Source organism: Lepidochelys olivacea, assembly GCF_965140295.1.
Source record: "Lepidochelys olivacea isolate rLepOli2 genome assembly, chromosome: 16".
Classification (NCBI taxonomy): domain Eukaryota; kingdom Metazoa; phylum Chordata; order Testudines; family Cheloniidae; genus Lepidochelys; species Lepidochelys olivacea.
This window is the reverse complement of record NC_140426.1, coordinates 17,174,132-17,245,105: the sequence shown is the minus strand read 5'-3', so window position 1 is coordinate 17,245,105 and position 70,974 is coordinate 17,174,132. Positions and strand designations below refer to the sequence as shown.

The 70,974-nt window shown below is 52.4% G+C and overlaps 1 protein-coding gene across 1 annotated transcript; it reads left to right on the top strand.

Moving 5' to 3' along the window:
• Positions 1–27,042: 27,042 nt before the first annotated feature.
• FIBCD1 (fibrinogen C domain containing 1) lies at positions 27,043–70,481 on the top strand. The gene is made up of 7 exons (XM_084650270.1): positions 27,043–27,229; positions 34,593–35,069; positions 44,187–44,346; positions 47,702–47,838; positions 61,268–61,364; positions 63,818–63,997; positions 64,718–70,481. Exons 1-7 carry the CDS (start codon positions 27,158–27,160, stop codon positions 64,975–64,977), a joined length of 1,383 nt encoding a protein of 460 aa, XP_084506396.1. The 5' UTR covers positions 27,043–27,157; the 3' UTR covers positions 64,978–70,481.
• Positions 70,482–70,974: the final 493 nt, after the last annotated feature.

Sequence of the window (70,974 nt, the reverse complement as noted above, 5' to 3'; positions counted from 1 at the left end):
TAAATTTCCTAGTGGCCAGTTTATATCCATTTGTTCTTGTGTCCACATTGGTACTGAGCTTAAATAATTCCTCTCCCTCTCTGGTATTTATCCCTCTGATACATTTATAGAGAGCAATCATATCTCCCCTCAACCTTCTTTTAGTTAGGCTAAACAAGCCAAGCTCCTTAAGTCTCCTGTCATAAGACAGGTTTTCCATTCCTCGGATCATCCTAGTAGCCCTTCTCTGTACCTGTTCCAGTTTGAATTCATCCTTCTTAAACATGGGAGACCAGAACTGCACACAGTATTCCAGGTGAGGTCTCACCAGTGCCTTGTATAATGGTACTAAAACCTCCTTATCCCTACTGGAAATACCTCTCCTGATGCATCCCAAGACCACATTAGCTTTTTTCACAGCCATATCACATTGGCGGCTCATAGTCATCCTATGATCAACCAATACTCCAAGGTCCTTTTCCTTCTCCGTTACTTCTAATTGATGCGTCCCTAGCTTATAACTAAAATTCTTGTTATTAATCCCTAAATGCATGACCTTACACTTCTCATTATTAAATTTCATCCTATTATTATTACTCCAGTTTACAAGGTCATTCAGATCCTCCTGCAGGGTATCCCTGTCCTTCTCTAAATTGGCAATACCTCCCAGCTTTGTATCATCCGCAAACTTTATTAGCACACTCCCACTTTTTGTGCCAAGGTCAGTAATAAAAAGATTAAATAAGATTGGTCCCAAAACCAATCCTTGAGGAACTCCACTGGTAACCTCCCTCCAGCCTGACAGTTCACCTTTCAGTAGGACCCGTTGTAGTCTCCCCTTTAACCAATTCCTTATTCACCTTTCAGTTTTCATATTGATCCCCATCTTTTCCAATTTAACTAATAATTCCCCATGTGGCACAGTATCAAATGCCTTACTAAAATCTAGGTAAATTAGATCCACTGCATTTCCTTTGTCTAAAAAATCTGTTACTTTCTCAAAGAAGGAGATCAGGCTGGTTTGGCACGATCTACCTTTTGTAAAACCATGTTGTATTTTGTCCCATTTACCAATGACTTCAATGTCCTTAACTACTTTCTCCTTCAAAATTTTTTCCAAGACCTTGCATACTACAGATGTCAAACTAACAGGCCTATAATTATCCGGATCATTTTTTTTTCCCTTTCTTAAAAATAGGAACTATGTTAGCAATTCTCCAATCATGTGGTACAACCCCTGAGTTTACAGATTCATTAAAAATTCTTGCTAATGGGCTTGCAATTTCTTGTGCCAATTCCTTTAATATTCTTGGATGAAGATTATCTGGGCCCCCCGATTTAGTCCCATTAAGCTGTTTGAGTTTCGCTTCTACCTCCGATGTGGTAATATCTACCTCCATATCCTCATTCCCATTTGTCATGCTACCATTATCCCTAAGATCCTCTTTAGTCTTATTAAAGACTGAGGCAAAGTATTTGTTTAGATATTGGGCCATGCCTTGATTATCCTTGACCTCCACTCCATCCTCAATGTTTAGTGGTCCCACTTCTTTCTTTGTTTTCTTCTTCTTTATATGACTATAGAACCTTTTACTATTGGTTTTAATTCCCTTTGCAAGGTCCAACTCTATTTGACTTTTAGCCTCTCTCACTTTTTCCCTACGTGTTCTGACCTCAATAAGGTAGCTTTCCTTGCTGATCCCTCCCTTCTTCCATTCCCTATATGCTTTCTGCTTTTTCTTAATCACCTCTCTGAGATGCTTGCTCATCCAGCTTGGTCTACAACTCCTGCCTATGATTTTTTTCCCCTTACTTGGGATGTAGGCTTCCGATAGCTTCTGCAGCTTTGATTTAAAATAATCCCAGGCCTCCTCTACCTTTAGATCCATAAATTCTTCAGTCCAATCCACTTCCCTAACTAATTTCCTTAATTTTTGAAAGTCAGCACTTTTGAAATCAAAAACCCTAGCTGCAGATTTATTTTTATTAATCCTTCCGTTCAGTTTGAACTGAATTAGCTCATGATCACTTGAGCCAAGATTATCCCCTACAACCATTTCTTCTATGAGGTCCTCACTACTCACCAAAACCAAATCTAAAATGGCATCCCCTCTAGGCGGTTCAGCAACTACTTGCTGAAGGAATCCATCAGCTATCGCATCTAGGAAAATCTGAGCCCTATTATTATTACTAGCACTCGTCCTCCAGTCTATATCTGGGAAGTTAAAGTCTCCCATGATCACACAGTTTCCATTAGTATTTACTTTATTAAAAACATTAAAAAGGGCTCTATCCATATCCAAATTAGATCCCGACGGTCTATAGCCCACCCCAAGCACCATCCCAGGGGAGGCTCTAATAGTTTTCTTCCCCAATTTAATTATTGCCCAGACAGACTCAGTCATATCCATTTCATCGCTTCTTATTTCTTTACAGTCTATCTCATCATTGATACACAGTGCTACTCCACCACCTTGACCTTTATTTCGGTCTTTCCTAAACAGCACATCCCCTTCAATACCTGCAGCCCAGTCGTGACGACTATTCCACCCTGTTTCCGTTCTCCCTAGAATATCTGGTTTCATTTCCTGCACCAGTAGCTCTAGTTCCTCCATTTTGTTACCCAGGCTCCTCGCATTGGTGTACAAACATCTTCATTTTTGCTGCTTGGCCTCACTCACATTCTGCACCCTATTAGGCACGGTCATTTTACTACCAGTATAACCTATTAGACTGGTATCTACACTGCCCTTCCTCCTACCCACTGCTGTATCCACTCTTACTTCATTTTCTTTCCTCTCAATGCTAAAATTCTGGCGTGGAGATTACCTGGACATCTCCCAACCATCTCCCCCTAATTCCTAGTTTAAAGCTCTCTTAATCAGTTGTGCCAACCTCCATCCTAGAAGTCTATTTCCTTCCCTACTCAGATGAAGTCCATCCCAAGAGAACTGTCCTCTGTCCATGAATGCCTCCCAGTGGCCATACATCCCAAAGCCCTCCTTATAGCACCACTGCCTAAGCCATCTGTTGATAGTCATAATCCAGTGCCAAGAGCCAGGATGTCAGTTACTGACCCCTTCACTCAGGGCCTCACTTTTACGTGATCTTATCCAGCTACATGAATAGCAGGACCGTGTTGCCAACTTAGAGACTTTGTCACTAGATTTAGTGACTTTTTGGTTTCCCTAGGGAGAAAATAAGTGTCAAAGTGACCAGTGACAAACCTAGCGACTTTCACTGTCAATGATAGGGACATTCAGAGAAAGAAGTCACCAATATCTATAGTCACGAAATCATTCACAAGTAGCTCAATAGTGTTCATAAAATCCATTCCATGCTCTTCTTACTACGTTCTGTTGCACACCACGTCAATGTCATTATGTCTCAACTAAGCACGTCCTCAGAAGGAATCACATGCCAGAGCTTCTTGGGCTGAGATCACTATACTCTGCAGGCGAGGAAAAGAAGTTAGTGGAGGCTAATTAAATACTTTGCTAAAGCCAGGCACACTTTGGAGAGAGCAGCAGATTAGCCAGGGCTTGTTTTTACACAAATGTTCTTCCTCACCACTCCATAGTAGGGCGCACAGCCTGTGATGCAGGGAAAGATGGCTAATAAAGTGGGCAGGGTAGGGGAAGCAGGTTAGCCAGCGAGGAGAGCTGCACGGATGGAAGGTGGGTTGGGATGAGACAGGGCCATGTGCCCCAGTGGGGCAGGGGGGCATTGTGCCTTCAGGAAGGAAGCCCTCACTACAGGATCAAAGGTGGAGCTAGCTTGATTTCAGTTCCCCTTTACTCCTTCCCCCGGCTTGGCCTGGGGTTACGGGCCCAGCTGTTTTCAGAAATGAAACCCTGGCTGCAGGGGGAAGAGGGTCCAGCTAGCAGATTTTTGTTTTTAAATCTACTTTCTTTGCTCTCTGCAGAGCCGAGCTCAGGTCAGGCGAATGCCCTCTTGCCCCTGGTGCTGGGCTCTCCCTTTCGCTCACCTGTCTGCTCCAATCCAGGCAACAAGAAAGGGAGGCTCAGCTGAAATCAACCAACTGCAGCCATACTGGGCTGCCGTGTACAGAGAGCCGGGGGGGGGGGGAGGGGGAGGCCCTCAGGATTTGAGACCAGCAATAAGGACACAAAGGGGCAGAGCAGCCGTGCCCCTTTTGTCCCTCCCAGGGTGTCTGGGGCTGGGAGGGGGCCAGCAGACACTGAGATTTGGTAACACCACCCAGGACCCAGATAACTGAGGCACAATTGTGAAGAGGGGAGGGTAATGGGGGTCTGGGTGAGACGGTCTGGGAGAGGAGTGGGGCCAGTGCATTAGATTCAGACCGAGCCAGGAGTAAAGCATCAGGTTGAAAACTCAGCCTGACTGCACAGAGACAGGTCCCCACCTCTGGCCACCGACACAGACGCAGAGAATGGCAAATGAGGGCTCAGGCAAAATCTCCAGACGTTTCAGGGCAGCCCATGGGAGGAAGGGGTGGGGGCTCTCTCTGTCATCTTCCTCCTCCCAAAAATGACTGGGGAAGGGGGGGGAGGGGGTTACACGTATTCAGTGGGTGGAGATGGCTTGAGTCATCTCCCTGAGTTGGAGTGTAGGGAAAAGGGGTGACAGTCCTCCCTAACATCCCATGCTGCTGCGGTGGGCGCCAACACAATCGGCTTTGTTGCTCTGCAATTCAAGCCTATTTTAACCTCTAAGCACCTTGTTTTATCCATCTGGTGAATCAGTATTATAATGCGAATGCTTATCTACTTCCTGGAGGTGCAGTTAGTCTTTGTTAAATAATGTTTGCAAGGGGCTTTGAGATCCTTGGATGAAAGATGCCATGGAAATGCTAAGTATTATTGCTTAAATAGTCTCCCTTTTCAAATCTCTCCTATTGGGGAGCTCTTACATTATAAAGACGAAAGCTTATGCTCAAATAAATTGGTTAGTCTCTAAGGTGCCACAAGTACTCCTTTTCTTTTTGCGAATACAGACTAACACGGCTGTTACTCTGAAACCTGTCATTATAAAGACTGAACTTCATCATGAAGGCACTGGTGATGCATCCGCAGTCAAGGCTGCACTGAGATTTCCACTTAAAACAGGACTAAAAATCACTCTGTTTTGCTCTCTAATGATTGCTGCTCTGAATCCACCTTCAAGTCAATGTATCTGGATGGTTATTAGATATCCTGTGTCATTTATTTTCATTGACTGACACAAAAAGTGCAGTCAGAAGACTAATATTATCTCTGTCAGTTGGCACTTAAAATGTTGTTTTAATTGTATAGTGGTATTTTATTTGGCAATAATAAAACATAAGACGCAGCAAACCCTGACGTTATTTCCCCCCCATTTAAAATTTCCATTCAGTCATTTTATGGTACATTTTATCTAGAGCACAACGCATTAAACTTTTTTTAAAAGTAAATTGTTTAGTCGCCTCTGGTCTTTGGATACGTTTTCAGCCTGTAAATATCAAACCAGAAAACCCACCGATTATTCAAACATCAAATGTTATTTTTAACCAAGAAAATCTTTTTTTTTCAGCTTCTCTGAGAGAGAAACCTGTTTCTAGTTCCCCCAGACTCCAAACGAAACAGGAAACCATAGCTGATCCAAGATGTAATAATAAGAGTAATAAAAACACATAGCAGCTTTACATCTTCAAAGTGCTGTACAAACAGTAAGGTTGGGAATGGCACACTTTATCCGCCCATGATTTTACTCTTGCAAGGGCACTTTTATTTGTATAGGCGGTTAGGAGTGGAGCTAGTTTAGCACTGTTAATGCACCTCCCAAGGAAGGCTGTAATTTATTTATTATTAAGCTCAAGAGAGAGAGCCGTGGGACAAACCCAGTACTTGATGTGTCTGGATGTTATCGCTCTTCTCTTTAGATAGTAAGATCATTAGGGCAGAGATTAGGTGGACAATCCAGTTCCTCCTTAAGCCAATGGGAGTCACACCACTGATGTCAGTGGGAGCTGGATCAGGCCCTGTGTCTCGCATGTGCTCTGCGGAACACTGACAATATTTATTTAGTGGTTGGTCATAAGAACAGCCAGACTGGGTCAAACCAAAGGTCCATCTAGCCCAGTATCCAGTCTCCCGACAGTAGCCAATGCCAGGTGCTTCAGAAGGAATGAACAGAACAGATAATCATTGAGTGATCCATCCCCAGTCACCCATTCCCAGCTTCTGGCAAACAGAGGCTAGGGACCCCATCCCCACCCATCCTGGCTAATGGTCAGAGCAGGGCAAATCTCCTAGTGCCTTCAGCAGGGCCAGGCCCTACAGTGGCCAGTGGAGAAGTATGAAGACCACATTTAAGATGGGTGTGAAGATCCTGGTGGGAGATGAATGATTGAAGGTGACACAACAGGGCAGAAGCAGATGTAATGGGGTGAAATTAAAAAAAAGAGAAAGTGAATCTGATTCACGTGAAAACTCCTGACAGTGAGATCTCTTAGTCTGCAAAATAGTCTCCCGAGGGAAGTGCTATAATTTGAGACATTTATTACAATGACTTGATAAAGCACTCGGATAATACCCTGTAGGGAACAACCAGCCCTGCACTCGCATTAGGTGGCCTAAGTGGGTCTTTTCTATCTTGATTGCTATAGCATAGGCATAGAATTAGCAGCTCTTCATTGGTGTATTGGGGCTCACAGAACCAATCAGAGGGAAAGTCAGTAGTTAAATAGCTGAAGATAGATAGAAATCTCAACTCAGAATAGAATGCGGAGGAGGGGATTTTGGCTCTTCTAAATGGTTCTCCGCAAATAAAGTTCTAGGCTGAAATCTAACGAATTGTAAGGAAATCAAAACAGATCTGACCAGGCCAGTGTAGACCCCAAGTCGTTCAGCCTTTGTCGGAACTCGGTGCAGGCTGACGGGACTTTCAGAGAGATGGATCATTTTAAGGAGAGGACAGTGGCATGTTGGTCCAGTGACAGCTAAGAAGAAAGAAGCGGAAATGCGATGACAAATGCACGACATGTGGCTTTACACCGGTCGATTCGGAACCACGGCGTGTTCTGCCTTCTGAAGTGCTGGCTGCCTAGAGAATGAAGCCTTCAAAATGACTGTGCCATTTAGAAACCAAACATCTGTCACTGAAACATAAACCTGAGGATTTTTTTCCCCCCAGAGAAAACATGAAGCCTTGAATAATCAACAAGACTTGATTACCCAGACGGACTGTGTCAGCATGAACACCCCTTCAGGTATTCTTTTTTAGTATCTACAAATCACATAGCAGCCTCAGTCAGAATCTCTTCCCCTTCCCCGCTTCACAAGTTATAGGTTGGAAGCAGCTACCAGCAAAGCAGAGACTCTTTGTCAAATAACCCTGTTTTGTGTTGCGTGAGTGACAGGACACAAGACACCCACGAGCAAATGCTTTCAAAGTTCAGGGAAAGTGACCAGTTAGCAATTCAGCATGATGAGTCAGATGATGGCTCTGCTTCACCATTCCAAACACCGCTAGCAGGATCCAGCAGCAAAAACATGCCTGCAAGCCTGCGCCAGGTCCTTGGAGGTGGTGAACTTTATAACCGTTCGGCCAATGAATTCTCTCAACTTCTTGCAGGGCGGCGTAAATGGCTAATGCTACGGAAGTGCTGCCCTCACTAAAACCTTCCATAATTCATTCACTCGGTGGGTCTTCTTGACATCTTCTGATGCCTAAATGAGCTGACCCCTTCTCTCCAGGGATGGAGCATGAAGGTTTTGGCCAGGCACAATAAAGTAGGCATACCCATCTGCATACCTGTCAGTTGGTCTTCCCAAGCACAAAGAGTTAGCTCGGAGTCATTTCTTCAAGGTTCAGATTTCGTGGAGGCCAGCTGATCACCAGCTCATCGGTGTCTAACTGGACAAGTTGCCACAGGTGTTCAAGCCAAGTGATGGGAGCCATCGAGGTGGTGGATGGTTGTACTGTGAGAGGAATGCACCCTCTGGGCTCATCATTTCAAGGGCCAAAGTGGGGCAGTCTCAGCACAAGTCCAAATTCTTGTGTCACCTGCCAAGGACTCCTACGGCATAGGCAAGGGTTTTCACCAGCCCACACTGTCAAAGGAAAGACTTGAGATAGGCAACCTACCCAGTCTAATATGTCACAGGACATGTTACCTGCAATCTGCTGCTTTACCACTGCAGTCACAGAACACGTGTTTAGAGAAGCCCATCATTTTGTGTCTGCCAACACCCCAACTTCTTCCTGCTTCAGACAGTAACACTCCTGCCATGACTCACAGGCAGGGAGGCTAGAGGGCATGGTCCTTGCTGTCCATGTTCCTGTCATCCACTTCAGTCCCAAAGGCTCACACCAAAGGCTTCTACCCAGATGAGGGAGGTTTTCCTTAATGGTCGGTTTCTTCAGGTGGGGTATGAGATACCCAGGCAAAGGTTAATTGGTGAAAGCCAGAAACTCTCAGAAGTTGCTAGGTAACAGCGCCCTGCCCCTTAGGATGGGATCAGCCAATGGGAGCGTGTGCTGGCAACATCATGGTTCCAGTTTGTGTTTCATCATTGACTTAGTGTATTGACTTGCTATCCTGCATGGTGAGGGGGTGGCTGTGGACCTTCAGGAGCAGATCTGGGCTGCCTGTCTCCAACCTGGAGACGGCTCTTTCCTGCTCTGCTCCTGCAGTTTCAGATAAACTTTCAATAAACTCTGCTGTTATTCAAACTGGCAGTGGGATTCCTAATGACTTTTAGTAAAAATGTGGCGATTAAATGGAGGCATCTTGCAAACTTGCTGGGAAGCTGGAAGCTCTGGCAGGTTTTGCTGGTGATCAGGGGACACTGCTGCCCCTGGAGTTTAGTTCTCCACCAGTGGACACCCCCACCATCCCATCCCCAGGTTCCAGCTGTCAGTGGTGGAGCCTGGGAGAGGCACCCACACCTGCCACTTACCTGCATATCCTCCTCCAAATGGCCTAGGGATGCTGTTTTCCATGCAGAAGATGGCTTACATTAAAATCTTTCCTGTGTTTTTTTAACGATAGCCCATTTGCCATCATTAACTATAGATGGAGTAATACTGCAGTGAGGGAGATCATGGCTGGAAATGAAAATCCTTGTTAACTGTGAGCATCTCCAGCAGGGGTTCCTACTTTATATCCTCTCTCTTAGTTCCTGTTGGGCCCTCCTCTGCTCTTTTGTGCCACTGTCCTGAAGAGACTTCTGGGTAGCCAGATAATGAGCTTCTTTCAGCCCATGGTCAGCTGCTCCCCTCCTTGCTCCCACCTCAGCTACGGAGTGGCTAAAGTGCTCTTTTCTGCACTGGCCCCCTGCAAAGCTCTTTGGATAGCCATATAATCAGCTTCCAGCCAGCCTTGTCGCTAGCTCTCTGCTCTGCACAAGAAAGGCTAAAGCGCGCTCATTTGGATCAATCCCCTGCAAAGCACTCTGAGTAGCCAAATAATCACCTCAGAACTAGAGATGGGTTGGAATTAAAGCCCTGGATCCAAGCATCCCAGGATATTACAGAGAGAGGAAGGTAAAAGGTTAAAATTAGAACCTGGATCCACAGTTTTCAAACCAAAATAACCCATGAAACGTAGGAAGTTTCAAAATCCAGACCCCAGTGCAAAGCAAATAAGCCCCCTCTTTATAATGGACTGAATCAAAATCCTCTTGCTGAGCCCCTCAAGCTCCGGGGTGTCTAATATCAAGGTAGCCAAAACAGATGGCTTGAGCCATGATCCTGCAATTAGCTCTCCTCTGAACCAGCATTTCTGCCCTCCTTTGAGCTCCCCCCCTCTCCACCACATGCTTAATCCTGCTCGCACTGATGATGACGAAAGCTTTGCCATGGGCTTTGATTGGAACAGGATTGGGCCCTGTACACCAAAGGGCTTGGGGGTGAGAGTTATAAGAACATTATCTCAGTGCTGAGCAGCCTAACAGTGACCACCCCTCACCTTCCCACCACACTGCCCCCCGCCCCGCCAGCGCGTGAACACAGCAGCGTGAGCAAGCCGCAAAAGCATGCAGATATGCCTGCTCCCACCTGGGACTATTCAAAGCCAAATGTTCATAGAAAGAATGGATTACAACAAGACAGTTCAATTAATATGCTGCTGCGGTAGAGAGAGGCAGAGGGAAAAAGGAGAAGGAGAAAGGGAAAAAAGCAAGAGGAAGAGAGAGCAGAAAATATTTGTCATGACTGTTGAGGTTGGTTTTTTCTTGTGTTTGTGTGCAAAAAAAAAAAAGCAATGTACACAAAGGCCCCTGTGGTTTCTGGGCAGCAGGCTCTCAATCTTCCACAGATGACTTAGCTTCTCCCACTAGCGAAAGCAGGAGCATATTTCTACCCTTGCTAATTGGAATTCATTGGAACATACGCAATACTGGGCCGAGCTCCTGGGTGCCGAGCGTGGGCCTACGCTCAATGTATTCTGGTCTCAGGTATTTATTTAACCTCCCTGCTCTGGGCTTCACCACCAAGATTTCTCCAAGCTGATTAATGCTTCAGTAGCAGAGAATCCCCAGCAGCTGCGCCAGGGTGTTAGGGTGGGAGAGAGCCCCCCTGCGTGGAACATCAAGAAGCTGGAGGAGTTTAAGCTTTCGGGGCAAGGGGAGCGTCCAGCGAGGGGAAAAGAGGTTGAAGGATTTCTGGACACGGGACTAAGGGCCCATACCTGCAATGTGAGGCGCTGAGCACCCTCAGTTGCCACTAAACGCAAGTGGAACTGGGGATCCCTTGGGATCAGGCTCCCTAGGGGGTGTGGGGCATTAAGAATGTTCCTTCAAAGGACTCATAAGTTTTGCAAAGGGGCAAGCAGGCCAGGGGATTTTACCAAGAGCGAAGGGGCCCAAAGCCAAAGGGGCTCTGGCAGGTTTCAATCGGGGATCCAAGTCAAAGAAATAAAACTGCTGTGGAACATATGGGTACCTGTGCAATAGATTCCCATCCCTGTTTTCCTCCCCCATGGCACCTAGTTTATTGATAGCATCTAAATACGCCTGCTGGACATTCACTGGGACTGACTTCATCGAAACAGCTTGGGGGGACCGATCTGCGCAGCACCACCCCACGGCAATGGAAATATGGACATACCAAAAAATGGCACTGCCATTCCGAGATCCCTCATAGCCGAGGAGCCATATATTCCATGCCAAGTACCTGACCGTGCTATGCTGCCGCACCGCAGAAGAGCAGATCAGTCACAACGTGAGAGAAATGCAGTGGGCCACATTGCACAGTGATGCTGCCTTACAACCACATGACCAGACTCAGTTCACCGGTGCAGCTGAGGACTCCAGTGAAGGTCGGAATGTCTCTGCTGGACAACGGCTCTACCCAAGTTCTCTGCAGCCTCTTGAAGCTTCAGTTGGTAGCAGAACAAGGAGGTGCTGGGGACCGCAGCTGTGTTTGCACAGATGCTCTTTGCTCTCAGATTGCTGCCCACAGGAAGGATGTGGGACAGTTAATCATCCTACCCCGGGCAGCTCTCTCCTGACTCTAGTCCTGTGCTAAATACTTCTTGTGCACTGTGCTAAATTCCTATCAGCGATGGAAGAGACCAGAGCTGAGGGCCCCTTCAGAGAGCGAGGAGCTGCTAACTACATCCAGAGAATGATCTGGGCCCCTTCCTCATAGAGGGGACATGCAGGGACTCAGCTGCCCAATGTGCTCCCCTTCATCATGGAGCCCAACTCAGCTACCATTCCTCCCCACACCGCACCTTGCTCCCTCCCTCACTAGCAAGATGGCCATAGCACCTTGTCTTCAGGGGAGACACGGTCATCCCTCTCCCTGGTGGGAGAGGGCTCCTGACACTGATTAATGGATCAGGCGGGAAAGGGAGTGCTGTGAAACATGAAGGCAATGCCTTTCCCTGGGAGACCCATGGTACACTTGTGCCACACACCTGATCTCCACTAGCCTGGAAACCGAGCAGCTGGCAAAGATGCCTCTGAACCTGGCTCTCTGGACCCAAAAGCACAGGGGCTTGTGCTGACGACCGGCCCCCGGCTGCCAACCACGGTTCCACTTCCTTTAGCGGGGCAGCATTTGTATTGCATTCATTTTTCGGTTTCCAGATCCAGCCCTCTGGCCCTGATGCCAAAGCATTTATAAGTACAAAATTAAATACATGGGGCTGGATCCCCAGCTGGCATAAATCAGCCTAGCTCCACTGAAGTCCATCGATCAACCTTGCTGTAAACCAGCTGAGGATCTGGCCCATTTTACTTAAAGTTGAAATCAATCAACTGGTGCCACTGTTCCTAGCTGTCTGTGCCCAGTTCTCCCTTAGGCACAGTGGGACAGTGGAACTCACTGCGACAGGAGCTTGGTGCATCAGATAAATACTACGGGCCCCGTTCTCCTCTCACCTGGGATTTCAGTGAGGTTACTCTTGATTTACACTGGCATAAGTGACTGGAGAATAAGGCCCCTCTGATTGCTTTGAAAAAGGGGCTGGCTCATTTTACGACCAGTGATAATGTTTATGCTGTAGCGGAGCACGGTCAGGTCAAACCAATCTCACCTCATGCTTCAGGGTTTAAGCTGATCACCTGGGCAGTCAAGAAGGGCAGTCCCTGCCCCGGTGCCTAGTACTGCCCAAGTGTCACAGGGTTATTTCCTTCTTCCACAGCAACAGCTGCTAGCCCTTGCTGGTGGCAGAAATTAAGCCAGCCAGAATTCCCCGGGCCAGCTTAGCCCCTATGTTCCTGCCTCCCACCAGCCCTAGTGGGAGTCAAGGAGAGAACAGACCTTTTCAGAAAGATTGTTTCCTTCCATTAGCTGCAAAAACCTTAATGGATCCCACATTGTTTGTCTCTGAAGCCTGCGTCCCCTTCTGCAGGCCAGTCCCCAGAGCAGTGTCACGCAGGCTGAGAATGTCCACGGGCCAATCTGGTTTGCAGAAGGTAAAGGTTGCGGGCAGAGCCTGGGGTGCGGCTCACTGGCTGGGACAGATGTGGGGAACTCTGATCACTATCCCGGTGACCCTGTGGGAAGCTCGGCAGCTGGGGCATGCTCTCCTTGCCACTGGGGTCTATTGTGCATTTCTCTAGTGCCCTCCCTCTCAGATCACAATAGACACATGCATGGATGGATGCCCTTCTGTGAGGGCGCCATCATCCCCATTTCAGTGTGGCAAAGGGACTCGACCAGGTCACTTGGTGTCCCAGCCAGGACTCAAAACCTGCCCTCCATGGGCTCCCAAGGCTGCTCTTCTCCTCTGGGACGTATGGAGCAGGATGGTCTCAGCCTTTGACATCCTGGCTGCATGTGGGACTCTCTCCAACCCAGGAGTCTCAGCCAAACGATCTGCTCCCCCAAACTGTTGCCTCTGTCTTGCTCTGTCCCTGTAACGCTGGCATGATCTCCCCAGGCTTATTTCTCTCTTCCCTTCCCCTGACCAATGGAGTCTCCAGGGCCAAAACGCTGCCTCTGATCTCAGCGGCTCCTGCCAGCATATCTTTCTTCTGTACCCTCGCTGTATTCTGCAGCCTCGCCCATACCAGATGTTTGATTTTCATTTGATAACTGGGTAAGTGCCTTTGTTTTCCCTCTCCAGAGAATCTCCTACTGTCACTCCCAAGCCAGTGCAATGAGGGGACTGAGGGACGAAGGGTTCGGGGAAGCTGGGAGCTGATTGCCACAGAGGGATAGAATGAGAACACATCAACTCTGGCACGTGTGTTCATTATTACGTTGTCTGCTGTCACCTGTGCTGTAGGGGCTGGATCCAGAGCCCCCTGACCTCCCTGGGCTTTGGATCCAGCCTCAGAAATCTATTTGTTTTGTGGCCTTGGCTATTGATTCCTCCTGTGCAGAGCAAAGACCCTGACCTAGATAATACACACAATGACTGTCTGAGTTCTCTGCCTTCAGAAGAATCTGCCCTCCCGCTACGGGGGAGCTACGTGAAGCTGTCGGTAGGAAAAGCCTCACTAGGATTTAAAGCCGAAGCAATCTGCACTGGGGAGATCTGACGCTGATTGCAGGCCTTGCTTCTGGAAGTGCCTTGGCATGAAGTTAGGCCCAGGGGCCAGGAGGAAGCTCCAACAAGTGTGGCCAATCCTGGTCACTGCAAGGAATGGTTCTTTTTCAAAACCTGGGCTCGTGCCCTTCATGGCTTCTTTAGGGCACACAAAGAGGGTGGGAAAGGCTCTTGCCTGCTACACTCTAGACTTGCCATGCAGAAGCAGGGAGATGGCAAGGAAATACTGGCCAGGAGGAACTGTGGGAAGGCATTGGCGGACTGGTGGCACCTCAGAGGCTTCGCCTGAGAGCACACTGCCAAGTGGTCCTCTTAGCAGCTCAAGTGTTGGCCACTGTCCGGCTTTAGCCCATCCCTCCCCCCGCCCCATGCCTCCGAGGGGCCAGCTGCCTGGGGGCGTCAAGCATCACCACGCTCAGGCTTGAGGGTTTTGCATGCGGCCAGGAGTCAGGCTCAGGCCACCATGCGAGGAAGAGCCTGAGTTCATTTTGCAGTGAAGCCCTAAGAGTGGCTGCTCTCCCAGCTGAGCCAGGGGGGCACTGCGGAGGCTTGGGGGGATCTCCTCTGCAGAACAACTCCCACTGCGCCTGGCGGAGAGGGCCCCACAATAGGCACACACCCCGATGTCCTCTCTCCTCCCTCACCCGCCGCAGTTACGAGGCTGTGACACAGGCCCAGCCTTCACACAGTACGTGGCGGCAGCCCCCTCCAGCAGGCCAGGCGCACACGGGGATGATTTCACCGTGAAGGGGGCCAGAGCAGCCTGTTCCCGTCCCTTCTCTTCCCCGGGAGCGGGGCGACAGCCTGCTCCGGTTGCTCTGCGCTGACAGGCCACGGTCAAGGCACAGATTTGAGATTCTATTCAAGCCGCTTTCCTTTCGGCCTTCTCCTCCCCTCGCCACGGAGCGAGGCGCTTTGCCTTCCTGCGAGCCAGGTACGTTTCTTTTCTCTCTCTGCAGCCAGGACAGCGCGAGAGGCCCTCACAGCCACGGAAGAGAAAGAAATGCAGGGTTCAAACAAAAAACAAACAATCCCTGGATCTATGTAATTTCTCTGCCGCCGATTGAAGGGGGTTTTTTTTGGTACTTTCCCCGGTGTCTGTTTGGAATGAGGCGCGCATCTCCTTTGCATCCTGCACTCCTGGCTGCTGAGGAGCGGAAGGGGCTCAGATCTTCGAAGGAGCTGCCCTTTCATTATGAATACGATTATGATGGCTGATGAGGTGTGTGTGTAGCAACTACTTGCCAGCGCTAATGGCGGTGTCCCAAGAACCGTGCACTCTGCTATTCAGGGGGTTAGTGCAGATAACTCTCTTGTCCCCCCCCCTCTTTCCTCCAACCCACCCTCACTTAGCATCTTGATCAGCCACTCGCTGCAGTGCGAAAACGCCTGCCAGCAAGAAACTCTCGTGGAGCGCAGGGAAGGGGCCGGGAATCGCTCAGCTGAAAAATGACTGGGCCAAATATGGCCCTGAGCTTACTGCGCTAAAGTTGCATCTGAAGAAGTGGGTTTTTCACCCACGAAAGCTTATGCCCAGATAAATCCGTTAGTTTTTAAGGTGCCACCAGGCTCCTCGCTGATTTTCACTGCACTAAAGTCATCGGAATCAGAGCCAAATCCATGATAACCCCCGCCCCCCCTCCCCGGCCCACGTCGAGGGGTGATACCTGATCTGTGCCTGTGAGTGTATTGAACAGGTGGGACACACAGGCCGGATGTAAGCGCTTAGGAAGCTGAACAGAACTTTACTGCAATAAAGACTGAAACAGCCACACCTCCTCCTGCCTCCTTGACTCCCCTGGGCAGGGCTCCCCGACCTGTTCAAAGCCCTGCCAGCAGGTAGAGAAACAAACTCACCTGACTCCCAGCCGCAAGGGGTCCATTTTAATCAAGACGATCCAAGTCACTGATTTGAATCATGACCTCAGATCAATAACTAAAAAGAAAGGTCTTGATTTAATGTACTGATTTGCTGGTTATTCCCCTTGGCCTGTGTTAGAGCAGACTCCTGGGCAGGTAACTAGGCACTTTGGTTCAGATCTTCAAAGATACGTAGACTCCTAATTGTCGGACCCAAGATGTAGACAGCTGGGTCTAGTGGTTGGAGCAGGAGTTGCTGCTGGGAGTCAGGCAACAATGCAGGAAACCTGGGTCCAATGTAGCAGCCAGGTAGGGCCCACTTACACAGCCAACTGTGTGCCCCCTCTTTGGGTTTAAATAGGAAGCCCTGGCCAATCAGAGTTCACAGTGTTTCTCCAATCAGGCCCAGGAAACCAGCCCTGATGTAAATTCAGGTCTCCCGGCCTCTCCTGCTCAGGGGTTAGCAACCAGCTGCTGGGTGGGAGCAGGGCTGGGGGCCGTGCCAGGTTCAAGAGACGTGGTGTCATGACGTGCTCTATGCCGGACCACCGCTTAAAGGAGCGCCTGACGCCAGGGGGTCTGCTCCCCAGCAGTGCCAGCACTGGGTGTTACCGGCACTCCAGTGCCACAAGCTGGTTCATGCTCACTCTGGGCTCATAATAAACCTGAGCCCCCAGCGGGGAACTAGGATGCCTCTCCACATACCCCACCCTCCTGTCCCCCCACTCCATCCCTAAGCCCCCCCACAAGTACACACCCCTGGGGTGCGGAATCTGCCCTCCCACAGCCGGCATGGTGGAGGAGCAGGGCAGGTTGGGGGAGAAGGAGCCATCATGCGAGTGGGGGGCGCCTGACTTGGTAGTGGGGTTGGGATGTGTCTCTCACGCTGCGCCTGAGTCAGATTCCCCCTTCCTGCCTGGGCACCATTGAAGCCTCCCTGCTCACTGGGCTTCGCTGGCTGTTTGCCTAACCTTTCCTGTGGCTTTACTGGGATTTTCCTCGAGAGAGGAGACGAGCGGGGAAGAGCTGACCAGATTGAGCAGGAGATAAAAAAAAATAAAAATCAAACCCTTCTGCTGGGCTTTTACCTCAAAGGCTCCAGGCTCAAATCCCTGGCAGACAATTACAGAACGCAGAGACAATAGAGAGAAGCCCCGGCTTTGTGGTGCTGAGCATTGAGCTCACACTAGGAGCTCAGTAGTAATTAATCAAGCAGCCTCCACTCTCTCCGCAGAGAGTGGAGGAGATGCTAATGGGGAGGCGAGAGGAATCCCTGGGTGCCTGGCCAATGCTGGGCTAGGCCTCGGGCCACTGGGGTGCAAGCAATCCCTGCCAATGGAACCATCCCCCCAACATACAGCCTGCCAGGGCCCTGCTACCGAACCTCTTGCCACGACGCTCCCTTAGTGGTGCAGTGTAATCTGTGACTCAGGGCTGGCTTCTGCACAGCTGAGAGGCAAACAGCTAAGGCTGAATTCTCTCTCTTTGGCAATACTTTCCCAGGGTCTAATAATACTGACAGGGCCGACTGCCTTCTTTGCTTCCGGGTGCTTTCTAAGAGGAGATGAGACTCTATACAGAGAGCTGCAGTAAGAATGCAGAGATGAGAAACGGGTGAGAGCGGTAGGTGCCTATTATGACAGCGAACTGGCGGGACACATTCGCTGATCGCTTCTGAGCCACTCCCCACCACCCCTGGGCATATGTCCAAGCAGGAGCTGGACTCTGCCCTGAGAGACAGCGATGGAACAGGGCCAGTCCTGGAGTCTTTGGAATCCCAGTCTAACTCCCCCTTTGCAGCAGGAGGGAAGGGGTGCAACCCCCTATGAGATCTTGGCACCCTCTGCTGGGCCACAATAGCCCCTGTTGACTGTTTGCCCCCCTTGGACCAGTGATTGGCAGGTGGGGGAATCCCACGCTCAATCTGACCCCATAGGAGGATGGACTGGCAAGCTTCCCCCGCTTCAGTCTTTGTCCAGATCATTTGTTTATTGTCTTCCCTTTCCCCCAAGTCCCCCAACTAGCCCCCTTGGAATCATTCACTAGGGGACCCCCTGCTCCAGAGACCTCAGCCTGGCCCATCAAATACAAGGAGACAGTGGGGAAGGTCCTGTGTGCCCGTTCGTGCTCGGGATCTGGCCTACACGTGAAGAGCTGCCCCAAAGAAATAACCCAATGGCCAGGAGCGCTGGCTGGGTGAAGTCCCCCGTCCCCCAAGTCACCTACTTCCATTTCATGGCAGCCGGGATGTTACGTGCTGCTCTCTGGCAGCTACTCATGCAGCAAGAAGGATTCCAACACAGCTGGCTGGGCTGGAGCTCCCAGCTGCAAGCATCTGGCCCCACAGGACAGCTGTTCAATGCACATTTCCACACACACATCTGGACAGAGTCTGAGCAAGTCAAACCCGTCCCACTTCTGGGGCTAACTCCTGAACTCAGCGCCTGCTGCTTCTGCTGACTTCAGCGGGGGTTTATGGTCGCTCAACACCTCTGAAAACCAGACTACGGCACCTTTCTCTGGCCAAACTCTTGGTCAAGTCTCTGGGACTAAAGAAGGAGCTCAGGCTCTGGCCACTCTGAGGACCCTTCCTCCTTCCACCCAGGGCCACCTTCCCCCCAGGGCCACCTTCCACCCTGCCTCTCCTCACAAAGGCCTGTGCCCTTTGTCAAAGCTAACAGAGAGCCATGCACAAGCTGCCCGCGTTTCCCACCCGCACTCCCATGGCTCTGCGCAGGCTGGGGCTGGGAGGTCTAACATGACCTGACGTGCCACGAGCTCCCTTCTCAGCCAGCCAGGATGAGTCAGTCATTAGATCAACACCAGCCTCCCTGCGAGTTGCTAATGAATCTGAATAGACAAGAACAGAGTCAGCAGCCAGGACAGGGTATGGCTAGGGGCCATGTACCCACAGCTGTCCCCAGAGTGGCAGGGGCCCTGATTGCTGGGCTCTCTGCATTACCCCAGGGCACCCCTGTTGCTAACAGTTGGGGAGCCAGATTCTGCCAATGTTGGGTCACCAAGCCAGGACTTTGCTGTGGGAAGTGCATGTCTGTGGGGCTCTGGTCACAGAGCACTAGCCTTTGATTGTTATTATGTCCAATGTGCTTACGGTCGGGCCCGCTCTGTGCCAAGCACTTTCCAGACATTCGGGGTGGCCCGGAGGAGCTCCCAATCAAGGGACAAATGGCTGAGGAGCGAGACCATTCCTATATGCCACCCTGATCCAATGCGCGCAGCATGCTAGCGTGGCACTGAAAGTGGCCAGGGCAGGAGATACAAGGAGGGGCTCAGGGAGGCTGGGCCCAGCATGGCGGGAGGCACAGAGGGCACTGGGGAAGCTGAGAAGCAGGCTGGCAAGGCTGGGATCATTGGCAGATCTACATGACATTTGACAAGGAAAGAGAAGTCGGGAGGGGCAGACAGCTGGGTGGGGAGCCTGGGGGAAGGATTCCAACTCCCTCCTCCACCGGTGGGTTCCTTTAACACAGCTTTGCCCTGCCTCTACAGTTGGAATAAAACTCTGTGCACGCGTTGATAAATTATCCATTAGGCATTGTCGCCAAGCTGGGCGAGCCCGTCTCATGTCTGTAGCACGTTGGCGAGCTTTCTCGCTAGCTACTCTGGGGAATGGGAATTGAAACAGTTATGTTGAAAGAACATAACACAGCCTGGTCCCAGCAGGTAGGTCTCCTACAGCAAGCGCCCCACCATAGCTGTGTGTTTATTAGCAGGGTCAAGCAATCCAGCCAATGACAATGGGGTTTCCGGCAATTAACCTCACCCTTCTGCCTCCCCGTGAATCTGTTTAAAAGCTGGCTTAGTGCAGCAAGTTTCAGAGGCTGCTGCGAAGACAGCGGGGGTGGGGTGATCCGCCCCCAGTGCGATACCCAGGCAGCAGCCAAGACTAACAGGCATTTCAACCAGCGCTGTGTAAAAGGGGCTGGTTCTTTAAATGGATGGAAGAAGATTGCTAGCAGCCCAACCCTCCTGAGGCTTAGCGCTGTGGTGTGGGCTGTGAGGAGCCTTTCCTTGCACGTGGGCTGGCGGATTGGTCTGTGGGAGGAGGCGGCTGAGACTCCAGCTGCTGCACAAGCAAGTAATGACAAGATGGTCCCTGCCCGGAAGACCTTGCAATCTAAGGATGAGACAAGAAGCTGGGGTGTCCGGAGCACTGGGCTGGATTTGCAAGCTATCGTTTAAAGAGTGTGTGTACATGAGATTTCTGGTGTGCTGGACTTAGCCTGCCTTGGGGTATTTCAGCAACACACCAAGGGCAACTTACAAAGGAAGTTGGGGGGAGGGGTAAGAGCATCTAGACCTCTTTGAAGCCCAAGGAAAGATCCGGTCTGAGTTTGGGATGAGCTTTTGGGCCCCATAACCGCCCTCTCCTCATTGCCGTACACAGCAATGTCTGCACGCACTCCTACAGAGCTCGAGCCAAATCACCCATGACCCCTGTGCAAAAAGACACAATGGGAGGAGCCAGGCCATGCACACAATCATCACAACGGCATATGCACAGCACCAGGCACATGCCACACAGGATACACAAGACCCTTACACCAGTGAACGTTGCTTACGAACAAATCGGCTTGACATAAGGACACTTTCATAAATACACACACTACCATGAAACAAGCCACACAGCACAACAAAAAACACACAGCTCAGAAAAATACAAATATAGGCCAAAAGAGAGAGGGAGTGTGTGTGTGTATATACACCCATATTTGGTTCATAGGTATAAAACGTATATTATATATAGCAAAATATTCTCAACGCAAACCACAAACTCAAGGCACAGCCAACCTGCATTTATACTGATAAATGCCATTTGCAGACAAAACAGCTTGACTCAGGGAGTCTTTTCTGCAAACACACACAACCGCACACCTGCCCCCCCCCACTTCCCCCAGCTACAGCCACCCCTCCACGATCACAACTGCAGAATCCCCAAACAAACCACACAGTGCAAGCTAACACACAGAGCACAGACATGGCTCTCAAGCTGCACAGGGCACAAATGTGCAGCCCCGCACACCCACCGGCAAAGCTAAGTGTGCGCGTGCCCCCGCCCCACACACACATTGTCCCTTGCCCATTCCCCTTACATTGAAGCCTTCAGCCTGTCACACATGGTAACTGCTGACAAAGAACAACTGAAAAAAATCCATTCTGTCAATTGGCCCTGCCCCCCGCCAATGCCCCCCCCCGCTATTGTATTATGGGTTTATGTCAAGGTATGTTGGATTCTAAATTAAATGTCAGAGCCACTGTACATTCCTGGCTCCAGCTGCAGCAAATGAGTTGCTGGACTTGGAGAATATCCAGTTGTTCAGCTCAGCGTGCCTAACGCTGAGGCATGACAAGCCCATTGAATCATTCCTCGGTAGATTTCCAGGCCATGTGAAGCCAAGATAAATTTATTTTTAATGATAAATTTTATTGTCAGAGTTAAGTTGAAACAGCCTTTACGTGCACAGGCTGGCTGCTTCCAGAGGCTGATAAGCTGCAAGGTCAGAGCTGCCGGCCTCAGGGGTTGAGAGATGGGCCACTGGTGAAATGATTCGGATGGCCTCAACTCTGAATTTAGGGCCACCGCACATAGCATGTGAAGTGCAAACATAAGCTGGGCTACCAGCAGGACTGGAATGTGGAACGTTAAAAAGCAGGAACTTTTACCACTAGCGCTGAAGGACTCAAGGCCACAATTTTCAAGAGCACTCAGCTGCCATTTAGGCATTGAAACAAGTCACCAGCTTTTCAGCCCATTGCTGGGCTCCGGCTGGAAATGTCAGCGTGAGAGCTGGTGGGTGCTGAGCATGACTGAAATCCTGACCTCAGCTGTCAGTGAGGCTTTTAAGATTCTGGTCCCATACCCCCATGCTGGTAGCAAGACTCAAACCTCTTGTGTGACCTAGCCACTAGAGGGAGGCAAAGCCCAGCATTTCCCTAGCATGGAAACAGGAGAAGAGCCCAGGTGGTACCTAGACCACTGACCATGGTACAGTTTGCCATTCACCAGTGCTGGGCTACAGGGGGTGGACGAAGATGGAGGGGAACAAGAAGATTTATCAGTGACTTTCCCTCCCTCTGCTTTGTCACCTGGCCGAACACCGGCCACTGCTTGTCTGGGGATTATGCCCACATTACTGCCAGCCAGACAAATAGCCACACGGCTATATCTGCAGTGCCACCCAGTGGCTGGACAGGGTAGTGCTAGAAGAGACATTCTAAGGGAATCTTACACATTGTAAGGAGAGTGATCACTTTAGATAAGCTATTACCAGCAGGAGAGTGGGGTGGGAGGAGGTATTTTTTCATGCTTTGTGTGTATATAAAAAGATCTTCTACACTTTCCACAGTATGCATCCGATGAAGTGAGCTGTAGCTCCCGAAAGCTTATGCTCAAATAAATTGGTTAGTCTCTAAGGTGCCACAACTCCTCCTTTTCTTTTTGCGAATACAGACTAACACGGCTCTTACTCTGAAACCATTCTAAAGGAAGGAGCGATCACTGACCGCTGTCATTTGAGGTCCGAATCTTGCAAGGCATTGAGTGCCTTACACCGCTATTTGATGTCAGTTAGAATTGAGGACACTCAGCACCTTGCAGGATCGGGCCTTAAATTAAACTGACAGCAAGAGAGGATGGAATTTATCAAGACACAGAAGCCATCTTGGAACTCACTGTAGTAAATGGCCAAACTCCCATTGAATTCAATAAGAGCAAGAGCCCTTTGTGGGGAAAGCCAAGTGTAGGGGGAAATGTCCCCATCCTGGGGAATTAGATCTGACATGGCGCTCACGAAAAGCCCATGTGTTGCAAATTATAGGTGTGTATGTGTGGGGGGGCGGGGGGACAAACCAAGGCCCTGGAGCTTTTTCAACTAAGACTGGGACTGTCCAGTTTGATTCAGGGTGAAATTAACCAGCGCTCATCACAACTTCTGGAAGGGCAGAAGTTTCACTGCAGGAAGCTGCCCAGGGGAAAGTTTGCAGGGACAGGCCTGAAATTGCGGGGGTTTAGTTAATCGGCCCTGCCTTTTGTTCTGTGACCCTCTGGAATTAATTGTCATTTTCTCCCTGCCCTGCCTGACTCCTATTTGCTGAGCTCAGTGACCACAGGAATATAGGACTGGAAGGGTCCTCAAGAGGTGGCCCAGCCTCCTGCCCTGAGGCAGGACCAAGTATTAGACCATCCCTGACAGGTGTTTGCCAAACTTGATCTTAAAAACCTCTGTGGTGCCCAAGTGGATTGGATAATTATGATCCTAGCGTACAATGGGAACACCAGATCTTGAAGCATTCTGGCCCCATTGAGGCTGAGCACAGCCAAAAAATAGTCCATCAAGAACAGATGCTAAGGCAGAGCCATTCTAGCTCCCCAAGCAGCTGAAAGCACAGCTGTACTACCAATGTGTGTGCGTGTGTGCGTGCACTACTGCCCTCTACTGGAGTATGGTGGACTTGCTAGTGTATTAACCGCCTTGCGACAAGCTGAGCTAGCCATGGTTTCTGTCTGTTCGACCCTGGGGGTGGGAGGGAATCCTTTTTGTATCTAGGGCTGAGGTTTCCCAGTTGGGATCCCCCCCCACCCCCCTCAGCTCTCATCTCCAGGAGGAGGAAGCTGGATGGGATGGTGCTCTGTGACTGTGGATCCATTTCCATTCCCTTGTTCAGCCATGTCCCCGGAGCAGAATTCCTCTGGGCAGCGTCCACTGGCTCCCTCGACACCTTGGAGGAGCAGTGGGTGCAGTCGGGGGGCTCTGCTCGGTGTCCCCCTCAATCCCTGATTTTTTATCTTTAACGTCACTCCCACTCCTGGTTTTTTTGTTTTTTGTCCCCAGAAATCAATGGTGGCCTGGGCTTAGTGGTTCCTCCTCCCCTCCACCTGCCCCAGGACTGCAAATAGTCCAAACACATCTCATGCTAAGGTGTGGGCGCTTGGATGGTACAGCCTTGCCGACTGACAATTACCTGTCCATTCCCATTGGGGCACATGGCATTGGCCACTGTTGGAAGACAGGACACTGGGCGAGATGGACCTTTGGTCTGACCCAGTATGGCCCGTCTTATGTTCTTATGATGATCCAGGGAGGCTCTCTGGGCAGCCTTGCCTAGGTTCCTAGTGCCCCCTCATGCATAGAGTGGAGCCATGCTGGGGAACAGTCTCCTAGACAAGGCTTCTCAGAGTGGAGGGAGAGAGACCAACTCTCTTCATCATACACCTTGTACTGTAGCTGGTGGTCTCAGCACGTATTTGTTAGAAATGCTATTCTACACAGTGTGTTGCTTCAGTAACAAAAGCATTAATAACATAACTGATAACTGATATTCTGATATTCTGTACTAATGAGGGCCATATAAGCCCATGGCTAGATGCTTTGTCATTGATGTGTTTATTGTGAGTTAATTAGACCTCCATGTGCCAGCCTTTTTTCTATTGGCTAGAAGAGTCTAGGACCAGGCAAAATATGACATTATTGCAACTAATGTTCTAGTTTGCACATGTGCGTAACTGATTAGCATGGAGTGTGTAGAAAAGCAGATTGAGAACTGCTGAGGAGAGAGGAGAGCAACTGGTCAGCTTGCTTTCCTCTCGCTGTAAACCCACCTGGAATCTGCTTTCTGTGCTTACATTCAAGTTAAACACTTGGTGAATAAAACCGAAGTGATTTGTAACTTTTCAACACCCCACACTTCCCTTTACCCTCCCTGAATCCCGCTCTGACATTCTTGTTGAAAATCATGGGCCTTCTTCTGAGCTCACGTATGCTAGAGTAAATAAGGCATAGCATCACTGAGGCCACTGGCATTACCCTGGTGTGGAACTGGAGTGAGATCAGAATCAGTGCCCCTGGGTTTATACTCTGCAGTGCATGGAGCGCTGGATTTCCCTATCAGATTTCCCACTCACTTTCAGAACCTTGGAAATGTGGTTTAGCCCTTAAACCACAGGCCTGGGTTCCAGAACACCAGGGTTTGTGTCTTGCCCTGGCCACCAACTTGTTCTGTGACTCTGGCACCGCCGCTTCCTCATCTGTAAGGATAATATTTATCTACTTCGCAGGAGATCACAAGGCTTAAATAACATGTATGAAGCCCACTGAGATGCGGGGGGAGGAGGACTCTCGAAGGGCAAAACGCTATTGTTATTCTGTGCAGTGATGCATTGTGGGAAGCATGCAAAGGGGAAATGGCAAATAAAATCAGACCCAGTAGATGACCTGGCTCTGTCCTGCTGGCTCAGTGAGAAATGGAAGGTGCTGCTGCCTGGATGCTCACCCTAGGCCTCTCCATCCTGCACAGCGTGCAAGCTTCAAGCTGCCCTGCGGTCGTATGGGCGAGGGTGGAGTCGCTTCCCAACACCTCTGAACCTTAGCTGACTTGCTCCAGGCAGAAATTTTACAGCATGGACCCATCTCTGCTTGTGGCCCCTGCTTAGGCAGCGCCTTGCATACACCACAACCCCTTGGCCACAGGCACAGCATCTCAGGCTCATCAGCTATTGTGCGTGGTTCACAGAGAGGCTGGGACACAGCCTGTCCCACGCCCTGGGCACTGGAAGGAGAGCAGAATCCCCACCAGCGGAGGTGACAGCAGGGCTTGTCAATGCCCTACGCTGCAGCCATTAGAGGGCGCCGGAGTCGCACCTTTCAACAGGCCTGACACCGAGGCCCCTGCATGGACACCAGCCAGGGAGCCGGTGGGAGCCAGCCTGGAGCTGGGGGAATGGAAATCCCCGAAAAGCACCCCTTGGCGGGGGCGGGGGTGGAGGGGGGCTCTGCACCATGCAAACAGAACAGCTCAAAGGAAAAGGCAGGTGAACTGCACAGAGGCAGTGACCCCAGGAAGCCTGAAAGCTTCAGCTACACAGCACATGGCGGGGGGAGGGGTGCACCTGCAGAGTCACTCTGTGCCCCCCCCCCCCCGCGCCGCCCCAGCACTGTGCAGGGACACTAGGTGGGGTCAGTGCCCCCTACTGACTCCTCCGCCCCCAGGCTGGGCGGGGCTGGCTGACCACCCCGGGAAGGGACTGCCCGCTGCAGGCCCCCTGCGGTGCGCGGCCGGTGAGCTGCGGGGCAGGCTGTGCCTGGCATGGGGCTGCGGGTGAGGGGGCGCCCCGGCTCCCCGCTGGGGCTGTTCCTTGCAATGGCAGCGGCTTCCCCGCACACCGCGGGGCAGGGGCGCGGGGTCTGGCGGGAGGGGCCCCGGGGAGGGAGGTTTGAGACACAGCTCCCTGCTCCGCGGGGCTGGCCGGCTGCTAATCCGCCTGAGCTCCACGGCTGCCGCGCCGACCCCAGGCGTCGCCCAGCCGGCGGCACCCGAGCTGGGCCGGCCAAGGGCTGGGAGCGGGTCCGCTCCGCGCTCCCTGCTGCAGCCGCGGCTCCTGCCCAGGCGGGCAACGGGTTACTTCGTGCTGCCTGCCTGGCAGAAGCCGGGGGGGGGGGGGCAAAGGGATAGAAGCCGGGGGGGGGGCAGAGGGGGCAGGGCAGAGGGATTGAAGCGGGGGGGGTAGACAGAGAGGGGAGGAGGGAAGAGGGTAGAAGCCGAGAGGAGGGGGGGGCAGGGCAGAGAGATAGAAGCGGGGGGGGGGCAGACAGAGAGGGGAGGAGGGAAGAGGGGTAGAAGCCGAGAGGAGAGGGGGCAGGGCAGAGGGATAGAAGCGGGGGGGCAGACAGAGAGGGGAGGAGGGAAGAGGGGTAGAAGCCGAGAGGAGGGGGGAGCAGGGCAGAGGGATAGAAGCTGGGGGGGGGCGGTAGGCAGAGAGGGGAGGAGGGAAGAGGGGTAGAAGCCGGGAGGAGAGGGGGGCAGGACAGAGAGATAGAAGCGGCGGGGGGCAGGCAGAGGGGACAGAAGCCGGGGGAAAGAGGAAAGAAGGGCAGAGAGAGGAGGGAGGGCGCAGAGTCTGGGGAAGGGGCAGAGCGGGGCTCGTCCAGCAGATTTAGGGCAGGGAGGAGGAGAGGGGCGGAGGGTCGATCCAGGCCCCCACCCCTAGGCTGCTCGGGTCTCTAGTCTGGGCGGCGGGGCTGTGCCGGGCAGATCAGTGGTTGGGAGGCGAAGTTCGGGGCCAGCCCCCCAGGCTCCGGCAGGGGAGCCGCAGGAGGGCGGGGCGCCGCCAGCCCGGGGCCGAGGGGAGCAGCTGGCTGGGCCGGCGGGGAGAGGGGCGCTGCGCTGCGGCGGTGCGGATTCAGCCCCGAACGCGCCGCAAACTTTGCCCGACGCCGCGCGGAGCGAGCTCAGGGGCTCCGCGGGGCGGCCCGGCCGCCTCCCGGGATCTCTCGGTTCCCGGGCCGGGGCGCAGATTCCCCCCCCCCTTTGAACCGGACTCGCTCCCGTCCCCCGTCCCTGGCCCAGAAGATGGTCAACGATCGATGGAAAGACATGGGCAGAGCGTCTCCACTCGAGGACGGGCAGCAGGAGAAATCCCAGGTAAGGAGCGGGAGAGGACGGGTGAGACAGGAGCGAGAACCGAGGGGAGGCTGGGTCCCCCCGCATCTCTCTCCGGCGCAGGGGATAGACAGCGCCCCCAAAACTTCATAACTCCCTATGGGGGCCCCCTCTTTACCTGCACTGCGAAACACCCCGCGGTTACCCAGCCCCGAAGGGGTTTGTGTGCGCGCCAGGGGCTGGGGGCTGCCTGCTGGAGAAAGCAGCCCCTGGCAGGGCTGGCCAGGCGGAGTGTTGGATGGTAGGCTGCATGTTCGCTCCTTGGAGCCCTTGAGGAACGGGCAGGAACCGGGGTCCCTGGCTGGTGGCAAATTCGCCCTGAATTATTTAGGCTATTTATTTACAGTGAATGTCACATCATGCTCTAGGAAAGCAATTGAGAGTTACACGGGCAGCAGGTAACGGCGCCCGGGCTGCCCCAGCCTCCTCCCCTTAACTAACTGCTGCGCATTTCAAACACTTCGCTCACTTTTTAGAGAGGATTTTTGCATGTCGAGCCTGTGCTGGGGTCAGATCTGACCCTGTTAATGTACAGACTCTCCCACCACCGTCCCCAGCTGTAGTAGTCCGTGGAGCCTGCCTGGCTGGTTAGAAGAGCTGAGGGCGAGGAGGGCCAGCGGGAGAGCCGACTGGGGTGAAGGGGGTTCACACAGCACTTATTGCACCGCACAGACAGGGGATCGGGTGCCGGAGCCTGCTTGCACCTCCCCGGAGCAATGTGCATGTCCAAGCCCTGGTGTGTGTACATGTGAAGAACCCATGTGCAAGTCAGGAACACGGCCTGAATGTGTGCGTCTCCATGCACGGGCTGTGAGTCTCCCTGCATGTTCTGCCACGTATCCAAGGGTGGATGAGCACGAACATGTGTGCAAGACGGTGTGCATGCAGGTGTGCAGCTGCCTGTCCTTGTACCCCTGAGGGGAGTTGGCATCACGCGCTGCGTGGACCTGCAAAGAGTTAGAACACAGCAAGAAACAAACCTCCAACCAATGCTGCATAGGGAAGTGAAAGAAGCACAGAGGAAGAGCTGGGGAGGCTGAGATAGGTGGGGGGGGGGGTAAGAGGAGACATGTCCCTACAGCATTTCCAGCTCCCAGCACACTACGTGGCGAGGAATCACAATAAGGAACCATGGAACTCAGGACCATGTGGGAAGCTCTGGCCCTTGGGACCTGACCTTCCCAAATGTACCAAGGGATCCGCGTCCTCCGCCATCCCTGGCACGATTGCTTCCCCTTGGTCCTGTCTGCCGTTGGCCACCCAGCCATGTGTGATCAGGCTGGAGTGGTAGAAATGGATGTGACCGTGGGCTGTTTGAGGATGGGGGGGCACGGGTTCCCTAGAGACAGCTGCTTTGTTCTTCTTCACCTTCTACATTTAAATGTCCAGGCAGCATTTACGCCCCCCGTTACCCCAGATGCCACCCCCACTTCAGCAGCTGTGCCGGACCTGAGCCCTCAGGGCTCCTCATCCCCCCTCAGGAGTTCACTGTGCCAACTTTCCTTTCACCCCCTAGCAAGGGTGAGAGCCACAGGGAGCAGCCTGCCAGCCCTGGGTCCATGAGGGAGAGAAATTCTGTCCACAGCTCCCCTCCAATTGTGCCCCACGTCCCAGCACACTCCTTGCAAGGTAGGCAGGAGCATTAGGGTCGGGGCTAGGGCTTCCCCTGATGGCAATAAATGAAGTTTCCCCTAGGTCAGGTTGAATGCTCAGCCCATCTGGGTAACAGAGAGCTGGCCCAGTTCCCCACCCAGGCTGTGACCCCAACACACTGGGCGTTCATTGTGTATCAGAACAATCAGTGGAGTATGAATTAAAGCTGGGCTTTTCAAAGAAGCCTGGGGGAGCCGTGTGTCCAGCTCACACTGAGATTCTAGGGGAGTTGGGTTTTAGCTGCCATAGATTCCTTTGGAAGCCACAGCCTGGATCTTATTCATTTAAACCCAGGCAGACTGTTTTATAGAGCAGGTCTCCTACCATCTGCAGCATCTCCCCAACTCCCGAAAGAGCTTTACGGTGTATAAGCACTACCAGGCAGGCTCGGGCTTATACAATATTACGGAGGAGAGCAGTGTAGAGAGATCCAGTGGCTAAATTAATCACTGCTAGGCCAGTCCCCAAAGGGTGTTGACATGAAGATCTAGTTCAAGATGAAATCTGAGAGGAGATGGCGGAGGGGGGGGGAGGTGTTAGCAGCACGGGAGCGGGGGAGAGAAGGGGGATAATAGATGTAGCTGCACCACTGCAAACCTCTGTTGTGGATCCAGCGTCAAACAGGACATGCATTTGAAACCTGTGTAGACAACCAGGTCATACAGAGAGGTGGTTTGCAGAAGGAAAGGGCTGCTGAGGAGAAGGGCAGAAGAAACCAGCCAGAGCTGGGGAGCGGAGTAGAAAAGATTTTTGAGGTCAGCTGGGGGCAAATCCACAGATGGTCTCAAAAACCAAAACCGAACTAGCCCCTGAAGTGATCGGGGGCAGCGGAGTTCTTTGGAGGGGGGCTGATGGGGTTACGCTTATTGGCCCAGACCGTCTGAGCCCTGGGATGTGACTCTGGGCTGAGCACAGGCGGTACACCTTGCCCAGATCCTAGGCCACTGTGTTTGGCTGAACACAATACCATTGGCTTATAGCACCAGAAGGGTGAACACCGAATACACCCAAAGGGCCCTATTCATCATCACCTGCTAGACTGACCCCTAAAAGAAACGCAGGAGTGGGAGAAGGACTGATAGTTGCAGGGGACCCTGCTGCCATGGTGCAAAAAGTCAGCTCTGTGGCAGCCCTGGGTTCAGGGGTGGGCCTGGGCAGGACAAACCCGTAGCCTAGCTATTCAGGGGTGCCAGTTAACTATGCTGGGGGCAGAACTAATTCCTGCAACCGCAGAATGCAGGGGGTATAAGCTGCAGAATTAATCTGCCACAAAGAGAACAAAGGCACGGTCTCTGCGCTGATTTGCTTGTGGTCTAGGTGATCTGGTTAGGACATGGGAAGAGAGGACATCCAGATGCCCAGAATGAGGTGGCTGGGGGGGAGAGGGGCTCGTTATAGCCAGGCCCTGTAGGTGGAGACTGGACGATCGCTCTGACCCTGAGCACTGCTCTGTCGTGGCACAAAGGGGGCACCTGAAGCAGGAGTATGAGGCTACGGCATGTACAGGAGCAGGGAGGGCAACCCAGGAGTAGGGGCCTGCCTGGGACAAGGCACAGGAGTGCTGATGAGAGAAGGGAGGCTGTGATGAGAAGGGAAATCAGTGAGTGCAGGGGAGGTGAGGAGGGGCTGCCCAGGGCAGAGCTCAGTGCGTGTGGCTGTATATGGGGTAGGGTTTTTGTGCTGCTGTGATTGGTGTGTGCATGTGGCGAGGACCGCCTTAGTTGGGTAAACCAAATAAATTGGTTAGTCTCTAAGGTGCCACAAGTCCTCCTTTTCTTTTTGCGAATTCAGACTAACACGGCTGTTACTCTGAAACCTTAGTTGGGTAGTGTCCCATCACTCTGGTGACTGATAAATTAACAGTCAAGAAGGATGATCCCCCCAGAGCCAGCTGGCCCCCGCATTGGACGATCTGACTTATAAGGATCTGAGCATCTTCCTCACCCTCTGCCTGATTCCAGCTCTTCTACCAGCTGCTCTGCATTGTCCCTCCCAGAGGTGGCAGATACACCTGCTGGTGAGGTCAGAGAAGACCAGCTGCAGCCACCAAGTACAGCCAGTGGGTGCCTCTGCTCTGGGTGCCCCTCGAGACAGGCTTCTTCCTTCTCCTGACAGGCAGCTATGGAACAGCTGCTTGCGTGTGTGAGACAGTATGCATTCCGTGTAGCGCTGCTACCCTCTTCTGGCACATGCCAGCCAGCTCCCAGGGCTCACCGGCGGAGGGGTGCAGGGGGCGGTGCTGTTTCGCAGGGCTGGAGGACTCTGTGCGCTCCAGAGACAAAGGTCCCAAGTGCATCTTCCATCCTGCTGCTGGGCATGTCTCTCAGCAAGCTGGGATCGGACTGATGTCCTGCGTCTCTGTGAGCCCCTAATTCTCTCTCACTCAGCACGAGCAGAACTGTTGCAGGGCTCATGGGCAATGGGACCGGGGCGGAAACAGGCAGTACATACAGACACGGCACTCGCCTTTCCTGGATTGCTGGAGTACAGCCCGTTGCAGAGAGGACCTGTGGAGGGGTCCTGGGATCAGTCCCTGGGAGCCACGCTCTTTGGCTAATCTAGGCCCTTTGGCGCCATCTGGCCCTTTCAGATAGTTTCCTCTTCAGAATCATCTTTGACGCAAGGATAAGAGTCAGACACCGCAGGATCGGGCGGGGCGGGGGAAGATACCCCGAAAGCAGGGAAACCCCCTCTGCCCTCACATGCTGGCTTTCACACATCAGACCCGGGGTCTCCTGGCTGCCTCTGCCAGCTGAGCTCCTGGGCTGTCTCCTTTACTTCCCAGGGGGACGCCTGCTCTGCGGAAGGGGACAGTCCCGCTCTTGTGTCTCTATCATTGTGTATTCACCAGCAGTGGCTCACGAGGCAGAGCTTGAGAGAATGCAGAGGATCTCACACACGACTGCTTTGGTGACCCAGCTCCGACCATAAGACAGCCCATCTGCAGCTCCAGCCGCTGTGCAGTGAAAAGGGTTGGGTGCTAGGTCAGCCCCCTGCTGCAGCCTTGGAGCCCTGGTCATTAACTCAGAAGCCAGCCTCTCCACTTGCTGTCGCTGCATTTCACCAGTTGTTCAATTGCTCCACTGGGCAAATGGCGATGGTTGGAGTTTGAAATTTATTTGACTTTCTTACTCGTTTCTGTGCTTGTGCAGTGCATGGGAGTGGCAGCTGTAGGAACCCCCAGGTATATGGTCCAGTCTCTCCCCCATTGCCAACTTGGCTGATAGTTTGGTATGAGCATGGAGTGAATTAGGGCTAGGGAGGATGATGTGAAAGCAATTAGGATTTGCTGGGGGATAGAAGGAGGTATGGAATTGTGTTCTCTTCCTCGTCTTCCATTCTCCAAGATGCCAGTAAGACCCCTTTATAGTCCCAATGTTCTAAATATGTCCCAGGCAGGTCACCTCTCAGGCAGCTCTATGGACGACATGCATGCTATCTACTAGCCCTTCAGATCAAAACCTACCAGAGGTTTGCCTTGAGTGAACACTTGTTTCGTCCTTTTGCTTTTGTGTTCCCGGGAAGGATGAGACAAGGCACTTGTATCAAAACCTCGTTTCTTTTCCCCTTCGATGAAACAGATTCTTCTTTCTGCAGCGCTCAGTCCCAGAGTGGCAAGAGAGGCTTTCTTCTCACAGCCTCTTTCCTTCCCAGAATGTGATCTGTCAGTCAAAGCGACACTCCAGTCCTTCTAGGAGAGAGAGCTAGAAAGGAGGCTAGCCAGCGCGTCTCCTGTTTCACACCAGCACAGCTCATGCAGCCCTCTGCTGCTTTAAAACAGGCCTTGTGACAGGCACTAGTTCATAAGGCATCTGCCTTGCCCGTCTGCAAGAGGCGGTTGTTAGTCCAGACTGAATGGGGATAACTGAGTCCATTCCAGTGTGCCTGTCTTGCATGTGGCCAGGGGCACTGAGAGGTTAAACAACCTTCTACCAAGGGGAAGAAGCTAACATGCTGCTTTGCGTTTAATTGGATAGCTAAAGGTGAACCGCATAGCAAAGTCAGACACCGTCTTTTATGATGCGTAAAGATGGCCTCCAATTTTTCCTCTTTGGTTTTTACATTGGAAATAACAGGCCTTCACTTCCTCCCTTTCTGTTGGTGGATCTTGTTGAGATCTTTGGAGGACTTGGGTAGTGATTTCAGGATGGGTTGAACTAAACCCCCAGATTCAAACACCATTTGAGAGTTTGTAATCTGGGACTCCATATTTTCCATCTTGGACCTCCATTTCTCTGTGGTACCCCATTTCCAAAGAGCTAACTCCTAGACATAATGGTCAGATCCTCAAGGGTCTGAGCCAATCCTCCTCTAATGCTAAGTAATGGAAAATGACCCCAAATCCATCTCCTAATGTACCCAAATCTCACATAAACCAAGCTATGCCTTGATTTACCGAGCTAACCTGAAACCGTCCTCCTTGAAGCAACAGACCACTGCCTGATGTGCAGGTCTGGATTAATGTGTTAGAAACACAGAGCAAACGTGGGAACCTGTCTTCTCACTGAAAGCCTGCCTTATTGTCTTTGGCATATTTCTTTTTAATACACAGAAAGCTGGAGTCTGTGACTAGCGCGTGGCTGCCTCTTTAAGGTGGTCCCTGCAGCCTGGCTTCCCACGCAGCCAAGTGCTGGTGCATTTCATGTCTGCTGCTTTGCTCTCCTTTGGGTGGATAAATCCATCCTGAATTCTGTTGCATGTCTCTGATAGGGAAGGAGTTATTTTTGGCTGGAGGTACAGGGAGGGCCTCCGCTTTGTCTTCCATGTATTCATCCAATCCGCAGCTTGAGTCACCTTAATGCAAATGGCTGTAGGACCATGAATAAAGGGGGGTTGAAAGCAGGTGTCACTCCAGATAGACATGCAGGAGGGGACAGTGCCTGGGAAATCTTTGCAGATGCAGCAATTTTGGTCTCGTTCCTGGAGAAAGTCATCTTTGTCTCTTTGAATATGCAACACTTTCCCAGCCCTCAATTCCTTGTGACAGCTGCCACTGGGGTCAGAGGAAAATCATAGCCTCAGTCCTGCAGGTGTAATGAAAGGGGGAGGCAGCCAGCGGGAAAATGGGGAGGTAATGCAGTCGCGACGTGTCAGCCAGCTGACGGCAGGGCAGAAGGGAGCTGGCACTAATGGGGATCAGATCTTTGTGCCTGGTGATAGATAAAACCTCCCTGCGTCCCTCCAGGAGCAGTTTGCACGGACCAAGAGTCCTGCGGGTGAATCCAACAGGTATCGCAGGGAGAACTGACACAGGGGAAGAGACAGCTCAAGAGGAGAGAGATGCTGGTTGGGAGGAGCAGTCCTTCACCTGTGGGCTGCACAAGCTGCCAGGGGGCAGAAGGCACATGGGCAAATTTCTAAGCTCTCCGGCCATCTTAGCTCCTCGGTGCAAGGTCCAGTAGTTCAGGATTTGCTTCTGGTAGGGGAAAGAGGGGCAGGAGCATTTGGCCCAGAAGGAAAGGTGAACAATCCCATTCATCTCCCCGGGAGATTGCAGGGAAGGGTTTGGTCTGGGATCTCATTAGACCCAAGAGGGTGAGGAAGATATCTGAATGGGGACACAGTGGGATGGGGTAATGGAAGAGAGGGGTGTCTGTGATCGTGGGTGATTATCTGCTGTACGTGAAGTTTAAACCGTTCTAAATCTGCCACCTGGGCCAGAGAGTTCCACGAATCCTCTCTGTCCCCCCAGAGAATGAGCTGTGGCTACATCCTGTGCACGGTCCTCCTGTCTGTGGCCGTCCTCCTGGCCGTTACCGTCACTGGCGCCATCCTCTTCATGAACCACTATCACAACCCCGTCACAGAGTCCCCGCCCATCATCAGCACCAACCCCGAGGAGGCCAATGCCCTGGTCACCATCGAGAAGGTGGACAGCTCCCGCATCAACATCTTCATTGACCCCAACTGTCCAGACCAAGCCAGCAGCTTCACCCGCCTGGAGAGCTTCCAGTCCTCCGTGCTGCGTGCTGTGACGGACCACGACACTGAGATGAAGTCATCCAAGGGACAGGAGCGGGCCCTGCTGGTCACTGTGGCGGAGGAGGTGGCCAAGCTCCTGACCCACGCCACTCAGCTGAGAGCCGACTGTGACAGCTTGAAGAAGGGGCACCACGCGATGGGGCAGGAACTCAAAGCCCTACAGAACGAGCAGGGGCAGCTGATACAGGTAAGCTGCACCTGCCATGCCGGCAGGCTGGCTGACCGCAGCACGGAGCCAGAGACCGGCACTGGAGAGGGAGCGTGATGGCTATTTTCAGGATGGTCCAATCTAAATAACATTAGCTGGAGACTCTGGGCTGGAGAAGGTGTGGTGAAGTCAGAACTCCTCCCTGGGCTGCACACAGGGCTCCAATCTCCTACAACCTCAGGGTTGGCCATCCTCCTGCCAAGGATCATGCATTGCAGGTGGGAAATGCGAGGCTGGCCCCTGCTACCGCGCTCACCCATTACAGACTAGCGCAGAGGAGGCAGCCATCCCCCCCATTGTTGTAAGGCTAATGCAGCATGTTGCTGGCAGGGCAGGGCGGCATTGCGGGGCCAGGGAGGGAGAGATAAAGCAGCATAACTGGATGATTCAAAAACTAATTGTATTGGGGGGGGCCAGTCCCAAGGGACTAATTTCACTATCCCTACAGCCTTCCTCCTAGCGGACGGGGGCTCCACATCTTCCTGTGGCAGCTTGCTACATGACGAGCTGGCCATAACATTTCTCCAACTGCAGCTCTTCACTTCCTCTTCTGACTCCCTGAAACACCCTGCCCCTCTCCTCTCGGTCACCTCCCCCTTTGCAGAGTTACGCAGCCAGTTGCTGCTTTTCATCCCGGTGGCGTGGGACTCCAGAGAGCTGGGTTCTAATCTCACCTCTGCCATTGACCTTCTGGGTGACTGTGACACTCTGGAGGTTCACCCAGGCCAGTAAGGGATTGTGTCACTTCCTGCCCAGTAACCTGGGGGGCCTCTGTGCTGTGCAGCTTTGACTCAGAGCCCTGACACCAGCAGCCTGCTCACAACACAGTGGCCTCACCCTGGCTTCCACCAGCCTGGTTACTCCTTGCAGGGCGACATCAACAGCCCCTCCAGGCCTGAGGCTCTCACGAACTATCTTCCCTGCAGTGTCCAGTCCCTCTCGCTGGACACTCACAGAAGTTATGAAGTTCGCTGCCTCCAAAGTGACAGAGCCCACTCCAGCCTGGTAGTTACCTGAGGATTTCACCCTTCAATTTAACACAGTGGTTTTCGACCTGTGGTCTGGAGATCCCTGGGGGTTTTAAGATTTCCTAAGCGGTCCCCACCTCCATTTAAAATGTTTTAGGGGTCTGCAAATGAAAAAAGGTTGAAAACCACTGGTTTAACACACAACACTGAGATAGTTGTCTAATAAAACAAGAATAAGTCTGTTAAAGAACAGAGATATAAGTGATAACAGGTAAGGAAAAAAGACACAGGTGTGGTTACAAGTAAAACAAAATATCACTTGTTAGTCTAGTGACGAAAATATCACTTCAGTGAGTTACAATCTTTGTCTAAGCAGGGGTCTCACCCAGAGTCAGTTCCAGCTACTCCTGGTTTTCAGGCCAAGAGGATCCACCTCTCTTGAGCTCAAAGGGCTCTGCTCCCTCTGTGTCCCCTGGGTGATGGATGCCAAAATGGCCATATGCCTTTGCTTATATTTCACAAAGTCTATTGTCTCTGTTTCAAGAGTTAGGAAGGCTTCCTGAGAGTGTAGGCTCCATCCCCTGGCATGATCATTAAGCTTCCTTTCCCCTAGCTCATGTAGCTTGATGGCTTTGTTTACCTTATATGTAGATATACTACTCACTGTCTTCTGAGGTGTTACCTGGCTCAGTTTACACTGGAGGCATAACAACATTCCGTTGTCTAGGACAGGCTGGGCTTGCAAAACTCCCTTTTCAGAACATTTCCATCACACATCTGTAATTCTTTATACACCACTCATATATACATCACACAATAATACTAATGACCAGTGTGTTACCAATTTGGACACGATACCTCACATGAGGCTTTTGAGACACAGATTATGACAAGTGTGTTGTGGCAATGAGTGTGTCAGGCCTGATGTGAGTTATGGTACAGGGTGCCCTCTGACAGTTGGCATTGGTGGGATTCCCTGGGCCACAGTGAACTTGGGCAAATTCAGCATTCTGTACCTCAGTTTCCCCATCCGAAAAAGAACCCTACACCTTGTGAAGGGCTACAAGATCGATAGCTGCAAGTTGCTCGGGGGTGTAACTGCTCCTTGCAAAGACGTCTGCTCTTCGCTTCCCCAAATCTCTTCTTTGCAGATCCCATTTGCTGAGCCTTTTAAGCTTCTCGTCGCTCTGCAGTCAGGGAGCGCCTGTTTTACACTGTTGATGCCCACCCCTGAATGGAGGCCATGCCTATGACGAGCAGAGCAGCACGATCCTCTCTCTTGTTTTATGTAATACTCCAAGTGACAGCGCCCGCTCCGGGGCTGGCCTCTTTGTTCTGGAAAAGGTCCACATCGTTGCCTTCCAATGGTTTGGTTCTCCATTCTGACATGGATTGCAGGGATGAGGGGAGGCTTTTGCTGTGGCTACCCCCTCATGCACCTCTTCTGTGGATAGAATCATAGACTTTAAGGTCAGAAGGGACCATTATGATTGTCTAGTCTGACCTCCTGTACAATGCAGGCCACGAAATCTCACCCACCAACACCTGTAACAAAGCCATAAATTATGTCTGAGCTATTGAAGTCCTCAAATCGTGGTTTAAAGACTTCAAGGTGCAGAGAATCCTCCAGCAAGTGACCCGTGCCCCACGCTGCAAACGAAGGCGAAAACCCCCCAGGGCGTCTTCCAATTTGCCCTGGAGGAAAATTCCTTCTCGACCCCAAATATGGTGATCAGCCAAACCCTGAGCATGTGGGCAAGATTCACCAGACAGACACCCACGAAAGAATTCTCTGTAGTAACTCAGATCCCACCCCATCCATCACAGGCCATTGGGCATATCTACCACTAGTAGTCAAGGATCAATTAATTGCCAAAATTAGGCTATCCCATCATACCATCTCCTCCATAAACTCATCAAGCTTTGTCTTGAAGCCAGATAGGTCTTTTGCCCCCACTGTTTCCCTTGGAAGGCTGTTCCAGAACTTCACTCCTCTGAGGGTTAGAAACCTTCATCTTATTTCAAGTCTAAACTTCCTGATGGCCAGTTTATATCCATTTGTTCTTGTGTCCACATTGGTACTGAGCTTAAATAATTCTTCTCCCTCCATGGTATTTATCCCTCTGATATATTTATAGATAGCAATCACATCTCCTCTCAGCCTTCTTTTGGTTAGGCTAAACAAGCCAAGCTCCTTGAGTCTCCTGTCATAAGACAGGTTTTCCATTCCTCGGATCATCCTAGCAGCCCTTCTCTGTACCGGTTCCAGTTTGACTTCATCCTTCTTAAACATGGGAGATCAGACCTGCACACAGTATTCCAGGTGAGGTCTCACCAGTGCCTTGTATAACGGTACTAACACCTCCCTATCTCTACTGGAAATACCTCGCTTGATACATCCCAAGACCACATTAGCTTTTTTCACAATCACATTGGCGGCTCATAGTTATCCTGTGATCAACCAATACTCCGAGGTCCTTCTCCTCCTCAGTTACTTCCAAGTGATGCGTCCCCAGCTTATAACTAAAACTATTTGTATTAATCCCTAAATGCATGACCTTGCACTTTTCACTATTAAATTTCATCCTATTACCATTACTCCAGTTTACAAGGTCATCCAGATCCTCCTGTATGATATCCCGGTCCCCCTCTGTATTGGCAATACCTCCCAGCTTTGTGTCATCCGCAAACTTTATTAGCACATTTCCACTTTTTGTGCCAAGGTCAGTAATAAAAAATGAAATAAGATTGGTCCCAAAACTAATCCCTGAGGAACTCCATTGGTAACCTCCCTCCAGTCTGACAGTTCACCTTCTAGTGTCACCCGCTGTAGTCTCCCCTTTAACCAGTTCCTTATCCACCTTTCAGTTTTCATTTTGACCCCCATCTTTTCCAATTTAGCTAATTCTCCAGGTGGCACCATATCAGATGCCTTACTGAAATCGAGATAAATTAGATCCACTGCATTCTCTTTGTCTAAAAAATCCGTTACCTTCTCAAAGAAGGAGATCAGGTTGGTTTGACACTATCTACCTTTTATCAAGCTATGTTGTATTTTGTCCCAATTACTATTAACCTCAATGTCCTTAACTACTTTCTTCTTCAAATTTTTTTCCAAGACCTTGCATACTACAGATGTCAAACTAACGGGCCTGTAGTTACCCAGATTGCTTTTTTTCCCTTTCTTAAAAATAGGAACTATGTTAGCAATTCTCCAGTCATATGGTACAACCCCTGAGTTTACAGATTGATTAAAAATTCTTGCTAACGGGCTTGCAATTTCATATGCCAGTTCCTTTAAAATTCTTGGATGAAGATTATCTGGGACCCCAGATTTAGTCCCATTAAACTGTTCGAGTTTGGCTTCTACCTTGGATGTGGTAATATCTACCTCCATATCCTCATTCCCATTTGTCATCCTGCAGTTATCCCTAAGCTCCCCATTAGCCTCGTTAAAGACTGAGGCAAAGTATTTGTTTAGATATTGGGCCATGCCTAGATTATCCTTAACCTCCACTCCATCCTCAGTGTTAAGCGGTCCCACTTCTTCTTTCTTTGTTTTCTTAGTATTTATATGGCTATAGAACCATTTACTATTGCTTTTAATTCCCTTTGCAAGGTCCAACTCTACATGGCTTTTGGCCTCTCTCACTTTATCCCTACATGTTCTGACCTCAGTAAGGTAGCTTTCCTTGCTAATCCCGCCCATCTTCCACTCCTTGTAGGCTTTCTGCTTTTTCTTAATCACCTCTCTGAGATGCTTGCTCATCCAGCTTGGTTTACAACCCCTGCCCATGAATTTTTTCCCCTTTCTTGGGATGTAGGCTTCCAATAGCTTCTGCAGCTTTGACTTGGAGTAATTCCAGGCATCCTCTGCCTTTAGATCCACAAGTTTTTCAGTCCAATCCACTTCCCTAACTAATTTCCTTAATTTTTTAAAGTTAGCCTTTTTGAAATCAAAAACCCTAGTCATGGATCTATTTTTGTTTATGCTTCCATTTAGTTTGAACTGAATTAGCTCATGATCACTCGAAGCAAGGTTGTCCCCTACAATCATTTCTTCTATGAGGTCCTCACTGCTCAGCAAAACCAGATCTAAAAAGGCGTCCTCTCTTATCGGTTCCTTCAGACTTGGTGAAGGAATCCATCAGCTATCGGATCCAGGAAAATCGGAGCCCTATTATTACTACTACTAGCACTCGTCCTCCAGTCTATATCTGGGAAGTTAAAGTCTCCCATGTTCGCACAATTCCCATTAGTATTTACTTCTTTTAAATCATCAAAGAGGTCTCTATCCACATCCAGATCGGACCCCGGCAGTCTCTAGCCCATCCCAAGCGCTATCCCAGGGGAGGATCTAGTAGCTTTCTTCCCCAATGTGATTTTTGCCCAGACGGTCTCTGTCTTATCCATTCCATCGCTTCTTATTTCTTTACAGTCTACCTCATCCTTGATAGACAATGCTACTCCACCACCTTGACCTTTATTTCGGTCTTTCCTAAACAGCACAAACTCTTCAATACCTGTAGTCCAGTCATGACGACTATTCCACCCTGTTTCCGTTCTCCCTAGAATATCTGGTTTCACTTCCTGCACCGGTAGATCTAGTTCCTCCATTTTGTTACCCAGGCTCCTCGCATTGGTGTACAAACATCTTCATTTTTGCCGTTTAGCTTCGCTCACATTCTTTACCCTATTGGGCACAGGCATTCTACCACCAATATTACCTATTAGACTGGTATGTACACTGCCTTTCCTCCTTATGTCCGTCTCCTACCCACAGCTGTATGCTTTCTTACTTCGTTTTCTTCCGCCTCAAAGAGAATAACTGGCGTGGAGATTACCTGGACATCTCCCAACCATCTCCCCTGAATTCCTAGTTTAAAGCTCTCTTGATCAGTTCTGCCATCCTCCATCCTAGGAGTCTATTTCCCTCCTTACTCAGGTGAAGGCCATCCCGAGAGAACTGTCCTCTGTCCATGAACGCTTCCCAGTGGCTATACATCCCAAAGCCCTCCTTATAGTACCACTGCCTGAGCCATCTGTTGAGCATCATAATCTTGTTGCCCTTCTCTAGGAACAGGAAGAATCCCACTGAAGATCACCTGAGCCTCGATTTCCTTTAGCATCTTCCCCAGCCTGGCATGGTCTCCCTTGATACGTTCCAGCGAGAATCTAGCCGTATCATTTTTTCCCACATGAAGGATAATCAATGGATTCTTTCCCGCTCCCATTAGGATCCTCTTCAGCCTCAGGTCCGCATCCTGTATCTTAGCACCCGGCAGGCAGCACACCCTTTTGTTCACTGGATCAGGTCTGATTACAGGCCTGTCTATTCTTCTCAGTAATGAGTCCCCAATCACTTAGACCTGCCTTTTCCTGGTGATGGTGTGATTCTCCAATCAATGCCCTGTTCCATCTGGCCTCATGTCCTCTTGATTCCTATTGTCCCTTGCAATCCTCTGCAACCCATCCTGTATCCTCCTGGGGCTCATATTTGGTGTTGTTATCTCCATTGACTCTTGCCCTCTTCCAATAAGACTATCTACTCTTCTCTTTTTCCTTTCCCTCTCACCTTCAGTGACCACTTGCTGTGCCCATTCTTCATTTTCCAACTCTGCAAACCTGTTCCTGAGCTCTATTTCTCCTTCACTGCCCCGTCTTTTCCTCTGCCTGGTTCTCTTAGTCACATACTTCCACTGTCCACTTTCCTCACCCAGCAGTATCCCCTCAGGGTTCTTCGGTCCTGCTTCCATCTGCAAGTCTGAGCTTTTCCCTTCAGCCTCCTCATGGCTTCGCTCCATCATCCGCTCGAACCCCCTTCTAAACTCAACCAGTCTCCACCTGCATCTCTAATCCTCGGATCTTCTCTTCCGTCAGCTCTATCAGGCGGCACTTCATGCAGATGAAATTCTTTCCAGGTACCCTCTCCAGTATCATGTACATGCCACAGCTTCTACATCCAGTCATCTTCATTGTGTCTTCCACTACTTGGGTCACTACCATTGCTGCCTCTGTGTCTGTCATCGCCTTCCCACCTCAGTCCTGTTAGTCTGGGAAACACCAACCAAACCAAAACACCCACCCACAGACTTGGAGGGCACCTCTGCACTGCAGCGGTTAGGGGTGCTCACGCTAATGCTCTAAAAACAGCAGATAGTGCAGCTCAGGCTCTGAAGCCTGGGCTGGGGGATTTGAGAGCCCGCACTCCAGCTTGAGCCACACCTTTGGCTGTGAGGAGGAGAGGAGTTCAGGCTTCGTTGCTGATACTGGGGGGGGTGTTTTGTGGACACTTGTGCACTGAGCTCCTCCCTCCCCCAACTCACCCCACATTCTGTAAGCCAGAGCACTCTGACTTTCAGGACATTTAAAGCTTGCATTGGAGATTGGCGACCCAGTGTGGATAAAACAAGAAGTGACCCAACTTCCTCCTCAAAGCCCAGCCCCAAAGAGAACATTTCAGGGTTTAAAAACTTTCCGCTACCTTTCATTTCCGCTCACGTCCCCGGGCAGCAGCTTGTCCTGCCACTGGCTGCCATTATGATTGGCATGTGTCTGAGTTGTGCTTCCCGTTGCAGGTTTCCACTTTGATTATCAGCCTCAAGCGAATTGCCACAGTTCCGCCCTAATGCGTGGGGAGAGGGGGAAAGAAATCCGACATTAATTCCCTGTGGGACAGTAGGTAACTGCACATGCAAAGACATGACCCAAACATCCTAAAAACAAAATGGCCGACACCATGGGCACATCCTATTGGGAAGTCCAGTTTCTTCCAGTTGGTGGCCAGATGCTGGAATGGACATGATGGAGCCCCCGTTCTGAATTGTGTCTCGCTGTGCGTATGCATTTCCTCCAATATCTGTCCCACAGCGGAGCGGCTTCCTCCCGCCCCTCTCTGCCCCCCCCTTCTGAGCCAGTGTCTGAATGTCTTGTGCTGCTTGGGTCATTTCAGGGAAGGCCAAACATTTTGCAATCTGGCTGCAGTAGGGCACAGATATTTTTAAACTGACCGGGAATCCTCTCTTTTTTTTTTTTTTTCTAAAGATGCCTTTTATCCCCCAAATGGCAGACACGGGGTCAGGAGCTACAGCAGGTCAGCATTAATCTTTCAGATGTGCTGTGGGCTTGTCTGGGATTTGCCCTCGTCATTCGGCAGAGGCCAGGCCCCACTGAGTGAAGACAGAATAACTCCATTTGATAGCCTCGGTATTATTTTTAAGTGACATTAATGCCCTGATCCTGCTCTCAACAGAAGTTTTGCCAGGAGCTTCAATGGGAGCTTTCCCAAAGTTTGTTGGGGTTTGCATTGCGGCCCTCAGCCTGGGCCCAATTCTGTGCTCGATGCATTTTAAGGCAAAGTCTGGATTCTGCGTCAGCTGAATTCACCAAACAGATTTTGCACTGAAATGTAATATGAACGCATCACTGACCTTTCTGCAGTGCTTTTCGTCCAGGAGTCACAGCACAGACAAGTCCTTTACATGTTCAAAGCACTGTCCAAACACTGATCAATGAAGCTTCCCAACGCAGCGGAGTGTTCATTATCCCTATTTTACAGATGGGGAAACTGAGGCACAGAGAGCTACATGATGTATCCCTAGCTCACACAGCGAGTCTGAGTTGAATGTAGAATGAAGAAGTCCTGACTAACCACCAGACCACTGCCACTATGTACAGGAAATATAATCTGGGCCGAGACGCCAAGGTCCAGAGGATGGAAACGGAAGGTTTGGTAGATGTCATTCTACTGGCACTCAGCGTTTGCAGCCCCACTCCTCTTAGCCTGGCATTTGGGGTGAGGGCTCTCCCTGTTGGCAGTAGGAAGAATGGCTCCCAGATGTGGTCTGTGTCCCTGTTCCTAGGAGGGATGCCCCTATTGGCGGCAGAATCTCAGGGGTACAGTAGGTGAAGTGATTGCTTGGGGGCTGGGGGGGGGGTAGCACATTGAGACAGAGGGTGCTGTATGTAGAAGCGTAAGTGCACTATGTGAGGGGATTCATCCACTGGACCTGGCCAGGCTCAGCACCTGCCTTTGAGGGATGCATTCAACGCTGCTGCCTGCAGTCTCGGAAAGGGGTAAATCCAGGAACTGGTGACTCAACAGATCGTTTGTCTTCTCCCCTCCCAGCTGCTCTCGGAGAGCCAGACCAACATGGCCCGGCTGGTGAGCTCTGTCAGCGACGTTCTGGACACGTTGCAGAAGGATCGAGGCATGGCCAGGCCTCGGCTCAAAGCCGACTTGCAGAGATCTCCAGTCCGGGGAGCCCGGCCCCGGGGTTGTTCCAATGGTGAGACAGCCTCCTCCTCTCCTTTCCTGCACTTCAGGCCAATAACCCTAGGCAGAGAGGAACAGAAGTGACATTACTAGCGGCTTCCTCACAGCAAGGCCCAGACCATGCCAGCTGGGAACCGACAGCGTGGTCAGGGCAGTGCAGAGAGACTCACCCCACTTTGTAGTGGTCCAGCAAAGCCCAGCATTTCCCAGAGAGCTACTCTGGGTTCGTGACCCTGTTCTGCTGGGCAGTGGAGGCATTCGGGGACACGGTGCATGGAGCGAGCCCATGAGCAATGTTCCAACCACAGAGCCATGGCCCAGGTGGCCTGTCATTGCTGGACACTGCAGCACTGGTGCCTACAACCACGGGCTCATGAGCTGGATGGGCCTGGATCTCTCCTGTCCTCAGTCACCCAAGCAGAGAATATCCCACCTACAGCTCCCACATGGGGCGCTCAACCCAGCAGAGCACAGGGGAGTTTCTTTGCTGTGTCTGCATTAGCTGGCCAGATCCTGCAGAGAATGGGGGGGGATGTCCACACACAATCTGATTCACACGTTCGCATGCACGCATGCCCAGTTCCACTCCCCAGCCCAAGACAGGGTGACCATACACCCCGTTTTGGCCGGGACAGCCCCTTTTTTAAGCCCTGTCCCAGCCATCCCAACTTTTTTGACAAAAGTGGGCATTTGTTCCGTTTGCTCTTGCCAACTTCATCAGTTGGCAAGAGCAAATGGGACAAATGACCAGGGGAGGCAGGGCTCAAGAGAGCAGCGATGCCAGCCCCAGCCTCGTACAGGGGGCAGGGAGAGCACAGGCAAGCAGTAACACCAGCCCCGCCCGGGGAGGAGGGGCCAGGGCTTGGGTGAGTGGCTTGGGCCATCCCCGTTGGGGAGGGGGGCAGAGTGCCTCAGGCTAGGCCCACGCAGTGTCCTGTTTTCCCTTTGAAGAAATATGGTCACCCTGGCCCCAAGATCATCCGGAGATCCTCTGAAGCGCTCCTCCTCAGAGATGATAAAACCAAAGACCTAACTTCAAATCCCCCAAGGCCTCTGGGCCAGCTCCACAAACACAGTCACATAGTTGTCCAGAAATTACGCAAGCCCCTGGGGCAATGGAAGGCAGCTCCCCCCAACTCACACCCTCTTGCTGCTGGGCGCAGGTCCCTTTGCTAATAGGGAAGTGTAATCACCTTTAGCAAATCAAGCACCAGAAGGACCCAGGTGTCTCCTCTCTACTGCCTGCAGTGGAAAAATATTTCTGGGTCCTAGCTACCCCTGGAGCCCTTCTGTAAAGGTCCAGGCCACTTTACATGATGTGACACTTTACATAATGTGACACGTATCATGGCTGTGAGAAGCCCCAGTGGGGCTGCACATCGCATCACACATGCACCTGTATTGTAGGCATGGCCTATTATTAAGGTTGTTTGACACTTCCCTGATAAGGTCTGATTTTCAGTTGCTTAGAACTTTGGCAAACTTTAACCCTTTGGGCCAAAATTTTCCACGCCAGGTGTCGGCCTCAGGCTGAATTGTTTTGGAAAATTTCAACCTAAACAGTGCCGATGTTTTTGAGAATGAGTCTAAGGAAAATGTACACTGTGTTGCCCGTGTTAAAAAAATATCTTGTTGACTTTTTCTTTGAAAAGCTCTGGCATCCTCCTGCTTTGCAGCAGATACATAAAATTTGGCAGGGGTTGGACCTTTGTGTCAGGCATGTGCCTTTTGCTGGCCCCATGAAAAGCTGCCAAAATTTGGCCAGGTTATAACCTTTTGAAAAATAAGTTTGCACATGCTCTGTCGAGACTTCTTAGATTTTAGCAGCTAAATTCTCCAAAGAGTCTGTCCACGCTGAGCATGCTCCACAATGCAATTTCCCTGCAATTGCTGCTTTAGAGCTGGTCCACACAAAGGTGACAGCCTACTACTCCTGTTGATTACTCAGTTAGCTCAAGTGGCAGGTCTAGGCAGCAAATCTAACGGTTCTAACCCTGCCGATGAACCCTGTGAGTGTCAATATGATGCCACACAATGGAATTTGTCTTCTAGGTTTGCTTTAAAAAAACAAAAAACTAGGAAATTGCACCCAACACAACTAAACTAAAAGACCATTATTAAGGTTGCAAAATCAAGCATTCAGACTTTAGGAAATCACACAGTTAAGGTTGCCTGTGCAACGTCTGACATTGGGCACCCAAAATCGGTGCATACTCTGTGCCTCAGCTCCCCATCTATAAAATGGGGATAATACTACCCGCTTGCCTCACAGGGGTGGTGTGAAAGTCAGCGAATGTTTGTGAAGCACATGGATTCTATGGTGATGAGCACTCCAGAAAATCTCAAGAGGAAGTTTATTCTGTTTTCACAGCAGGGTGAATAGTATGCAATAAACAAGGCCTGGACCACATGCTGAACAACAAAAAGAAAGATTGAATAGCTTCTCATTAAGTGTGTGCCATCCGTCCTGTGCACGTAATGAGGCAGAGAGGTCCTATGGAAAAAATACATGCTTATGTAATTAAAGACCCTATCATACTGTGTATACACAAGGGGGTCAAATTAAGGACACCCAGGCAGCTTTAATTCTGGTGTTTCCTAACGCTAGAGCACTTGACTTTGCAATCTTACTAGTGTTCTTTTCGCCGAGTGGCTGGCCTATAGTATACAGGGCCATGCAAAGGATGGCCGTTCTGTTTCGGGAAGGATTTCGAGCATTTGAACTTTGGCTTTGTTCTGAATCAGACTGAAAACTTAGAAATCCTCGACGGAAAATTCCCCCTCCCCCCAAAAAAATTCAATTTGGGTTTCTCAAAATGTTTCAATTTAAATTTCAACTTTAATTTTATATTTAAATTGCATCCGTGCCAACAAACACACTGATACTGTGTGTGCTATACATATACACTGTGTGTATGCCCCCTGCCCCCCCATCTAGCTACACTGCACTTCCTGCAGGCGCCCCCTCTCCAATGCAATACATACACCCACACTAGCTATGGGAGCAAGCAGCCCCTTCCACTGCACTCATCTGCCTGGCAGGGAGGCCTCGGTGACATGGTGCTGGGAGAGGGGAGAGTGCATATGGTGGGTTAGCCATAGCTTTCCAGCAGGGAGGCCAGCAGGCTCCCTCTCGGTGCCTTATTACTGCCACAGATGGTCCCTAGAAGCCACCGAGACCTCAGCTAGGACGCTGCTTGCCCCGAGCCTAGGAGGAAAGAGAATGAGATGAGAGGGGGCTGAGTGGGCCGTGAGCAGCCAATTAGATCAGGCAGTGGGGGTGAGAGCCAGAAACCAACCGCGAGGCTCTAATTTAAAAATTAATTAGCCTTACATTGCTCTCCCTTCCCTCCCATGCCACGCTCCAGGCTCGCGGCCCCGGGACTGCTTTGACATCTACTTGAGCGGACAACAAGAGGACGGCATTTACTCCATCTTCCCCACTCATTATCCCTCAGGCTTCCAGGTCTACTGTGACATGACGACGGAGGGAGGCGGGTGGACGGTAAGTTGGTTGCCTGCATTGCTGAGTTGCTCTGCCATAGGAAATGGCACTCGTTAACGCATAACTCTGCCAGCCTCTGAGACACCCTGCCAAGCAATGGCCTATGACCTTGCACGGTGGGGTGGGAGCAACAGCACAGAACAGATCCCAAGGGCTGTGCCCAGTGGAGAATAGAGAAGGCGGTTCCCTGAGCTTCAGCTAGACATCCGCTGCTGGTGCATGGGGGCAGAGTGCCAACACACTGCCAAAGGTAGACTGATGGTGCTGACGGGTGGCGGGGGCTCTGTGAGGTTCAGGAGTTGGGTTCAGCTGTACACCAAAGGCCCTGTTGTCTTGCCTGGGTTTAGAAGTCACTCGGAGTTACTCAGTTCCCAAGGTGGGAGCGTAGGGCTCTGTGCAGTTGGGCAGCCCATCCATATCCAGCTCTACTGCATGGACCCAGTGGGGCTGGACATCTCAGTAGAACAACCCAGGCACCCCTCCTGGTATCTCCTGCCCTCGGTCGGCCCAAAGACAATCCTACACCAAACTCTCCCCTGCTGTTCCAACTCATGAGATCTGGGTTCAAATCCCAGCTCTGCACCAGACTGCTTCTGGGACTTGGGAAAGTCGCTGCATCTCTCTGTTCCTTAGCTTCCCTGTCAGTGAAAGGAGGGCCATATTTCCTTCCTGCCAGCCTGCATCTGTCTCATCTTTGTAGGAGGCAAGCTCTTCGGGGCAGGGGCTGGCTGTTAGGGTATGTCTACACTGCAGTTAGACACCCATGGCTGGCCTGTGTCAGCTGATTCAGGCTCGTGGTGTAGTGTAGATGTTCTGACTCTGGCTGCAGCCCGAGCTCTGGGACCCTCCCACCTCAAAAGGTCCTAGATTGATGTACACTGCAATTAAATAGCCTCTTAGCCTGAGCCCCGTGAGTCTGAGCCAGCTGGCATGGGCTAGCTACGGGTTTTTAATTGCAGTGTAGACATACTCTAGCAAAGTGGAGTCCTGATCTCCGATGGGGCTGGTGTAATCCAGAGTGAGTAATCAGCTGCAATGCCGCACTTGGAGGAGGGCAGGAAAGAGGGGGAGCAGCTGGACACTGTTGCCATTGCACAGATTGGGGGTTATATTCTGCCCTGTAGCCACATAAACACAAAGAGCAGCAGGAGGACACTAGGCGTTAAGTGGCCAGCCCAGGCGACGGAGTCACGACTCCTGGGTTCCATTCCCAGCTCTGCCGGGCTGGCTGAGTGTGGGCGAGTACCTTCCCATCTCTGTGCCTCGTTTACCCAGCTGTAACGTGGCCATGACAGTTCACGTGCCTCGCAGGGCCGGCCTGTCTGAAAAGTGCTTTGCCACTCTCTGATGGGGGGCACAAAGTAGGATCAGCTGAGACACACTGAAGAGTCTCGAACAGTCCCTTCTCCACAGCCCCCGGCATGGCAGGGCCAGGACTGTGCCAACTGACAGAGAAGGGTTGGGTGGTGCAGGGCGCACACTCCCGGGGCGGGACCCCGGAGGCAGGAGAGGCTGGCAAAGCAAGTGTAGGGTGAGGTGAAATGATTGATCAGGAGGGATGGAAGAGGGAAAGCCGAGGTGAGGAGAGACAGAAGGGATGTTCTTGCTTAACAAGCGCCTCTCAGCGCTCTTGCTGTTTGCGTAGCCAGCTTGCGGGGGGGAGGGGGGGAGTCCAGAACCCCCTCCCTTTTAGGGCTCCAGAGGTTTCTGAGAGAGCACGAGCAGGAGAAGAGGGGGTAGGCAGTGATTGGGTGTGGAACAGAGAGTGGCCAGGGGAGAAGGGATGCAGACAGGCTTGGGGGAGAAAAAGGGAGGTGCAGTCAAGAGCTGGCAGCCTCAGGCAAAAGGGTCAGTGAGGAATCCTGATTGGACGTAGCTCTTTCCTTTGGATCGATGGAGCCAAGGCCTCGATTCCATAAAGCATCAGGAGAAATTTGCAACAATGCCTGTTGCAAGAGCCCGTGACGGCTGAACATTAACAGCCGCTCTCCCTCCATCAGATCCAATCTGCCTCAGCGCCATCCCGACACCACTTGAGATCAGAGACCAGCCAATGGGAACTGGTGGGAGACTCACTCCTGGGCTTTTTTTCTCTTCTCTGGAAAAGGAGCACGGAGAAAGCCTGGCCCCAGGACCCATCCGTTCTCCTCACTCCTAGATCCACTCGCCTGGCCTTCAAAACTCGCCCTTCATAGGGTCACCACTGCCCGGAGCTGGTCCAGCTTTCTCTGGCATGCTGAGGGGCCCAGAGATGGCGCCACTTTCCCCACGATGAGGAGCTTTGTCCCACAGCCCCCCATACTTAGCCCTGCCTTCCCTGACACCCCGAGGGACCTGTGACACTGCCCAAAGCAGGCCATACATTCCCCATCACCTTGAGGGGGCCAACCCCACTGCCCAGAGCAGACGCTACCCACCCATGACCTGAACATACTAAGGGCTTGTCTACACAGTGACATTTACTGGCATCACTCCACTGGTCAGATTATGTACATGAACCAGTATAATGCCAATAAATTTCCCCTGGAGACACGCTGAGAGACAGGGCCAAGGATTCCTGGTTCACCCGTCCCCCACACACTGTTTGTCAATAGGGGGACACTGGTGGACGGGTGGCCTGCCTGGCTCAAACAGGGCAAGATTTCACTCGGAGCCAGTGTGGGGAAGCAAGCCCCCTAGAGGCAGCGCTACTGGCTGACACAGGCTCCTGGCCACCCTACGGCTCAGCTGGCCCTGCACTAACTGCCGAAGACTCTCCTCACCCTGTCCGCTGACTTATTGTCTTTATGGAGTGTGACACGAAGGCCACCTAATCCCAACAGCGTGCAGCTGCCAATGACATGGAGCCGGCCAGCTACAGGAGTCAGTAGGGAGGGACCTTGGAAAGGGCACACGAGGGGAGGGCAGTGAGACTCAGCCGGGGGTCAGGCGAGGCAAGGCTGCCCTCACCCCTGGCTGTGAGGTGAGGAAGGAGGCCAGTAGGGGAGACACCACAGCACAGTCCCCAGGCTGAGACTGCCCTGGAGGGGCCTGAAAATCCTGGCCTGGCCTTCCCCGAGTGCCTCCTCACCCAGCCTGCGAGGACAGCCAGGGCTTCCCCAGGTGTGAAGTGGCACCTGCCCAAGATGACGCATTACTCAGGGAAAGCTTAAGGCAACCCAGAAGAGGCATGCTGAGGCCAGGAGATCTGTCTCCGAGACAGGCTGCAGCTGGGAGCGCCTTGGGTTGGACTGGTGGGGGCTGCGCCCTGGCTGGTGGGAGAACCGGCCGAGTCTGGGCCGCGCCCTTTAGGTCACGCTCGGCTGGTGAGTCAGCCCCTTGGAACCGGGCTGTGAAATGCCCCCCCAGCTGGGTGCTGGAGGAAATAAACCCCCAGGATCTGATGCCTGTAAGGAGCTTTCAGCAGTGGGGGAGGGGAAGGAGCTTAGCTGCTCTGCTGTGAGGAGACCAAAGCGGTTTGCAGTGTGCGTGGCAAGTGCCTGGCTCCTCTGGGGAGCCCAGGCCATACAGTGGCCATCAGCCTTGGCTCTGAGTGCAGATCACAGAGGAGGGCCACTACCATCATGCCATTGGTACAGAGGGTGAAACTGAGGCACGGAGCAGGCAGGCCTGACTTTCAGAGATGCTGAGAACACACTACCCCACTTAAAGTCAAGGGGAGCTGCAAGTTCTCTGCACCAATGGGGATCAGGCCAAGAGGCTTACCCAACCTCACACAGCCAGGAGGAGAACCCAGGAGTCCTGACCACTGCACTCATCATCTATTAACTGAACCACACTGCCCGGTAATATAACCCCCAACCACATGGTCGGGGTGGATCCCGGGGGCTTCTGAAAGGGAAGCAGGGGAGCCAGATTTTCAAGAAGAGTTCGGCACCCAACCTGCACCCTGTGTGCTGAGCTCTGCTGAGGATCCCTGCCCAAGTGCCGCGTTCCTGTCAGCTGGGAGTCAGAGACAGGCAGTGCCAGGGTTTGGCAGGGTCCGTGGCAGAGGCAGGACTGTTCCATTAAACACAAGATGTTGGTGCATCTGCCTGGTGGGGCGCTGTGTGGGAAAAGGGAAACTCCTCGGCCTCCCCACTGTGGAGGGAGAAGGCTTGGGAAGGGGGTGAAGAGATTGAGGGGGATTCCCTAAGGAGAACTGTGCGTGAGGCCCCCAGACTCCGGCTGTCAGCCCTGGCTCCTGGGGGAGCAGCCGCCTACCAGGTGGGATGAGAGGATTAGCCAAACACCGTCTCCAAGGCCGTCCCAGTCAGCGGGACCGGGGCTGAGCTAGACACTCAGCGTTGAGGGAGCTGAAGAAAATGATTTAGTGTCAGGCTGCATCAGAGCTTCTGTGCCTGTGCCAAGTACCTCAAAGGGCCAGGCCAGCAGCGAGACAACATGGCCCTGCCCTGGGGCCAGCAGTGACCGGAGGCACAGCCCCAGGCAGCAATCCCTGAACAGCCCTGCTCTCGGGGAAACGGCTGAGATGGAGCAAGCTCTGCTCGTGGGAGCAGGAAGGCCCCAATCCTGCAATTAGAACCTCATGGCTGGCAGGATCGGGACCTGCCCTGGCACTGACCACCACCATGGTCTGTGCCAGTGGGGAGAGAAGAGACCAGCATTCACTACCCCTTGGGAAGAAGTTTTGTCTTGTGGTGAGAGCAAGGGACTGGGAACCAAGACTCCGGGGTTCGGTCTGCCATTGACACGCTGGGTGGCCTTGGGTAAGGCATGGCCCCTCTCTGTGCCTCAGTTTCCCCATCTGGGGCTATCCCTACTTGGCTATTGAAGGTTACTGAACTTTGCACACTGCTAGTATCAGTGACTCAGGGATGAAAGAGGTGTCAGGCTCAGCTGGAAGCAGGGGGGCAATGTGTGGAGGTGTTGGGTCCTTGGGGTGTTGAGTCACGGAGGCTGCAGTAAAGTCATACACATCACTTGGAGTCATGCAGCCTGGGATTGATTTTTTTAAGCTATTCCTTTTGACATGTGGGGATATTTGCATACGGGTGGGTGGACGTGCTGGCAGTGGCTGAACCAGTTTCACTGGAGAGCTGTTGAGCTAAGCCCGGGGTCACATGCAAGGCTCAGAGACAAAGACCAGGCCAGCAAAGAAATTGGATTCCTCCAAGGCCCTAGCCCAGGCATACTAGTCAGCACATCTCAAGGACATCAGGGCAGGGAGCAGGCCAGACTAGAGGGGGAAACCAATCCCAGCCCATGAGTCCAGGCCAGGGGCTTTCACACTGTTATCACTGCCTTCCAGTGGCCCCTGGGCTCCTTACCTGCTACAGCCCAGTCGGTGCCGGTGCTGACCTGATGTCTGACTGGAGAAAGAGGCTCCCCTGCTGCCTTCTGCCATGTGTCTGGTCAGATGTACAGGGCATGGAGGCCAAATAACTCGCAACCTGTAGCACAGTGGGTCAGATTTACAGCGTGAAAAGGGAGTGAATGCTGGTAGGGTGGCCTAGTGGGTACAGCACTGAACTGGGATTCAGGAGACCCGGGTTCTTATTCCTGGCTCTGCCACTGACCTGCTGGGTGACCTTCAGCAAGTCACGTGCCTGCCCGGTGTCTCAGTTTCTCCTTCATCTTCCCTGTTTAAGTTATACTCTCTGCAGGCCAGGTGTGTCCATCCCCTAGGACAGTGAGGTCCCAACCTCTGCTGCGGCATCTGGGTGCTACTGTAATAACAGTTAATAATGAGGATTAAAACATATTCTAAAAGGGCACCTGCTGGAGGGGAGAGGCCCAAACTTCTCCTGGCTGCAGTAGGAGCAAGGTATTTATGAATCCCAGATTCAGGTGGACTCCATATTGTTCTCTCTTTAATGGCCCATCAGCCGTTACCTTCCCTCATACAACCTCTTTGGGTGTCCCGGGCCCAGAGCTCTCCTCTCTGACTGGTGCAGATTGGAACTGGAATGTGAGATTTCTTATCTGAGTGTGGGGCTTAATCGTTTTCACACTCCCTGCAAGGTAGCATTGCACTCACCTGCATTTAATGACTGCACCAGGCTCCTGGCAGGAAGTACGTTACCAGCTGACCCAAATCCTACTGCCTGGGCGGGTGACATCCCTCCACACCTTTGATTAACACCTCGTGTCATTTAGTGGAGTAACAATCGTATGACTAAGGAGGGTATCCAAGCAGGCCTTCAGAAAACCGGGCTGCTACTTACTTCCTGTGTTGGAAGCCTTTGCAAATTCTCTGTGAGCACCAGGGCTCCTTTAGGGCAAGGGCTTCAGAGGAGAGCCTGCAGCTCGGGACTGCTCTGTATCCCAAAGCAAACAAGGCAGGCTGGTGTCAGAGACTTGGCCACACGGTGCACGGGGGAAGGGCCCAGAATGGCAGTGTGTGGTCTGGGACTCCGTCAAATCCATTTCTAGCACACTGTCACTCCACCCGCCTGACCCGGAGAGCGCTGGGCACGGATCAAAACTAATCAGCCCCACCCCTGACTCAAGCGATGAGGAAGGGGACCCGGTTTGGATGGAGAGGGAGTCCCCACACCCAGGGATGCTGGGCATTGCTGTGCTGCCAATGGTTTGGGGCATGGTGATTTATTTATCTCGCTGTCCTTTGCCCGGGCCCCGCTACAGCCCCCAGGGATGGTGCTTTGCGCACCAGTAACTCTACAGTGACAATCGAAAGGCGAGTGACTCCAGGCAGAGAGGGTGACGGTAAGCAGGAAAGATAAATATTTCAGCTCTGACTTTAATGGGAAGGGGAACAAATCCTTTTTGCTTAAGAGGGGGAGATCCATATTTTATGAGCTGGAGAAGAGCAGCGGTGGAGCTGCTGAAGCTACAGCAAATACTATGCTCCCCCACCCCCCTTGGCTTGTTTGCTGCCTGCCTGCCTCAGGCTGGAGAGACCTAGAGCAACAGCATTCCCCCACACCTGCCCCATCTCTCCCACATGCCTCAGCCTGCTATCTCCCCTCTCCCCTGGCTAGATTTCCACCACTCTCCTCAGCCCCCTGCTCTGGCTTCAGCTGCAGGGCAGCCGAACCCTCTCCTCACTAGGCTAGGAGCGGACATCTCAGCCCCTGAATTCAGACACAGGAACCCTCAGTTCTGGGTACATCAGCCAGCCAGATGCTGTTCCTCTCCTCGCTCTGTGCCCCACCCCATGGCCCGCACACCCCCACAGACAACACCTCACCCGAGAAGGCTCGCTGTGATCTGTGCTCTCACAGCAGAGACCAGCATGGACCCAACCACAAGCAGGGCCATGGACTAATACTCTGCACTCAAGTAGCCTGTGTCATGTAAGGATCTCAAAGTGGGGGGGAAACCGAGGCACTGAGTGGGGGCACGGCCAATGGCCGAAGCAGGATTCCCTTTCCCCTACTCCAACCATTAGAAACTCTCCCCAGTCCCCTGCCCCAACTAGCAGCGACTCCTGCTCTGATCCACAGTAGAACCTAGGAGTTCCTGCTTCTAGCCCCTTGCTCTGGCCACTAGTCCCCAGCACCAGCTGTCCCCACCATGGCGATGAACCCTGCTCAGGACTCCGGAGGATCAGGAAGGTGTGTTGATACCCACCGCAGTGTTTCTTGAGAGAACTCTGCATGTCGCTAAGCTGCCAGAGCATCTCTCTAATCGCCAAGCCCTCCTGGGGCCCTGAGCTGGTGAAGATGGGCCCCTCGCTGCCCTGAGCAGCGCACAGACAACTGGCCTAGTTACAAGTTAAGGTCAAAGCAGCTTAAAGGGGAGCCTCATGGCTGCCTCTGCCCCTGCCCTACTCCCTCCCTCTGCGCACAGGATCATGGCAGCCAATCGGAGCCAACATCCCTCCTGGAAATCAGCTTTGGGCCCCTTTCCAGCCAAGCAGCCTCCTCCCGTCAGCTGAGTCCAACGAAAGCCCTTTTAAAAGGGCTTAACTGCAGCTTCTCAAGTGCTCAGTGCAAGGATAAAAATTAAGGCTCTAATTCTAGAAGGTAAGTACAGCATGGATCAGAGGGAGCGCTGGCCACCTCTTCCATGCAGCACCCCCACCCCCACGTCTGCCATACGCTACCCTTAAGTCGGGACAGCAGACCTCTGCCAAATGCTTGCTTGCAGGGTCTTGCTGGAGAAGCCTGTGCAGGGGGTGATGCACACCAGTGGTGCTGTATCAATGCTGCCAGAAACATGGCCAGATCAGCTGGCTGAAGTTACCCATCTGCTCAGGGTGAGCCCTGAGGGAGTGCACAGGAGCTGGGTGTGCAGCTAATGGCAGAAATGCCCAGCATTAACCCAATCAGCAGGCACTGCTGGGGCACCCTTCATCCGAGGGCCAGACTCCCTGCCAAGTGACCCCGATGGCCATCCGGAGGGACTCTGGATTTACACCAGGGCATGCAAGGGTACAATCTGATCTCGCATCTCAACCCACCCCATTGAGAAGGGCAGCTACATCCCCGTTCAACAGATGTGGAAGCTCTAAACTCATAGACTTTAGGGCCAGAGGGGCCATCGTGATTAGCTAGTCTGACCCCCATGCACATCGCAGGCCACAGAACTTTACCCACCCACTCCTGTAACAGACCCCTAACCTCTGGCTGAGTTACTGAAGTCCTCAAATCATGGTTTAAACTTCAAGTTACAGAGAATCCACCATTTACACTAGTTTAAACCTACAAGTGACCCATGTCCCTTGCTGCAGAGGAAGGCGAAAACCCCCCAGCGTCTCTTCCAATCTGACCCAAGGGAAAATTCCTTCCCGACCCCAAATATAGTGATCAGTTAGACCCTAAGCATGTGGGCAAGACTCACCAGCCAGACACCAGGAAAAAATTCTCTGTAATAACTCAGAGCCCTCCCCAGCTAGTGTCCCATCACCAGCCGTCGGAGATATTTGCCGCTAGCAGTCGCAGATTGGCTACATGCCATTGTACGCAGTCTAATTATACTACCCCCTCCATAAACTTATCACGCTCAGTCTTGAAGCCAGTTAGTTTTTTTGCCCCCAGGCGGTTCCAGAACTTCACTCCTCTGATGGTTCGAAACCTTTGCCTAATTTCAAGCCTAAACTTGTTGATGGCCAGATTATATCCATTTGTTCGTGTCCACCTTGGCACTTAACTTAAATAACTCCTCCCCTCCCTGGCATTATCCCCGTGATGTATTTAGAGAGTAGGGGCCAACTCACCATTGTGCAAAGGCCTCTTTATGCCATACTGATGGGAACACCCCCTGCACAAAGGGGTTTGGCTCACTGGTGTCTGACTACTGGACAGTACTGGCCTTGGGGTGGGAGGGGGAGGCCCTGCCAGAGTGCACTGCTACAGGGAGTCACATGAAGCAAAGCCTAAGTTAGAGCAACCCCGGGGCTGCTCTAACTAATATCATGGGACCATGCCATCCCCAGGCTGTGGGAGTGGATAGGTGACTTGAAACCCCCTTTGTCCCTCCCTGCTCCATTCCTGCACTTCACACCTTGACACACCAATAGAGAAATGGAATACACAGAGTTTCACTGACTTGCCCGAGATCACCCAGGAAGTGAACACAGACCTGTGCTTTAACCTCCAGACCTCACTGCATCTAGGCCAGATTTCCAGAAGTGCTGAGAGCCCACGCCTCCCAGTGACCTCAGCTGATGTTGTGGGCACTCAGCACTTTTGGAAGTCAGGCCTCCTTTTGTTCTCCTCCAGACAGACTTTGAGAAAGTAACAAATTTTTTAGACAAAGGAAACGCAGTGGATCTAATTTACCTAGATTTCAGTAAGGCATTTGATACGGTGCCACACGGGGAATTATTAGTTAAATTGGAAAAGATGGGGATCAATATGAAAATTGAAAGGTGGATAAGGAATTGGTTAAAGGGGAGACTACAGCGGGTCCTACTGAAAGGTGAACTGTCAGGCTGGAGGGAGGTTACCAGTGGAGTTCCTCAGGGATCGCTTTGGGGACCAATCTTATTTATTACTGATCTCGGCACAAAAAGTGGGAGTGTGCCAATAAAGATTGCGGATGATACAAAGCTGGGAGGTATTGCCAATTTAGAGAAGGACCGGGATATCATACAGGAGGATCTGGATGACCTTGTAAACTGGAGTAATAGTAATAGGATGAAATTTAATAGTGAGAAGTGTAAGGTCATGCATTTAGGGATTAATAAGAATTTTAGTTATAAGCTGGGGACGCCTCAATTAGAAGTAACGGAGGAAGAGAAGGACCTCGGAGTATTGGTTGATCATAGGATGACTATGAGCCGCCAATGTGATATGGCTGTGAAAAAAGCTAATGTGGTCTTGGGATGCATCAGGCGAGGTATTTCCAGTAGGGATAAGGAGGTGTTAGTACCGTTATACAAGGCACTGGTGAGCCCTCACCTGGAATACTGTGTGCAGATCTGGTCTCCCATGTTTAAGAAGGATGAATTCAAACTGGAACAGGTACAGAGAAGGGCTACTAGGATGATCCGAGGAATGGAAAACTTGTCTTACGACAGGACACTCAAGGAGCTTGGCTTGTTTAGCCTAACCAAAAGAAGGTTGAGAGGAGATGTGATTGCTATCTATAAATATATCAGAGGGATAAATACCAGAGAGGGAGACGAGTTATTTAAGCTCAGTACCAATGTGGACACAAGAACAAATGGATATAAACTGGCCATCGGGAAGTTTAGACTTGAAATTAGACAAAGGTTTCTAACCATCAGAGGAGTGAAGTTCTGGAACAGCCTTCCAAGGGAAGCAGTGGGGGCAAAAGACCTATCTGGCTTCAAGATTAAACTCGATAAGTTTATGGAGGAGATGGTATGATGGGATAACATGATTTTGGCAATTAATTGATCATTAACTATTCATGGTAAATAGGCCCAATGGCCTGTGATGGGATGTTAGATGGGGTGGGATCTGAGTTACTCCAGAGAATTCTTTCGTGGGTGTCTGGCTGGTGAATCTTGCCCACATGCTCAGGGTTCGGCTGATCACCATATTTGGGGTCAGGAAGGAATTTTCCTCCAGGGCAGATTGGAAGATGCCCTGGGGGTTTTTCGCCTTCCTCTGTAGCATGGGGCACGGTTCACTTGCTGGAGGATTCTCTGCACCTTGAAATCTTTAAACCACGATTTGAGGACTTCAATAGCTCAGACATAGGTGAGAAGTTTATTGCAGGAGTGGGTGGGTGAGATTCTGTGGCCTGCATTGTGCAGGAGTCAGACTAGATGATCATAATGGTCCCTTCTGACCTTAATAACTATGAGTCTATGAGACTGAACTGGCCAAGCTGAACAGAGTTAATCAGGGGCCAGAGGCTTAATTAAATGCAGTGGTGAGACAAGAGGCAGCATTTTCTGGATCCCTGTCGTTAGCTGATGCTTTAGTCCAACGATAAACTAGAAGGGAAAAAAACACAAGGGGACAATATATTAACATGTGAGAGACCAAAGGTTCATCAGCCAAAGATCACAGGCACCCAAGCCAGCTGCTGGGGGAAGCAGCTTTTATATAAGGGCATCTTGGCTCCATCTGACCCCAGTTCTGAGGGGGCCGTATCAGGAGAGTCCACCCCAGCTCACAGCCCCAGCTCTGAGAGAGTGAGCGGAGGGGGAGCTGCTGGTGGTTTGGGTTGCTTCTTTTGCTAATTCTCAGCACCAAAGCATTGCTGGGGAGCATCACTTTGGCCATACCATGGTCAGCGTGCCCCTTCTCACTGACAAATGTTCATGGAGATGGGTCTTTGCCTGCCGGGAGGCTGGGGGAACGGCTGCTCCTCAGCCAGATCCCCACATTCACATGCAAAGAAGGGGAGTCACTGCATGGCTGCAGCTCATTCAGAAAGAGGAAGGATGGATCAGTGGTTAGGGCTTTACCCTGGCCCTTAGGAGACCCAGGTTCCATTCCCTGCTCTGCCACAGACTTCCTGTCAATAGTTGCTCTGTGCCTCAGTTTCCCCACCCATATAACAGGGATAATAGCACTTTTGCATCTCATAGAGGGGTTGTGGAGATAAATATATTAGAGCTTGTGAGAGGCTCAGAGACTATGGTAACAGGAACCCTATAAGGATCTTAGATAGACTGAATGTGTCTGAAAACTGATAAGCCCATGCATTCAGATATTACAGGGAGGAGACGTAAGTAGCTAGCTAGAGAGGAAAAACCCACAGACTTGAGAATCGTTCATCTGCATTGTCTGGTGGATAGTTACAAATAAATCCAGCTTGGTACACACACAGCAGGGCACAATTCCTGGGTGAGTGTCCTTGGAAATCAATACTTTACCCCGGCTCCAGGAGTTACATCCTGATCACTAGGCAGCTACCAAACACAGAGCAGAGATCCTGTTGGTGATGAATGCTTAACAGTTGGATTTCCCCGATCACTTAACTCTGGATCCATTTATGGGAGTAAAATAAAGCAGCTCTGCAGGATTTACCTGACCAGCAAGTAGTTCAGGGCTAGGGCTCTTGACGCTCAGGAGACATGGTTTCAATTCCCCGCTGTGCCACAGACTTGCTATGTGACCTTGGGCAACTCGATCTCTCGGTGCCCCAGTTCCCCACCTGTAATATGAGAATAACGACATTTGCCCTTCCCTCCGCCTTTGGCTGTCACATCTACTTAGCATGTAAGTTTTTTGGGGCAGGGTCAGTCTCTTACTCTGTGAGGGTACAGCATTGAGCACAGGGGACCCGGATCTTGGCTGGGTCTCCTGTGATCATAGAATATCAGGGTTGGAAGGGACCTCTGGAGGTCCTCTAGTCCAACCCCCTGCTCAAAGCAGGACCATACCAAGTACCGTCCCTTATTTTTGCCCCAGACCCCTAAATGGCCCCCTCAAGGATTGAACTCACAACCCTGGGTTTAGCAGGCTAATGCTCAAAAACCACTGAGCTATCCCACCCCCCAACCCAGCCACTGATCATGCACTCACTCAGTCATGGGCACTGGCTGTTGTTTTGCAAACTGATGCTTCTGTGTCCTCCCCTGGGTGGCATCATTGTACAAGCAGAAGGACCCGTTTTTATTGACGTTAACCCAGGGGGTTTCAGACACCAATGAAAGTTGGCGTTCTGGGCAAGACAACAAGTGAATTCTTTGCTCTGAGCAGATTCTCCCATCCCTAGGAGATGGGCGACAATGACATGGCACGTCCCCTTACACGCCATAGTTCCAATGTAATTAGCGAGTGTACAGGGTTTGATTTGCGCCCAAGTCTGATAAAGGGCTCCTGGAGCGAGACAGCTCTGCAGAGAGCCACGCCATGGAAAAGGCAGCAGGATGCCTGGCTCCTCATGGGAACTGCTGGCAGTGGGGACGGGCTCCGAACTCTCACTTCCTAGCTGCTGTGCCCAGAGCTGGCCCTAGACCAAATGGCGCCCCAACTGGAGAGTGTCTTTGGCACCCTCCTTTCCATTTGTTACACTTTTGAATACCCAACAGCACCCCAAGCCTGGTGCCCCCTGCCCCTAAATCCGGCGCTGGCTGTGCCTTTTGTTTCCCCAGGTTTTCCAGCGGCGGGAGGACGGCTCGGTGAATTTCTTCCGCGGATGGGAAGCATACCGGGATGGATTCGGGAAGCTGACTGGAGAGCACTGGCTAGGTACGCCACTCCAGCCCACTGCACAGGCTAGCAAAACCATCGGCCCAGGGTCCTTTTAAATTCTCCTTGGCATGTTGGGGGGAAGGGGGGGGCTTGCTTTTCTCGTCCATGGTATTTTATCTAGGGAGAAGAACAGAAAAGTCCTTTGATGTATCAAACCAGCAACTGGGGAGGGGAATGGAGGTTGCACATGTGGGTTGGACCCACTGGGATCCACAGTGCTAGAGAGCACTGGGGGAAGGGGAAAATGCACCGTTCCTCCTGGCAACAGCGGGGACCTGGGGCAGGGCTGGGGCCCAATCTGGAGACAACAGGAGAGTGTGTATTGTGGCTAATAGCAGCCCACTCCCCTTTCTGCAGATATGAAGGCGGGGTGGGTAGGGGGGAGCTGGAGACAATAGGATGCTGTGTGAGGTGGCTAAATACCTTGTGCCCACGTGTGGCTGTGACTAATCCACTCAGCAGAGCCTCCTACTCCTGAAGCCTCTTGAGCGACAGGAGAATCCCCATTAGCAGAACAGGGCCTGGTACGCAGTCAAGCGGGTCCAACTCTAACACAGAAAGCCGGCCTAAAAAACTCAGGGCCAAATCCATCCCTGGGGTAACTATCAAAGTCACAGCATTACCTCGGGGAGGGGCAGAGTTTGGCCCTTTGGGGGTATTGCCCAGAGACTCTAGGTTATGGCCCAGCGGAGACAAGAAAAGCCAACCCCTGCAGGCCGTACCACCCCCTACGTCCTACAAGAGCCCCTGTCAAACGACCTGGCCCTCTGCTCTGTGCTGAGGTGCTGGTATTCCCAAGGGAGCTCGCGGCCGGCAGGCAGGGGGCCCGGGGCTCAGGTGGCATTGCAGGGATCTCACTCCCTGCGCCCGCTGCACTGCCAGGCGGGGATGCTGCAACCACAGGAGCGCAGGGGGAAGCAGACGAGCCGAGCAGAGGCCTCCGGGGCTCTTTGGCCCTCCCTGAGGCTGAGGAAACGGACGCCAAAAACTTCACAAAGGGTGAGGCGAGCTGCTCAGCAACCAGCACGCTCAGCCCAGCCCAGCCCCTTACTAGCCATCCCTGCCGCATGGACACCCAGGCATGGTTGGTATCCTGATGCAAACGCAGAGCAGGGTGGCCCAGTGGGGCCCAGGACCCTCCAGGGATGTGTGTGTGCGTGTGTGTGCTTCTGAATCTGGTTAGGGCCAGGGGCGCTATCTGAGGGCTCCCCCATGCAGGAACCCTGTGCCAGCCATGCCGGCAGGAGAGGAGCTACTAATTCAAGTGTGTGCGGGCCTGTTAAAGGGGCTTGCTCTGTGTGTGTGTGTCTGGCTGTCTCGGGGGCTAATAGCAGCTGACCAGTGAAGGGCTGGGGCTGGACTGCTGGTTCAGGAGAGGAGGTTCAGAGGGGAGGGAATCAGTAGCAAACAAGCCAAGGGCCACACTTGAGCTGTGGAAAGGAGGCACCTGGCCTCCTTTTCTGAACAGCAGAGCGAGGCTGTGGGTGGGGAGGAGGTGGGGAGGCAGAGTCGCCACTGGCTGACAGGAAGATGTTAAGTCTCTCAATACAATTGCAACCGTGTGATACTTTAAAACCAGCTCCTGCTAACAGGCAGCTCCGGGTTGTCTTTAAAGACCCTTCCCCTCCTCCCCCGACTCCTAGGAGTGAAATCTCCAAAGGATGATTGCTCAGTGAGATGTCAGGGCAACCCCTTAGGAGTGCCTGCCTCCCCCAGTCCTGCGGGCACAGCCCCCTGCTGCAATGCATGCTGAGCGCTTCCACCAGGACAAGCCCCAGCTCAGCAGCTGAAGCCAGGAGCTGCAGTGTGGAGGGCCCCTCTCCCCACCCCAGGCCGTAGGTGGAACTCACCAGGTGCTTCTAGAGCCACCACAGCATGCACTCTGCTCCACAAGGTGAGCATGGCCTCGAATCCTGGAAAACAGGCAGAGGGGAAGGGAGAGAATTGAAAGAGACCCAGACTCACCTTGGGAAGTGTCACTTATTGCCACTGATGGCTCCTGAGACATTTCATTAAATACCCTCTTCATTAGTAGATGAGCAAACGGACTGCAGAGCTCCCCGCATGTGCTGGCGTGTCCGGGAGAGAGGATCTGCTCCCCAAGCCAGGACTGACATGCAGAAAAAGCCCCGTCCTTCACCACCCCTGTAGGGACTGGGGGGGTTGCTTTAGCTGCAGTGGATTGTTAACCTGACAGGTTGAACTCAGCTGGACAAAGGACGCCCCCCCCCCCCGCCCCGTCTCTGGAGATGAGGAGCGGCCTGTTTGGGGGAGCCTCATGTTTGCTCCCTCTGTCCCTCAGTTCTCCTCCCCATCTCCCCTTTCAGGAGGGTCACCCAGGGCGGGGTGATGGCCGAAGCATTCTGCTGTCTGCCCAGCATTCATTACTCACAGGTCCGTGGTGAGCCTGCTGCCAGTGCCCACGACTGACTCCTGCTTTACCACCACAGGGCTGGCGCGGCTCCATGCCCTGACCACGCAGGCCAGCTACGAGCTGCGCATCGACCTGGAGGACTTCGACAACGGCACGGCCTTCGCCCAGTACGGCACCTTCGGCGTGGGCCTGTTCTCCGTGGACCCGGAGGAGGACGGCTACCCGGTCACCATCGCAGACTATTCCGGAACAGCAGGTCGGTCTGTGCTGCTCACGGGTCGCTCCCCGGTCCCCACCCCGCCCAGAGCACGTTGCTCGGGGAGAACGAGGTGGGAAGGGGAGATAAGGCCTCGTTCCCTGCTGTCGCTGCGTTGAGCCCCACAGCCTTTTGCCTTCGATGAGCCCCAACCTTTGCCATTCATTCCATATTGCTACAGGGAGGAAAACAAGCTCACACCAGCCCTAGGGAGGCCTGGGATGGCGGGCAGTGGGGTCAGGAGTGAGGTACATCAGCAAAGCATTTGGGAGCCTAAAAGTGGACTAGCAGGGGGAGCAACTGGTGGGACCAGAATTGCCTTTGCAAGGCTGTAGCAATAAGGGGAGTTTGCACAGCTTGTTGCTCCTGGCTCTGCTCAGCCTCTCTCACTCTCTCGAGTCCCTGACCTCCAAGGCCTCCGTCACCAGGGCAGACCCAGAGGGCAGAGAGGCAAAGCCGCTCCAAGCCGCTGTTTGCACCAGAGCCGCTCACTGCACTGGTGCAAACTGCGGCTTTGCCTGGGGCTCTAGCCAGGCAGCTGGAATCCAAGCTGAGGCCGGACCTGTGCCCGCTCCCGCACGTATCCGTTCAACAAGGGAAGCTGGCTTGAGGCTGAGTCTAGGGAATGCGGGAGGCTGAAAAGCAGGGCCGGGGCGGGAGCGGGGCCCAGCAGCGATGGGCAGGGGCTTTGCTGATGGCCGCTCTCCCCTCGCCCGGCAGGGGACTCCTTCCTGAAGCACAACGGCATGAAGTTCACCACCAAAGACCTGGACAACGACCATTCGGAGAACAACTGTGCCGCCTTCTACCGTGGGGCCTGGTGGTACCGTAACTGCCACACCTCCAACCTCAACGGGCAGTACCTCAAGGGCCACCACAGCTCCTACGCCGACGGCATCGAGTGGTCCTCCTGGACCGGCTGGCAGTACTCCCTCAAATTCACCGAGATGAAGGCCCGGCCTGTCAGAGAGGAGAATTAGCCCAACGGCACGACCCCTCCCCTGCCCCCTTTTCCTCCCTCTCCCCCTCCCCCACAGCTCGGTGTCGTCTTGTCCGTGAGTCGGGGGCAGCCAGGGTGAAAAGCCCCTCTGATAATGCACCGCTCTGGGCCGCGCTGTCAGCAGCGGGACAGGGGGCCCAGTGGGAGCCCCCTACCAGGGGAGGGGTGGCTCTTCCTCTGAGGGTGCGTCCAAGGGGAGAGGCGGTCGCTGTTGCCTCCTTGCTCCGAGCACCTCCAAGGACGTGCACCCCCCGGCGGTGGAGTCGGCCCCCCTGTGTTTTGCCTCCCCCCTTCCAACAAGCCAGCAGCACCCTGGGCTCAGGTGTGTGCCACAGTGGGGAGCCGCCTGGACCTGCTGGGCCTTGGCTTGTCATTACAGGGCAGCTCCAGCGAGGCGGCCCGTGAAGATCCCTTGGGAAAGCCCCAGCAGGGCGTGGAGAGACTCGACCCGTCGCGAGGCGACTGAGCCGTTAGTGACAGTCCCTGGAGGCAGCGGCTGGCCTGTAGTTCTTGGTGGGTTTTGCCAAGGGGGTACAGCAGGCACCGAGAAGGGCAAGCCATGGGGACAGGCGTTGGAGAGCTGGTGCGGGGACAGAACCCAGGAGGCCCCACTCCCAGCCCCTGCACGCAATACCAGCTGGGCCGTTAGAAGACCCCCCCCACCCCACCCCGTCCGCCCGCCGTGTTGATTCCCTGCACTGAGCTGGGCTCCCAGCACAGAACAAGAGGGCTGGGCTGGCAGGGGCCCCAGCTGACGCCGTAAGGGTGGCATGTATAAACTGCAGCCCCAGGGGCTCAGCAAATGGCACACAAAGACCGCAGAAAGGGGGCAGCGCAGATTCTTTGTACCCACCCTGGGTTCACTGGAGCTGCCTCCTCCCCACCAGCCACTCGCTTTCTGGCTCCAAGGCTCCACTGGCGATGGGGCGTCAAGTCTTCATCAGGGAGTAGGGTTGTATCTATCCGGGGCGGGGGGGATACGGCACCGGGCCTAGCTTTCTGCCGCGGTTTAGCCTGGGTGTGCCTCTGGACTGATGAGCAATTCCTCCTCCCATTCAAAATGGCCCCGCATCCCAAATCCAGTTTCTGCTGACGCTCAGCAGCTGCAGCCTCTGTCCCAGTGACGTTCCCAGGCCCAGCAACAACTAACCCTCCCGCAGTCTGCAATTCCAGGCCGGGGGCGGGGGCGGAGACAGTAATTCAATCTTGGAACTGAGAAGGAGGTGACCCCAAACAGTCCGCCAGCTCTCCTGGCCCCATCGGGCTCGCTGTATCGCTACATCCCACGTGGGTGCGCTTGCCACTGCGCACCACCCAGCCCTTGGGCTCAGACACCCAGAGAGTATTGGCTGGACCCCTCAGAAGGGATGGTTGGCCAAGGCGGTGGGGCAAAGCTCACGACTGCAGCGTTGGAGGTGGGAGGGCTGCAAGCGGGAAGCCAGCTGTCACTCCCAGGCAACGCTTAGGGGTTACGTTTCATGGAGTCTTTTTGCTGACCAAACCCACTCGGAAGAGGGCAAACCCAGACCCCCTTTGTGGAAATGTGACCTTAGCTGTACGGTAGCCGTGATCTTCCCCCAGCTCCGTCAGAGGCTGGCTGCAGGGAAGAACCGCTGGTTCTCCATGGGGGGATCCCTGCCCCTGTTCTCTAGGTGCAGAGGATGGGGAGCTGGCCTTCATTTCCAGCCCACACAAACCTTGCTCTGGCTTATACACCTGCAGATATTCAAGCCTTTCATTTCTTCAAATCCCATGAAGGTTTTAAAACCTCCCCCCGCCCAAACCCTGAGCCAGGTGTAATATCTGTGAGGCGTGGCTAACCGCGTCGCAGCCCCATCCCAGCGGCCGGTGCTTCACGGTGATCAGACCAGACAGCTGGTGACAGAGGGGCTCCAAGAATTCTTGTTCTCTGGGACGTCACGGAGAACAGGGACGAGCCAAGAGGATTGAGAGGAGCCATTGTGTGGAATGCGTAAGTCACAGCCAGTCCTCCTGCTCCCTTGTCAAGGAGGCACTTCATAGCCCAAGCTGTTCAGAGTCAAGCCAGATGGTCAGCAGCAGAATCCTTGCCCAGGTTTCTCCGGGCCCAATCCCCAGCGTTCAGGGCTTTGCTTTGTCGGCAGCACTCTGCAGAAGCCATGGTGCAGGTAGACGTCCAGCCACTTACAATGAAAGAGAGGTGAGGGGAAAATGGGAACGCTCCTGCTCCTGCCTGAGATGCTGAGGATGGAGCAGAGCCCTGCCAGCACAGGAGAGCTCCATCCCCATCTGCTCTGCAGGACACGGGAGACAATTGGGCCATATTCTGTCTGTACTGGAATCTCTAATGGTAGGGCGTGCTGCTGAACGCTGTGGTGTGAAAGGGTTAAATGGTGCATGAGAAGGAAGCCCCTCCCCCATCCTCTTAGTGCCAGACCTGAGCATGCTAGAGACAGGTGTCTCAATCAGGAACTCGTTTGGATTTTGTTTAATGCCAAACCACACAAAAATGCTCAAAGCCTTCCAGTTTGTGGGGCATCACTCTGGAGACATCATCCCTGCAACTCAGTGGTGCCAACTCCCCCTGCTGGTGGCACTTGGCAGCACCATTTACAAGAGAGCAGTGCGAAGAAGTTTTGTGCTTTGCTCGTTCTGACTTCTCATGCCTTTGTGTTTCCCTCCCACCACGTTACGGGCCAGGCTGATTCTCTGGCACTGACATTTCATGACTGTGTTCTTTTGAATGTTTTCTGCCAGGGGCGAGCAGCTACCTGAGCAGCGATCTGACGGATTTAAACAGAACCAGGTGTGGGCTCTGGCGCTGCCTAAGAAGGCTATCCCAAGGGAAGCTGACTCTTCTTTGTAGGACACTCCCGTAGGCAAGAAAACAGCTGGATTTAAAGGGGGATGGGGGCTGTAAAGCAGGCATCCAAATCAGAGTTCTTCTTAGGGTTACTAAAGCATGGGGCATTTCGTTACCTCTGCTGGGGCTGCGTTCTCCCCCATCCTCAGGGTAGAGGGAGATTTCAGAAGGGCAGAGGGTTGCTTTTGGCCTTTGAAAGACACCAGGTGCCAGCCACAGGGGCTGTATTTTTTTTTAAATAGTCCTGGAGAGAAAATGCCCATAGACCCTCCTCACCCAACCCCTCTGCAAATTACTCTGATCAGTTGCTGGACAAAAGGATTCAAAGAATACACCACCCAGGATCAGAGCACTCTGCTGGGAGTGGGGGGAGCAGGAGGAAAGGAACATAATTGAAAGGATAATGAAATTCACTAAGTTACTGTTCACTTTGTCTATTGCAGTAGATTGAGGCCACTGTACCAGGCCCTGTGCAGACACAGAGCGTCTCTGCCCTGACGAGCTCACAGTCTAGACCAGACAGACAGCGGGTGAGAGGAAGGAAAGCTCAATGTATGCCCATTGTACAGATGAGGAACTGAGGCAGAGTGATTAAGTGTGTTTCAGGCAGTGGTGGTGGATTAGAGATTTATACTTCTCTACGCATTAAAAAAAAATTCTCTGTAAATCTGTATGTGAACTAACAGGGAGCATTTGGGGAAAGTTTTTTCACAGTGAGGGGATTTTCTTGAGTGGTGTGTGTTGGCGAGGCAGGGTGCATTATACATTTGGGATTATTGTGGTTTTCCCTCTGATGGGGTCCAAGTTTCCATCCTGAACATCTGAGGCCTGCCTCAGTTCAGTAGCACCTCTGTTACTGTGAAACCCACCAGCTTTAAAATATGTCTTTTCCTTCCACCCAGACTGCACTGGACATAGGCCTGGCAGAACTCCATCTTCATTTCTTTAGAACATTGACAGCTAATATCAAGGTTTATTTTTAAGCTCTGTTTTAGATTATCCATCTAAATGTCCACAGCTATGGGAAATTTTGTGGAGGGAAGGGTTAAACAATTATTGAATGACAGATGTTGAGATTCAAAAAGTTAAAACTTAACCACCATTAAAACACAAGCTGTCAACATCACACATCAAAATACACAAAGATCCTTCAGCTCTAATAAGTTCTACTTTGTGTATCTGTAAATTTCAGTGATCACCAATGGAAATAGTTTCTCCTCCCTTTGTGTGGGTACAGTGAAATTGACATTTACTGCAACATTTACAGATACACAAACTAATCCTTCCAAGCCTAGCGATACACTTGCTGTACAGAGCTGCACACTGATTGGGTTAGATTAATTAAACAACATGACATCAGTTCAGACCTGATGTCTGCTTTTACTGCACAAGGAAAGACCTATGCTACCTACCTAAGGGTTATCTACATTTCCACCTTGACCTAAGCTACCTGCTGGAGAGGGGAGGTCAAGCATTGCCGGGAGCAGAGCTAGAGAAGCAGCTGTCCTACTGGAGGGGAAACCTGTGAATGTTTCTCAGTTGGTTTGTTTTTTATTTCACTGGAACAAACTGTAAATAGTTTTTATAGCATTTGCCTTTGGGACGGATGGGAACGCCTGACTACAGACCCAGACTGCCCAGCCAGCCGCCAGCCTGGGAACATGGTAGCACTCAAGGAACTTTGCTCAGTGGGGAAAAGACGTGCGTTGGCTTCCTGTGTTTCCTCCCGGGGCCATTGTTCCTGGGGGTCGGGGAAGGTGAAAGTTGTGTGCTCATTCAGTCACTGGGCACTTTGTGTAACTGGCCCTGGTCACCCAGGACTCCTTAATGAGTTTGTTTTGAATTGCATGAGAGGTATTTAATACAATCAGAGGCCCCAGGATTTCCAGGGATTAGCTCTAAGAGTGCACAGATCAATCTGCAGCCTGGCATTAGACTAAAACCTGTCTACGATGACACCTCCCCTGGAGAGAAGCAAGAAGGGGGTGAGGTCTGGGAAGGGCAGGACAAATGCAGCCAGACACCAGGTGCTGGGAGAAGGCGGCACTGCAGTGCATACAATATCCCTCCAAGGAGCTTCCTGAGGGTCTGGCCCCCAACCCTGCAGCCTCCAAACCTGCAGCGTAGGAAGACCCAGGCCGCCAGCTGGTCTGGAGCAGCATATGGCACGCTGACCAAAGGGCTGGTAAAAGGCCAGCTGGGACAGGGGCTCAGGTTAGATGGGAGCCCCTTTAACCAACACTTGTTGGATTGCTGCCTTTGGCTCCTGGCCCATACAGAATCAAGCAGGGCTGGTGCAGCAGTTTTCCATGCTGCAGGGTGCTGGCTTAATTTCACCAGCCTGGGTAGCCAGAGGACAAGGATGGGTGTCTAGGCAGGTGCCACACCCGTGCCTGCCCTTCGAGGTTCTGGAAGTTGGGGGGACAAAGCAGTTTCCTGAGCTGGACTTCACACAGCCAGCCCGTTGCACCCGGGGGCCGTGGCGGAGCTGGGGCCACAAGGCTGTATGTTCAGGTCTGAGCTAGTGGACGGGTTGTGTTGTTTAGCAGTACAATGAAGTCTAGCGCGTGTGTGATTGGTGTCAAATGCTGTACATGTGGACTTCCAAAAACTCCTTAATAAAAGGAACTCATCACTCTGTACATCCTGCGTCTGGGTCTCCATCCACCTCCAATCGCACCCCCCTGCCCAGCTGAGGTCATTTCCCTGGGGCTCTCAGCGCTGGGAGCATCTCGCGTGCCCAGAGCAGCTCCTGGCAGGGAGCACTGCTCACGTGAAAGAGAAATGGCTCTGCGGAGCAAAGCTGACTGCAGCAGCTGCTGCCTGCCTGCCTCCCTCCCTTTTATGCCAACCCCAGAGAGGGCTGGGCCTAGGTGTCTTTCTGCTGCCAACAACTTAGAATTACCCAAAGGCCACGCTTCCAGCTAATGCCCCTGGAAGTGTTTTCCCCACCCAGCCCTTGCATGCTCCTTTCCCGTATGCTGGCTCTCGCCACCCGGCTCTCTGCACCGGCGCCAGCCTCCGTCAGAATTTACCATGCTGGCAGGAGGAAGTGGGTTCACTTGAAGAAAACTAGGACTAATTACTGCCGGCCTGGCCGAGCTTTGATCGGCAGCAGCCTTTCCCACCATCGAA

Excerpts from the sequence above, each read along its gene's own strand:
- FIBCD1 (XM_084650270.1), top strand. The coding sequence starts at position 27,158 with ATGGTCAACGATCGATGGAAAGACATGGGCAGAGCGTCTCCACTCGAG. Across the intron at positions 27,230-34,592 it reads GGCAGCAGGAGAAATCCCAG|AGAATGAGCTGTGGCTACAT; the intron begins GTAAGGAGCGGG and ends CTGTCCCCCCAG. Across the intron at positions 47,839-61,267 it reads CGGAGGGAGGCGGGTGGACG|GTTTTCCAGCGGCGGGAGGA; the intron begins GTAAGTTGGTTG and ends TTGTTTCCCCAG.